Source organism: Apodemus sylvaticus, chromosome Y, assembly GCF_947179515.1.
Source record: "Apodemus sylvaticus chromosome Y, mApoSyl1.1, whole genome shotgun sequence".
NCBI lineage: Eukaryota > Metazoa > Chordata > Mammalia > Rodentia > Muridae > Apodemus > Apodemus sylvaticus.
Window position 1 is genome coordinate 1099760 of NC_067496.1, and position 72089 is coordinate 1171848.

Genomic DNA, 72089 nt, shown 5'->3' on the forward strand with positions numbered 1-72089 from the left:
AAACCAGAACGGGGAAGTGGGAAGGGGTGGGCGGGAGGACAGGGGAAGGACAGGCTTATGGGACTTTCGGTGAGTGGGGGGCTAGAAAAGGGGAAATCATTTGAAATGTAAATAAAAAATTATATCGAATAAAAAAATTAAAAAAAAGAAGAAAAATATAACTTTCACTATGTATATTCATTTACTTATAACTTACTTCTGCATGTATATCTCTCCCTAATTAGAACCTGACTGACTATTCTATGACCTTCATCAGTTCACTTGTAACTTCCTTTGGACCCACCTACTGCTCTCTGACTTCAAAGCCTGCGATGGTTCCCATTTACTGGATTCAGAATTGTCTTCATGTTATGCACTCAGATCAGCAGATTTTGATGTAGGAGAAACGGATGAGAAAGAACACCCAAAACTTCTGATTTATTGTCTAGATTAACTGACTCCACCATTTTTTTATAATTTTATTCATGTTCTTGGCAAAGTCTTTACTGCATCTTTTGACACATGAATACTCTTCCATAATGTATATGGACCACACATCTAATCATCAAATAGGGCATTTATGTTACTTCTATTTTCTAGTTATTGTGAATATATCAATAATGAATATGAAAGAGAAATATTTACAGAAGAATGTTGAGTGTTAGGGGAAATAACAAAGGGTAGTTAGATTCAGCACATCTAAAAACAAAACAAATCAATAAAATCCTTATAATGAGCTTGATCAGGTGCTAGATGTTTTAGCTTCTAATGTGATGTAGTAAAATGTTCTGACAAAAGTGGCTTTTATCTTTCTGAGAGAGAAAATGTTAATTTGACTACCAACTTGAGGTTGCTCTTTTCATGACATGGAAGTCACAGCAATGAGACCTTGAGAAAATTCATTACACCAAGCAGAGAGTCAAAAGTAGATAAGAATAAATTACATACATTTTTAACTTGCTACCTTTATTTTGTGTAGTCCAGAATGTCTGAACCAGGCCATGTTGCTTAATGTAATTCAGAATCACTTAGCTGTATCAAGTAACATAATCAAGTTATTTCTGCACAGACAATATTTGAGATTTTTCTTAATTTAGATTATGAATCTTTTTAATGTTTTCTCATGTATCCTATATGTGCTTAGTATCTTGATTCTTTAATAATAATTAAATAATTAATTTAATCAAACTACCATATTAGCTATTATAAAACATCTTATAAACAAAGGTTTACCTTTTAGTTCATTTTTAGAAAAATCAAAATGTGATGTTTACTGCTTCTATTTTATAAAAAATATACATACATGAGGAAAACAATTCTTTATGGTTTCGAAAAAAATAAAGAATTAGAAATTCACTGAGATGAGATCAGTCACCATATACGTGAAAAAAATTTCCTTTCAGCAGTTTGAATATTTTCAACAGTCATTTTGTTTAAACATGTTAAGTATTAACATATGTAATATGTTAAATATTTGACATAGTACCCACATTGAAAGGAAATAATAATGAATAAAAAGATTGAACTACAAAGAATACAGTATTCTGTCATAAAAATATTCTTGCAAATATTATAAGGTAAGAAAAATAGGTTATTTGACTTCTGACATATTTCTGTTAATAAACAAAAAAAATCCTTGATTTATATTTCTCCTTGTGCTATGAATTTTTGGAGATATGATATTAAAAATTTTATAGATAAAATTTTTGTTTTGCTGGCCAAAGTTACATGAATAATTCCTTAAATCTCTTCTGAAATTTACCCATAAGGGAAAGATCTTGTCAGAGAAAATGTTATAATTTCTTATTGTAACTCACTAGTGGAATTCTGCGAATTCTTTGGATTTTCTCTACTATAGCTCTCATGTACTACCTTCTTTCCTAGTGTTTTCTCATTGTACACATAGAGAGATTAATAAAGGCAAAGATTTTGAGGCAATTTAGTAAGCCATTTGGGAAATGATAAATAGAGAAATCCGGGAACACTGCCAGAAATGAACTTAAAAGGCTATAAGGTAATATGGAACAAAATGGACGAGAAAACGAAAGTAAGTGAAACATGTAAATTGAAAATCATGAAGAATGGTTATAGGTGGTGAAGAAATAGCTAATAAATACAAGTGCAACACAAGCAGAAATCTTTAATAGATTATACAAATAAAAGAAAATTTAGCACTTATAGCCAATCAAAAAGATAATTTAAGCATATTTCAAGTTAATAAAATTAATAAACTAAATTCTAAATAAGTAATAATTAAATTTTAATATTTTATTACTATTAATTTTAACACTTGGAAATATTTGTTTCTATATCCCAAGGATATAAAACTTTGAAAATTAAAAAAGATTACTTGTTAATAATTTAGTTGTTATTATTAATTTTTTTTATGTATAAGAAGAGAAAAAGGCAAAAAGTAATGAAAAAGGCCAAAAAAGTTCCTTGTAGCCTTGTGGGGCTTAGTGGTGTCCAGTGCTATGTAGACTATGCATAAGTAAACAATTTTGCTTTATAAAAAATTATTAACATTAGTGGATAATGAATTGCAGTAACACAGACTTCTATATCCTTACACACTTCGGTTTAAAATTTCACTTTAAGGATTCTCAATATCAACTTTAAGTAAAACAGGGCACATGTTAAGTATATGTTAATGATTAGAACATGATGTTATTACTGAGCTAGTCTTTCTCATCTATAACTAACCTAGAGAAGCCTGGGTCAGTTATTGCTTTACTTCTTTCAATTATATTCCTGAACAATATTCCTTGGAATAATTTCTTTGGTAACAGCAGCTTTGAGGCCCCTTTCTACTCAGTAATCCAGCATCTGTGCCTTAATTGTAGCACAAATTTAATTTATATCATAGGGTCACTAGTGTAGTTTCTGCTTCTTGTGTGCCAAACGGTCACAAGAGTGTTATGTATATTCATACTGCATTAGATAGTAAATGTGTCCCATGGAGGCTGGGAAGATGATTCATTGTTTAAGAACACTGTGTTTTATACACATAACACACCTGACATGCAGCATGTTTCATTAGTTCTACTTCCTGGGAACATGAACATTTTCTTTGATTTCTGTATGTAGCAGTAACACTTGGAGTACATAGAAAGTCACATTTAACGTTACAAAATTTCCCATACTTCTATAGGGATTATTGATTTGAAGAATCTATTTTAGATAATACCTTAGCTCTATATTTTATACCTTTTAAAAAATACTAATTATTCTATGAGCTCGTCTACAAAACATTTACTCCATTATTTATTTTTATTCAGACTTTTATAAGTAACATTTTTTGTTAGACAATCAACAGTAAAAATTCTCCTTTTTCTATATATAGAATTCTACTGTAGATGCCACTAAAAAACTACCCCTTCCTTAAACAGATCATTCATGTGTTATTAAAAGTTAAAATGGCTACCAAGAATCACCTAAGCCCTACATCTTGTCGGTCCACATAACTCCACATGTGCTGTGGGAACAGACTTGCATGACCATATTATTTGGGAATGACCCCTCAAAAAAAGGAAAGGGGATATGATTTTTCCCTTTGGATACAAGTTACTCATTGTGATCAAGAAATTTGGAATACATTTGAAAGTCTAGTGATGATAAAAGTCACCCTAGGACTACATTCTTCTGAATTGGGATACACATTAAACTATTTCAAGAAATATGTGGAAGAGAGACTGTTAATGTACTTTGAAGGAAAAATATTTTTTTGTTCTTTCTTTCCTCCTTTTTGTTACTTGCTTTTCAGATTTTGATTTTAAGCATTGACGTTTTAGACAACGATATGCTGTATGTATAATGGTAGTTCAAGAAGAATAGGGTAGATTTGAAAAATCCTTTTTTGTATGATATAAATTTTATACTCATATCAAATGATTTCCCTTTACTTGGATCACCCTTCCCCAAAAATCCCATATGCCCTTTTCCCTCCTCCAGGTCCGCAATCCATCCCCACCCACTTCCCTGTACTGCTAATCCCCTACACTGCTGCACTGTCCCTTTCCAAGACAAGCATCCTCTCCTTCCTAATTCTTGGGCATAATTTCTTTTGTGAATAGTTTCTTGGGTATTTGGAGCTTCTGAGCTAATATCCATTCATCAGTGAATGCATGCAACATGTGTTCTTTTGTAATTGGGTCACTTCACTCAAGATGACTTTCTTCAGTTCAAGAAGAATACTGTAAAGTTGAAAAAGTCCTTATTACATAGTGTCTTTTTGTTTGTGGTTTATTGCAGCTGTAATTTGAAGCACATGAGGCATACCCTTTGTAGTGGAGAGACAATTATAATTAAGAATTATTAGCCTGAATTGAACTTGACTGCTCTTCATATAAAAGAATATTGCATGCAATTATATACATATAAATATATTTGTATATCATGTACATATATATATATGCCAGCATAATAAAATGAATGATATAAATAAAGTGTATGTTATATAATATACCTATTGTTATGCTAGAATTACCACATAATTATATGAAAATATTAGTGTATGTATGCCTTACTTCAAGTACATTGTCATGAATTCAATCCTTTGTTTTCAATGGCTCTTAATTTAAAAAAAAACTATATGTATTAATATTTGTCATCACTTTAATAATTATTTCCTTTATATCTTTTTTGCAGTACCCTGCTGTAATTCCCACCCTATCCACTCTTCCTTCATTCAGTTTATTTTTAATTTAAAACTTTATTTAATTTTTAATTTTTTTAAATTGTGGGGCATTTTACAGAGAAATGGGTAGATATTGATGAACTGGAAAATGAGTGGCATGATGAGAAACTCTCAGAGAATCAACAAAGATCATACAATTTGAAAAAGAAAAAATACATAAAGCAAACAATGACAACAAAAAAGAAAAGAAAGCAAAGGTAATTTTTAACAAGTTCTTTCCAGAAATAGGTCCACAGGAAGGAAGTCACTGTGGTGTAACTCACAATAGAGTGGGATGTCCCAAATTATAGCCTGTTCAATTTAGAAAGTGTCTTGATTTGCTATTGCTGCTATGATAAAACACTGCTGATAAGTAACTCATGGAGGATAGGTTACACTTTGTGATACACTTCTAGTTACCAGTTAACTACTGAAATGTCAGGGCCCAAAAAGAAGAAGTGCAGGATCCTGGAGGCAAGAAATGAAGCAGAGGCTGTGTAGGAGTGCTCCCTCCTGCCTTGTATCTCATACCTCTCTATGCCTCACTAATAGGTCATGGATGACATCATCCTAGAGGTCTGGGTCCTACAAATTCTACTGTTAATCAAGATAACATCCCATAAACTTCCCTACACATAGGTCAATTCGGTGTTGCAGTTTCACAACTAAGATCCTTTTTCTCACCAACTTCTATTAGTATCTATTTCTTTATTTAATATTTATTCATGTATTTATTTATTCATTTATTTTTAATTATGAAACAGCAGGACTAAAGCAAGTGATGAAAACAAATGTTTAACTAGGACTTAGATATGTAGAGAAAGCCTATCTTCTTCAGAGTCCAGATAGAGGAACATTGCTGCAGGAAGGTAAGACAACCAAACCTGAAGCAGAATAAGCCTTAGAAGCCTCTACATTTAAAATGAGATTCTACGGTACTTGAAAACAGTAGGTAAATCAACATGTTAGTTAAGCAATTGAGAATTGTACTTACTAGCAACACCTTATGAAGTATGAAAATAACCAATATATCAAGGTATCAGAATAGTTGCAATAAATATTACTTATATGTCAGTAGTATCCAAGAAGTCTTTGATTAGCCTTATTTTTATTTTCTTTACCTCACAATTGAACAAAATGTTGGGACTTTCATTTGGTTTCTCAAAAATAAAATGATGTTCTTTAGAGCTTTCTAAATTTCAGGCATTCATGCCTTGTTATTTGTCTCTAAGATTATCCCTTGCTGCTCCCTTGACTTGACCGTTTCACATATTTTAACCCTGTATCCTTATTACATGGTGGGGAATCCTCTGGGTATATGCCCAGGAGTGGTATAGCAGGATCTTCTGGAAGTGAGGTGCCCAGTATTCGGAGGAACCGCCAGACTGATTTCCAGAGAGGTTATAGCAATTTGCAACCCCACCAGCAGTGGAGGGGTGTTCCTCTTTCTCCACACCCTCTCCAACACCTGCTGTCTCCTGGATTTTTAATCTTAGCCATTCTGACTGGTGTAAGGTGAAATCTCAGGGTTGTTTTGATTTGCATTTCCCTAATGACTAATGAAGTTGAGAATTTTTTAAGATGATTCTCTGCCATCCGAAGTTCTTCAGGTGAGAATTCTTTGTTTAACTCCGTACCGTATTTTTTTAATAGGGTTGTTTGGTTTTCTCGAGTCTAACTTCTTGAGTTCTTTATATATATTCGATATTAGCCCTCTATCTGATGTAGGACTGGTGAAGATCTTTTCCCAATTTGTTGGTTGCCAATTTGTCCTCTTGATGGTTTCCTTTGCCCTACAGAAATTGTAATTTTATGAAGTCCCATTTGTCAATTCTTGATCTTAGAGCATAAGTTATTGGTGTTCTGTTCAGAAACGTTCTCCCTGTACCCATGTCCTCAATGGTCTTCCCCAGTTTCTTTTCTATTAGCTTCAGAGTGTCTGGCTTTATGTGGAAGTCCTTGATCCATTTGGAGTTGAGCTTAGTAAAAGGAGACAAGAATGGATCAATTCGCATTCTTCTGCATGCTGACCTCCAGTTGAACCAGCACCATTTGTTGAAAAGGCGATCTTTTTTCCATTGGATGTTTTCATCCTCTTTGTCGAGGATCAAGTAGCCGTAGGTGTGTGGGTTCATTTCTGGATCTTCAATCCTGTTCCATTGATCCCCCTGCCTGTCACTGCACCAATACCATGCAGTTTTTAACACTATTGCTCTGTAGTAATTCTTGAGGTCAGGGATACTGAATCCCCCAGACTTTCTTTTGTTGCTGAGAATAGTTTTAGCTACCCTGGGTTTTTTGTTATTCCACATGAATTTGAGAATTGCTCTTTCTAACTCTGTGAAGAATTGAGTTAGGATTTTGATGGGTATTGCATTGAATCTGCATATTGCTTTTGGCAAAATGGCCATTTTAACTATATTGATTCTACCGATCCATGAGCATGGTATGTTTGCCCATTTTTGGAGGTCTTCTTCCATTTCCTTCTTCAGAGTCTTGCAGTTCTTGTCAAATAGATATTTCACATGTTTGGTAAGAGTCACCCCAAGATACTTTATTCTGTTTGCGGCTATTGTGAAGGGGGTCATTTCCCTAATTTCATTCTCAGCTTGTTTATCCTTTGAGTATTGGAAGGCCACTGATATGCTTGAGTTGACTTTATAACCTGCAAATTTGGGTCTCCATCAGCAATAGGAAAAATGGATTCCATAATGACTGCTGTTTACAACATGCAGCAGTAACATCAGATTAGCTTCTTCTTATAGGTTAGGTTAAAGGCATCAAAGATCATTACAAAGTTGATATCTGGGACTACATGCATGCATAAGGAACATCAACTGAGTATCCTCTTTCAGATATATCTCAGGTGTCATTCTGATCTCCATTACCAGCTCAGAACATGTACCTCAATATGACTGTGGGCATAATTATGGGCACTGGAGCTTATCAGAGTCTCAAGCAGCAACACCAATTATAGCCATAACCAGGGTCTCCATCAGCAATAGGGATAATGGATGTGCTCATGATTGCTGATCACAAAATTCAGCACTAAAATCAATACAGCTTCTTCCTCTCCTTACAGGAGGGATAACAGTTTCCAATGCATGTTATTTGTTCAACATTGAGGTTGCATTCAAGCAACAGCTACATGAACAAAAATTCCTGTGACAGGTAGGATCTTGAACAATATTCAAACCTCTAGTGGCAGCAAAAAAATACTTACCTCCATTTGACTATGTGCATGAGTACGAACGATGAAATTTATTAGATTTTCAAGCAGCAACAACAAAGGTAGTCTTCACCAGGATCTCTATCAGGACAGTCATTGTGGGATCCATTATGACTTACTTCATTAAAATTTACCCGGTCTTACTGACAATGTTCTTTATAATAGAATATTCTCCTGAGGGGTCTCATATATCAAGAATCTCTTCAAAAGCACACTAACTCTGGATCTCAATATGCCTTCAAAGAAGTATTGTAAATATACTTCATTTTTCAGTTGAGAGGGAAAGATGAACTCAGGCTTTCAGAATATGTACCCAAAAGACACTTGATTGTACCACAAGGATACAACTTAAATATGTTCATTGTGAATTAATTCATAATACACAGGAACTGCAAATACCATATATATCACTCAACTGGTTATTGGACAAAATGTGGTACATTTACACAACGGAGCATTACTCAGTTGTTAAAAATTATAACAAGTAATTCAAGGGCAAATGATTAGAATTTGAAAAGCTTATTCTGAGTCATTTACCCAGAATTAGAAAGGTATACATTTTATCCTTACCTAACTAACCTCTCTGGATCTATCGACTTTAGCTTGATTACCATTTACTTACAACCTAACATCTACTTAGATGTGAATGAATAGTATGTTTTCTTTTCTAGGTATGGCTTTGCAACTCAGAATAATCTTTTCTAATTCTAATCATTTGCCTATAAATTACTTGTTATCAATTTTAACCACTGAGTAGTACTTCATGGTGTAAATGTACCATTTTTTTTTTTTTTGGTCCACTAATGAGTTGAATGATATATGTGGTATTTGCAGTTTCCACCTATTATGAATAAATTCACAATGAACATAGTTAAGCTGTGTCCTTGTGGTACAATCAAATGTCCTTTGTGTACATGCTCAAGAGCAGTATATCTTGATCCTGAAATAGATCAACTTCCAATTTTCTGAGGAGCTTGCAAATTGATTTCTATAGGGGGTGTAAAAACTATTCACTCCCACCAGCTCTATACTCTCAACAGCATGAGTTGTCCCTTGTGATATTGATCTTCTTCATTCTTCCATATGTAAGAGGGAATATTAATTTTGATTTGCATTTCCTTCATGGCTAAGGATTGATAATTTCTTTGGGTTCCTATCCTGAAAATAATGTATTTACATTTGTAACCCCATTTATAACTCTAGTATTTGTTGTTTAAATATCTACTTTTTTGTGATCCTTTTTTGTTGGATAATATATTTCTGTGGGAAGTGGAGTTGATAAAATCTTTTCCCATTTAGTAGGCTGCATTTATGTCCTATTGATGATGCTTTTTGCTGTTTTAAATTAGCAGCAGAATGATTGAATGTTATACATAATTTTGTGGTATATAAAATATATGTTATATATATAAACATATGCAAAATATATGTTACAAAATATTAAATTTACTACAAAAACCAGTAATTTGTTAAGATAAATATTACATAAATGTCTATCTTAATTATGTCATATACATAATTTTTTATTTTATTTATGCTTGTTATCATTATTTCATTCATTATAGAATTTAGAAATTATATTCTATTCTATAATATAAATCAGCACATTAATATTTTGTTTATTTTATACATATTTTAATTAATTATTGTTATACACTTCATATTTTATATAACACCCCGCTAAACCTTGTCAATCCTCTGATTGCTCTACCTCCAATATATGCTTCCATTGCAGTGTCCCCACATAGATGCCTCTACACACCCACCCTGCCTGCCTTCTAAACTCACTGGGGTCTCCATTTAATTGAGGGTTAGATGAATTATCTCTGAGTGAATACTGGCCACACAGTCCTATATTCTTTGTGTGCTAGTGGCCTCATATCAGCTAATGTATATTGCCTGTTTGGTACTCCAGAGTTTGAGAGATATTCTGGGTTCCGAATAATTGAGATTGCTGGTTCTTTTACAGGATCAGCAAAGCTTGATTTAGCCTTCCCTAATTCAACAGCAGTGGTAGCTGCTTCTGTAAATTGATTTGTTTCGAATATCTAATTCTGACACCTTCAGTTGTTTGTTGGGTTTTCTTGAATTCTGTCATGCTAGGTCCATTTTGGGAGCATTCAGTAACAGTGTCATTCCTTGAGACACCCTCTTGTACTGAATCCCACTTTGAACCTGTCATTGGAACTTCAATTTCTCTGACCCTTCTACATTTTCCTCCCTGTAATTCTTTGAGAAAGAAACAATTTTGGATCAAAGTATGAATGGGGGATTCCCCCCAGACTCCCTCATTTGAAACCCTGTCTTCTTCCTGGAGATAAGTTCTATAAGTTCCCTCTTCATACTGTCAAGCTTATCATCTAAGGTTCCTATCTTTTATTTCTGTGAGTCTCTCACCTCCCATATCACTTGTAGATTCTGGAGGATTCCCACAACCTCATACCTCCCTAAGTTGCTTGTTCCCATATTTTTGCTGGACCTCAGTGCTTCAGTCATTTTACCTTCCTCAGTGTCATATCAGGTTCCACTTCCCGCATCGGACCCTCTCGCCTCAATTCAGTCTACTTTCGCTCCCAGGTTTCTCCCTTTTTCAAAACTTGGAATTGCTTTCATTCTCAATTGAGAATGAACTATCCTCTCATCATTTAATTGACTCTTTTTCATAGCCATATTTGATTCTTCACTATGTTTCTGCCCTATTCTACCCCTGGATCCTGGCCATTTAAACAGTGTCAGACATGGTTTTCCTCTTGTGCCATGGACCTTAAATTGTACTAGATCCAAATGTCTGGGCCTCCATTACCTGAGCACATTTTGTAAGCAGGAAAAATTGTAGGACAAAGGCTTTGTGACTGGGACTCTGTTCCATAAATAAACTGCTAGGAGCCTTGCCTGGTTACAGAATATGGGCAGTTCAGGATCCATATCTGCAATTACAAAAAGATGCTGCTAGTGTCATTTTTATGGATTCCAGAGAGTTTTACATAGGGTTCCTGGATCTGAGTTCTGAAGCATGAGTGTCCTTTCCCTAACAGCTACTGTGCACTTATATGAGAGCACATACCATGTTCGTCTTTCTGTATCTGAACTAAGTCACACAGTATAATCTTCTTGAGTTCCATTTATTTGCGTACAATTTAAGTATGTTATTGTCTTTAAACACTGATAAATTATTTCATTGTGTAAGTGTACCACATTTATAACTCCATTTTTCAGTTGAGGGACATCTATGCTGTTTACAGTTTCTGACCAATATGAATAAAGAGGCCATAAAGATGGTTGATCAAGTTACTCTGTGGTAGCAAAGTAGAAACTTAAGGGAATATGCTCAAAAGTGATAAAGCTGTGTCTTATTGTAGAATAATTTAGTTTTCTGAGGAACCATCATATTGATATTCATCCTAGCTGTACTGGTTTGCAATTCTACCAACAAAGGATGAAATGTGTTCCGCATGTTTCAGATCCTTATAAAGGATTTGATTTTTCACTGTACCATGTAAATTTTCTTGGGATTTGATATTAGTCATTCTAATAGGTAAAAAGTTATAATCATAATGTAGTTCCAAATAGTGTCTCCCTGATGGTAAATGATAAAGCTCATTTTTTATGTGTCTCTAAATATTTGAAATCCTCTGTTAAGAATTGTATCTTCTACCTTGACTCATCAGTTCTTCAATACAGAGTTTATTTATGTTTTTGTGAGTCCATAGACTTTCAGGTATTTCTTTTGTTTAAATTTACTTTTAGTTTTTGGTGGATTGATAGGATATGGGATTATTTAACTTTTATTCTTCTGTTAAAATTTAATTTATTAACAACCTTTAAATTTTAAAGAATGTTTCATGAGTTGCTGAGAAGAAATTGTATTTTTTTGGGGGTGGCATGTTCAGTAGATATATGTTAGAACTATTGGGTTCATTAATGTCTATTGTCTACAGTATTTCCTTGTTTAGATTTTGTCTACATGACCTCTACATTGTTGCAATTAGTGTATTGAAGTCACCCACTATCAATTCCTAAGGCTAATGGAAACTAAAACTTTGGTACAATATGTTTCCTTTATAAATGAGGATGCCCTTCCATTCAGAAGAAATCTAAGAAATGAACATCACCTTGTTGTTCGTCTTCTCTTTGAAATGTATGTAGTTTCTTTTCTTGTTTCTGTACTCAGTTTTGGCTTGAAATCATATACACACACATATATAATAAGAATGGCTAAACTAACCATGACTAAATTATATATATATATATATATATATATATATATATATATATATATATATATATATATATATATATATATATTTCATGTAACATACATATATATGTATGTATATATAATATACATATATAATATATATATATATATATATATATATATATATATATATATATATATATATATATCACATATATATATTACAATGGATAAACTAGCTTGCTTCTTTGGTCCCTTGTACAAGATAGATCAGGATATTGGGTGCTCATGTTATGAACTGAAAGCAGGAGGCAGAAATAATTAATTGGAGGTACTAGCTTTGAAATTCTCTCTGTGATGATATACTTTTTCCTCACACCACCACAAGACCTGCTAGCAGCACTAAACATTTGGGATCACTTGTACAAATTCTTGATATTAAGGGTTGAATTTCTTCCTTAAACCACGATATCACACCCTACTCTCAATAGTTACAGTTCATGTAGGAGGAAGTAGTAGAAAAATTGAAGTATCAAAGATAGTACATGACTATAGAAAAAGTCTGCTCTAGAGACATGAAAATTCAATTTTGCATATGATTTGATAATGGCTATAACTCTATGCATGAGAACAGCTCAAGAGAATTCAAGACAAATCTCAGGATGCAGGAAAGAGATCTCTAGACAATCCTAGTGTGAGCTAAGAACTCTATCCGCTTCTTTCTGGTCACTATTTGGAAACGGAAATTTATATTTTTAGCGATATGGACTATGCACACACTCATATCAGTAACTGCATATAATTGTTTAAGTGAGAAATGTCTCCTTTAGAATTAGGCATTAAAATACATTAATCTCTTTAAGTCTGGAGTTTGAGAAGATATAGTAGTTCATGTAGATGGTGGTAGAAGTATGTTATAGGTGCAGGCTTTGAGACGTTGCACATCACATGGCTTCCACTTTATTTCCCGTTTTTGTACTTGTAACAGAGGAGAATTCTCAGATTCATTTTAGTTTTACTATTCCAAACACTTGCTGACATACAACCATTAATGAAAGAGCCTTTCGTATCAGAAAACATATGCCAAAGTAAACTGTACCTATTGGGATAAGCCCTGGTCATGGTATTTAATCATAGCAACTGTAAATGAATAAAGTGGACTTTGTGCATTTGAAAAAAAACACAGAATATATGGGATAGTTAGTGGTTATGGGATAAATGTAATGAAAGAATTATAAAATATAAAAAGCAGAGTGGATTTTTCTTTTTTAACCTAAACATGCATCAGCTAAATATGAAGAAACTAGGTAAATTTATACTTTATTTATCATATATGTCCTCAGTACATTGATTCCGAATGATAATTAAATAATTAGTTAATACAGCTTACTATATTAACTTTTATAAAACATATAAAGGTTTATATGACAGTTAATTATCAGAACAAATCTAAATGGTATGTATAATGCTTCTATTATAAAAAATATGAAGATAATAAATTTTCAAGGATTTTAAAGAAGTAATCAAAGAACTAAAAATTCAAAGATATGAAAACAATTACCAACATAAGAAAATTACACTCCAGCAATTCTCATATATTTAACAGCCATTTTGTTTAAAATTGTTAATTAACAAAAAATGTGCATGATGTTTATATTAGCCATAATACCCCAAAATGAAATGAAATAATAATAGATAAAAAGATTGAACTGTAAAGAAAACAGCATGCTTTCATCTAAGTATTCTTGCAAATATTACTAAGGTAAGAATGACAGGTATTTTACTTATGACATATTTCAGATATTAAACATAAAGAAACCTTTATTTATATTTCTCATTTTGCTATGAATATTTGGAGATGTAGTATTTAAACTAACATATTTTATAGGTAAAACTGTAGTTGTGCTGGCCAGAGTTCCAATAATTATTCTTCCAATCTGTACAGAAATTTACACAAAAAGAGAATGATTTTGTCAGAGAAAATATAATTTCTCATTGTAAGTCATTGTTGAGACTCTCTGAATTCTTTGTCCTTTCTCTACAACAACTCTCACTTATTATCCTCTTTCCTAATGTTTTCTCAACATAAATTCAAATAGATGAATAAAGGCAAAGATTTTGATCCAGTGTAGTGTACCATATGAGATCTAATAAATAAAGAAAAACTAGAAACCTTCCAGAAATGAACTTAAAAGACTATAAGATAATGTGAAATAAAAGGGAAAGGAAATTATGAAAAATGGTTACATGTGACTAAGAGAACAGCTAAGTAATAGCAGTGGAACATATGATGAAATATTTAATAGGTTACCTAAAAAAGAGAAAATTTAGCACCTGTAGCCAGACGATAGAGTTTTAACAGTATTTAAACTTCATAAAATTAATAAAACTAACTACTAAGTAAGTGATATTTAAATTCAATATTTTATTGCTATTCACTTTAGCACTTGGAAATAACTTTTTTTTCTAAATTCTAAGTATATAAAATTTTTAAAATCTAAAAAATAACTTTACATATTATATATTTTATCAATTTTAATTTTTAAAAAGAGCAAGGCAAATTAGATGAAAAAAGCCAATATTGTTCCCTGTAGCCTTTTGGGATTTTTTGGTTTACATAGCTATGTAGACTATGCATATTTTATCTCTATAAACAATAATTAACATTAGTGGATAATGAATTGTCTTCATAAAGGCTTCCATATCTTTACACACCTTATGTTTAAAATTTTATTTTGCCCTGTCTGCACTTTGTCATGATGTAGGACACTTTTCCAGAACCATGTCTTCCTGAATGGTGCTATAGACTTCCTGACAAGGTGATAATAGAAGGAATCAAATAAATAAAAAAAAGGGGGGGGTAAGATTCCACCAAGGGAAGCTTGCTATTTATGTTTTTGCAGTAAATCATGAGATATATCATATTAGGCATTATTATGACTGCGTTACTTTTTTCATATAAACATAAAGAGACATGATTGTGTGGCAAATTGACAAGCTTTGGATTCACATGATTACTCTCTGGGTTCAACTCTATTACTTCTCAAATGACCTGAAATCCAGAAATGGAGGGCACACCTGTAATCCAGTTCTTGAAGCAGGAAAACAAAGGATTTTTATACAAAACCATGAAGTTGGAGGATACAGGTTTTGATCCATACCTAGAGGCATATTAGCCTTGAAAAGCTAAGATACATGCATGGTGGTGCATATCTTTACTCACAGGAGAAAGTATAATGCAGATTTCTGATTCCATTCCATCCTGTTACAGAATAATTTCCAAGTAAACAAAAGCTTACATCCAGGAATAGTGATATAAGAATTTCATCCCAGTACACAGATGTGAGAGCCAAACAGATCTGAGTTCAAGATCTATCAAGTTCAAGAACTAAGGAAATTGTTCCATGACAGCCAACCTTAGATAGTGAGGAAACCACTGAAAACAGGGACCTGTTTGTGTAAAAGTAACTGAACAAGCAGGGAAGTTCCAGCTCCAGCATCCAATAAAATTTGTTAGCTTTTGGAATGCCCCTATGGCGTTAAAATGAAGGAAAGAACAGGGTACAGATACAACATATGCTGCTTAGCTAGAGCTCAGAAAATTTCAGTGATTAGGACCAGCATCAATGAGGTGAAATCTTCTGGGAAGTGTTACCAGAGATCACAACGAAGCTGTAATTCAGAAAAAGACATGCTGACAGGCAGGGAATATTTAAGAATCTGCAAGGTGTTAATGGATTTGAAAGAATGAAAGAGGAATAAATAGCAGGTGAGTCTTGCCAGTGTGAGAGACTAGAAAAGATCAGTCGCGAGGCAACAGCCTCATGGGAAGTTGAAGATTCAATACTGAAGAGTTTATGAAATGAAGCTGATGCTTGTGACTTTGATGATATCTTAGGAGAGGCTATTGGTGGAAGTGCTGATTAGTTAGAGCAAAAGTAGTCACTGTATTGGAGATGCTAATTCTGTGGGATGAACCCAAGAACAACAGCAACTGTGGAGTGAAATTATCCAGAGCCTACAGTGATGCAGAGAGAAGAGTTGGAGGATTGGCTCAAGCCCACTGTAAGAACCAGAAAATCATGCCTAAACTCCATTAGATACCTGTTAAGTAAAGCTGCAATGGGGAAATATGGTCTTTGGAAATGTTAGGGTGTGGGGTATCTTTAACTTTTCATGACATCAAAAGAGTCTAGCACAGAAGAAATACATAATCTTATAGTGAAGATTGTATTAAGATCTGTACTCTTTTGAGAGGACTATTACGCTAAACTCATCTAATATTGCCTTGCATCTAGTTGCTTATTTGTATATTTTATAGCAGTGTTTCTCAATCTTTCTAATACTGCAACTCTTGAATACATTTCCGTATGCCATGGTCAACCCTACTCATAACCATGTATTTTTGTTACTTTTTCATAATTGCAATGTTAACACTTAAAATCACTCTATCTTGGTAAATGTTTGATCCAGTAGGAGTAAAACTATATAAAATACTTGATGGTTAATTGTGTGGTAAATCTTAAAATGAATCTCAATGCTAATATCTCAGTTTTGGTCACTATCATTCTTTATCTTATGATCTTAAAAAAGAATTTGGTGGAAGTGTGGGAATGTATTTTTGTAACACAAAAAAGAAAAAAAGAAAAAAAGAGAAATGACTGTGTGCTTATTTGTCAAAGGTGTCTAAATGAAGTTTTTATAAAAGTGGATATGAAAGGTATGCATTTTGATTTTTTATAGATTCAATAACTTAGCAAGAAAATAGTTTCTTTCCATTCATTTGTGTCTATTTACTGTTGTATAACAATAATAAAAAAAAACAATCTCCTAGTCTTACAGCAATAATTGAACTTTAAAAAGGAGCTATGTGGAATAAAATTATATTTTTTTTTGGTTGACCAGACTTTAATTTTCATCACTCCAGTTGTATGAGCTTCAAATTATAGAAGATATTACTATGAAAAATAATTCTGGACCACTAAAGATGAACCTCATAATTAAGTTCCATAATATCCTCATGCATACAATACTAAAAACTAATCCCAACAAAGAAAAGTAATGAAGCTAATTATTTGCCCCAGAACAAAGTAGAAAACATAGAAGACATCCAAAATCATACTAGACTGTAACTTTGTTCCCAATATATAACTTTATAATTAGTTCAAATATAAAACTATACAATTGTATATTTATTTAAAAAATTATATTATATTTTATACGTATTGCAATCCATTCATTTTTAAATTCTTTTATCTTCTGTGTACAGGTAGTAAAATAAAAGTGATATATTTACCTATTTATTTTTGAAATTTCTTTTATAAAATCCTTTTTTGCTGTTTATTTTTGTCCTTTATAATGAAAATAGTTTCTTCTCTTATATAGTACATTGTAACCACTGTTTCTACTCCTGGCTCTTCTCCACCTTCCCTCACTTCAGATATATTCCCCCATTTCCTCGTTAGAAAAGCAAAGGCCTCCTAGTTATGAGAACCATACAGGACAAAAGAAGACACAATAAGACAAGAAAAGTGAAAGTCCTCATTTTATCATAGTTTCAGAAGACAACCCATTAGGAGGCTACTTGTCAAGAGCACAAAAAAAAAAAAAAAAAAAAAAGAAAAAAAAAAAAAAAAAGAATTGAGGATACACCTCCTCCTATCCTTAGGAGTTTCACAAAACACTAAGAAAAATGCCTCAACATAACAGTTAGAGGACCTGGGACAAACATATGCAGGACCTGATCTTGCTGTTTCAGTCTCTGAGAGCCCATGTGAGCCTTTATTCATTGGTTTGCTGGGTCATATTCTGCAGGTATTCCCTCTTCTCTTTGCCATCTCCATCTTCTGAGCAATTCCCTGATCTCCAAGGGTAGGAAGCTGATAGAGTCCTCCAACATAGACGCTGCATACTGACTGCTCTAGTAAGCCTCTTTGATGATATCTGGGCAATGCAACTATCCATCAACATAGCTCAATATGTTTAATAACATTTTTTGATGAATTATTTTCTCTATGTAGCTTTGGCTGTTCTAGAAACTCCTCTGTAAGCCAGATTGACATTGAACACAGAGGTCTACAGGCCTCTGCCTGATTTCTTTGGCTATCCTTCTCAGTTCCCTTTCCCTTCCCTTCTCTTCCCTTCTCTTCTCTTCTCTTCCCTTCCCTTCCCTTCCCTTCCTTCCCCTCCCCTTCATCCCCTCCCCTTCCCTTCCCTCTCCTCCCCTTCCATTCCCTTCCCTTCCCTTAATTTAAGTTCCCTACCCTTCCTATCCTGTCCCTTCTTTTCTTTTCGATTGCTGTTGTCATGTTCATTTCCATTTCTCCTTCTTTCTCTTTTCTTACTTTCTTTTTCTTTCTTTCTCTGCCCTTTCTCACTCTATTTTCTTCTTTAGTTGCTTCCTTGCTTCCTTTCTTTCTTTCTCTTTCTTTCTTTCTTTCTCCTCTCCTCCCACTGTCCCTATATGGATGTCTTTACCCCCACACCTGATCTTGAAATATCTTTCATAACAGCTGGTTTATATTGCCTGTTTGGTATTCCAGAGCATTAGAGATATTTGGGAATTCAGATTCATTGAGATTGCTAGTTCTCCTAGAGTGTTACCTAAGCTTAACTTGACCTTCCCTAACTCAACAGTAGGGGTCAGCTGCTTCTGTATATTGTTTAAGTTCAAATACTTGCATCTGACTCCTTCTGTTGTTTGTTGGGTTGTCCAGATTGCTATCTTGCTAATTTCCATTTTCGATAGCATTCAGTAACAGTGTCATCCTTGACACTACCTCTTGCACTGGATCCAACATTGAACCTGTCATTGGGACTTCTATTACTCTAGCTTCTGAACATTTCCATCCCTGTAATTCTTTCAAACAGAAATAATTTTGGATCAGAGGTATGAATGTGGGATTGCCCCCTACTCCGTCATTTGAAATCCTGTCTTCCATCTGGAGATAAGCTCTATAATTTCCCTCTCCATACTGTCAAGCATATCATCTAAGGTTCCTACCTTTTACTTCTGTGAGTCTCTTACCTCCCAGGTATCTGGTACATTTTAGAGGATCCCCCCAACCTCCTATCTCCCTAGGTTGCCTGTTTCCATTCTTTCTGCTGGACCTCAGAGCTTCTGATCATTTTCCTCCCTCAGTGTCAGATCAGGTTCCTGTCCCCCTTCTAAACCCATCTCCTCCGCCCTGTCTAATTTCCCTCGCAGGTTTCTCCCTCCTTCCTGACTTGTGATTGATTTCTTCTCCCTCCCATGTGTGAAAGAGGTATCCTCACATCATTTAATTGACTCTTTTTCCTAGCCATATTTAATATTATACTTTGGTTTCTGAGCTAATCTGATCCTGGATCCTGGCCATCTAAACAGTATCTGACATGGTTTTCCTCTTGCATCATAGACCATAAGTTGGACTACATTCAAAGGTCTGGGCCTCCATTAACTCCACTTTTTGACATTTTGTAGGTAGGACAAAATGTAGGACAAAGTTTTGTGACTGGGACGGCTTCCCATCAATAAGCTTCTAGAAAAATTGCCTGATTACAGAAGGTGGGCAGTTCAGGATCCATATCTGCATTTACAAAAAGACATTGCTAGTTTCATTTTCAGAGTTTACAGAGAGTTTTATTTTAACTCCCTGGGTTTGAGGACTGAAGCACAATCACCTAAGTCCTACATCTTGTTGGTTTACATAACTCCGCATGTGTTGTGGGAACAGACTTGCATGAACACATTATTTGGGAATGACCCCTCAAAAAAGGTAAGGTGATATGATTTTTCCTTTGGATACAAATTACTCATTGTGATCAAGAAATTTGGAATACATTTGAAAGTGTAGTGATGTTAAAAGTCACTTTAGGAATGCATTCTTCTGAAGTGGGATATGCATTAAACTATATCAAGAAATATTTGGAAGAGAGACTGTTAATGTACTTTGAAGGAAAATAATATTTTTTGTTCTTTATTTCCTCCTTTTTGTTACTTTCTTTTCAGATTTTGATTTTAAGCATTGACATTTTATACAACAATATGCTGCATGTACAATGGTAATCCAAGAAGAATAGGGTAAACTTGAAAAATACTTTTTTGTATGATATAAATTTTATACTCATATCAAATGATTTCCCTTTTCCTGGATCACCCCTCCCCAAAAATCCCATAAGCCCTTTTCCCTCCCCCAGTTCCCCAATCCACCCCCACCCACTTCCCTGTTCTGCTATTCCCCTACACTGCTGCACTGTCCCTTTCCAGGACAAGCGTCCTCTTCTTCCTTCTTCTTGGGCATCATTTCATTTGTGAATAGGCTTTTGGGTATTTGGAGCTTCTGAGTTAATATCCACTTATCAGTGAATGCATGCCACATGTGTTCTTTTGTAATTGGGTCACTTCACTCAAGATGACTTTCTTCAGTTCAAGAAGAATACTGTAAAGTTGAAAAAGTCCTTATTACCTAGTGTCTTTTAGTTTGTGGTCTATTGCAACTGTAATTTTAAGCACATGGGGGATACCCTTTGTAGTGGAGAGAAAATTATAAATAATAATTATTAGCCTGAACTGGACTGCTGTTCATATAAAAGCATATTGCATGCAATTATATACATATAAATATATTTGTATATCATATACATATACATAAATATACATATACATAAATATACATATACATATACATATACATATACATATACATAAACATATACATATACATATATATATATATACATATATATATATATAAAACAGCATAATAAAATGTATAATGATATAAATGAAGTGTATGTTATATAATATACCTATTGTTATGCTAGAATTACCTCCTAATTATATGAAAATATTAGTATATGTATGCCTTACTTCAGGTACATTGTCATGAATTCAATCCTTTGTTTTCAATGGCTCCTAATTTTACAAAATACTATATGTATTAATACATGTCATCACTTTGATAATTATTTCCTTTATATCTTTTTTTTGCAGTATCCTGTTGTAATTCCCACCCTAACAACTCTTCCTTCATTCAGTTTAATTTTAATTTAAAACTTTATTTAATTATTATTATTTTTAAATTTTGTGGCATTTTACAGAGAAAAGGGTAGATATGGATGAACTGGAAAATGAGTGCTATTAGGTGGCATGGTGAGAAACTCACAGAGAATCAACAAAGAACATACAATTTGAAAAAGAAAATATACAGAAAGCAAACAATGACAACAAAAAAGAAAAGGACACAATGGTAATTTTTAACAAGTTCTTTCCAGAAATAGGTCCACAGGATGGAAGTCACTGTGGTGTAACTCACAATAGAGTGGGATGTCCCAAAGTATGGTCTGTTCAATTTAGAAAGTGTCTTGATTTGCTATTGTTGCTATGATAAAACACTGCAGATAAGTAACTCATGGAGGATAGGTTACACTTTGTGATATACTTCTAGTTACCAGTTAACTACTGAAATGTCAGGGCCGAAAAGGAAGTAGGGCAGAATCCTGGAGGCAATAACTGAAGCAGAGGCTGTGTAGGAGTGCTCCCTCCTGCCTTGTATCTCATACCTCTCTATACCTCACTAATAGGTCATGGATGACATCATCCTAGAGGTCTGAGTCCTACAAATTCCACTGTTAATCAAGACATCATCCCATAAACTTCCCTACACATAGGTCAATTTGGTGTTGCAGTTTCGCAACTTTTAAGATCCTTTTTCTCACCAACTTCTTCAATTAGTATCTATTTATTTAATTATTTATTCGTGTATTTATTTATTCATTTATTTTTATTTATGAAACAGCAGGACTAAAGCAAGTGATGAAAACAAATGTTTAACTGGGACATAGATATGTAGAGAGAGACTATCTTCTTCAGAGTCCAGAAAGAGGAACATTGCTGCAGGAAGGTAGGACAACCAAACATGAAGCAGAATAAGCCTTAGAAGCCTCTACCTTTAAAATGAGATTCTATGGTACATGAAAACAGTAGGTAAGTCAACATGTTAGTTAAGCAATTGAGAATTGTACTTACTAGCAACACCTTATAAAGTATGAAAATAACCAATATATCAAGGTGCCGCGACCACCCTCGCCAGCAAGGAATAATGAAACACATGAAGATCTTCTTCAAGTAGTTTACTCAGGATCCCTGTACTTCTTCTTCTCCCCTGTACTTCTTCTTCTTCACTCCTGTACTTCTTCTTCTGACCCAGAGAGAATCAGCCCAGCCCTTAAATACTAATAGCCAGCCAATCAGGCTTAGCCATGTGGGCATTGCTGATAGGCTGTATCCACGCAGAAGGCGCAAGACTCAACAGGCTCCACCCAAATAAGGACTTGTTAACCGTTAATGACAGTTAATGGGCAAGCAGCTCCCTACAGTTCCTTCTTTTTCTTTTTAAACATGCATTCAGGTGAGTAGAGGTTTGACCTCTGATATATCATTTGCCCTTCGGATGGACTCATGGACCTTGTTTCGATGCCCTACTGAGCCATCAGCCCAGTGGATTTCGTCAAAACCACCCGGTACCTTTTGCTCAGATACGGGTTCTGGGGTACCAACCTGTGTGCCGTCAAACATGCTCTCCTCAAAGGCTCTCCAATCATTGGCCCCTGAGTGCAGTGCGTAGCCTCTCACCCTGAGCGTGGAAAGCATCTTATTAGGCCTTCATGGATGCCAGCCAGGCCTAGGAGGACTGTCCATCTTCAATGGCTGTGAATACCTGTACCATCATTGCAACCTGTCTTTATTGGATAAACCTCATTCTGCAGATGCACCATAGGCAAACAATTGACAGTACTATCAAAAGGATGGCAAAGGCATACTTTTCATTTACCCTTCCCTCCTCTTTATCTAAAGGTGAATAAGGTATATCAAGAGACTTGTTAGAATTAAAAAGACAAGGAAACAGCTTAGTATCATGGCGTATCGGCATGGGTCTCGGGAACACTGTAAAGATCGCCCATCTTGTCTCCATCTACACCAGCATCAACGTCTCGCCGAGAATTAGTAACAGCAGGAGGATCTTCATTTTTATTGCAGCATCTGGTCAGCAGCTCAGGCACCCACAGTGGATCTTGTTGAGTCTGAGGAAACACACAAACAGAACCTCTCGCCCACGCCAACACTGGATCAGGGCCATGCCATAATCCAGTAAACACATCCTTCCATTTAACATAACCCTTCCAGGAATTATTAGGGCATTGGTGCCGATCAGCTGCAGCCAAATCATCATTATCTAGATTCAAACAATTTAAAGTAAATAATGCTAATGAAAGTCGTTCTTTGGGTGTTCTACCATACCCAATTCCCTCTTCTTGTTTTGTTAAACAGAGAGCCTCAACTTGAGCCAACATGAAGGCAGCGGATGTTCCATAATTTCCATAATGATTCGGCCATCGATTTGATAACTTTAAAGTCTAAAGGCTCATGACTCCTTTGCCCTTGTGGATTCTGAAACACTGGATAAGCTAGAGAGAGCTCGGTTCGAACCTGTGACCAAACTCGTGGACAAAAGGAACTCCCTGTATACTGGGTAGTCTTTAGATTAGGTGTAGGAGTGGAAGGTGCTGGCGCGGTGGGGACTGCCACACCCATTGATGGCGCTGCCACCCCTGTCCTATCTCTAAGTTTCTTCCTCTGTTTTAGGCTCGCTCCCTCCAACTGTTCAACCAGAGCATGTATCTCCTCCTCCTCAACAAGATCAGAATCTTCCGAACTGAAATCGCCTTGCCCTTCTGAGGCAGGGTAGAGAGACTTTGCCACTTTTTCTTTCACACTGTCTGCCTTTTCTGATCTTTCCTCTTGTAAGATTTCTAAAGCATTTTGTCCATCCTCTACGGCCTTACAGCATTTTTATCTTCTAAACAGCCCCTAACAAGCTTCCAAATAGGTTTTACTCCTCCTTTGAGTGTGCCCCGATCCCAGGCTAAGTCCAGATCCTTCCCTAACCTATCCCAGCAGGCGACCGTTAGGCTGCATAAACAGCGAACCAGGGTGCCACAGTATTACATTCATTAAGCAATCTCTGTAAGGTCGATTTCTTGATCTTTAAATTCTTTGATAAAAGCAACTCCTGAAGAGCTAGAAAAATTGGATGAGATTGTAAGGTCCCCATTTTAAAAATTAAGGCTCTAAGTCCCTTTACTTGCGATCACCGGGAGTACATGTACGTCAGCAAAACCAGAACACGACTCCCCCAAAAACCAGGGCCCTCTCCTTCCTTCCTTCTTACGAAGGATTTGATATGCGACTTATAACTAGAGTATTTAGAGCTTTGGGACTAATATCAACTTGTCTGTGACAGCATTCCATGTGTGTTCTTTTGTAAAACAGTTACCACACTTAGGATAATATTTTCCAGTTCCAACCTCTTGCCTAAGAATTTCATGAATGCATTGTTTTTATTTACTGAGTAGTACTCTATTGTGTAAATATACCACATTTTCTGTGTCCATTCATCCATTGAGGGGCATCTTGGTTCTTTCCAGCTTCTTGCTATTATAAATAGGGATGGGATGGACATAGTGGCGCATGTGACCTTATTGCTTGCCAGGGATTACTCTCGATATATGCCCAGGAAGTGTATTGCAGGGTTCTCCAGAATTGTCATTTTAAGTTTTCTGAGTAAACACCAGACTGATGTCCAGAGTGGCAGTACCATCTTGCAATCCCACCAACAATGGAGGAGTGTTCTCTTTCTCCACCTCCTTGCCAGCACCTGCTGTCTCCTTAGTTTATGAACTTAGCCATTCTGCCTGCTGTGTGCTGAAATCTCAGGATTGTTTTGATTTGCATTTCCGTGATGACTATGGATGTTGAACATTTCTTAAGGTGCTTCAAAGCCATTTAGAATTCCTCAGTGAAAACTCTTTGTTTAGCTCAATACCACATTTTTAAAGGGGATAAATGGCTATCTGGAATCTACCTTCTTGAGTTCTTTTTATATCTTGGATATTAGCACTCTTTCACATGCTGTGTTGGTAAAGAACTGTTCTCAACTTGTTGGTTGCCTTTTGTTGTTTTGACAATATCCTTTACCTTACAGAAACTCTGTAGTTTTATGAGGTCCCATCTGTCAATTCTTGATCTTAGAGAAAAAGTTATTGGTGTTCTGTTGTGGAAAATTTCCCCTGTGCCCATCTCCTCAAGGATCTTCCCCAGTTTAAATTCTATTAGATTTAGTGTCGGGTTTTATGTAGAGGTTCTAGATACACTTGGACTTGAGCTTAGTACAATGAGATAAGATGCGACGATTTGCATTTTTTTTAATGCTCACCTCTAGTTGAACTAGCGCCTTTTGTTGAAAAAATTATCTTTTCTCCTCTGGATGGTTGTAGCTCCTTTATCAAAGATCAAGTGATCATAATTCTGTGGGTTCATTTCCAGTTCTTCAATTCTATTCAATTGATCTACTTTCCTGACACTGTACCAATACTACATGTTTTTAAGACAATTGCTCTGCAGTATAGCTTAAAGTCAGGGATACTGATTCACCCAAAACGTCTATTACTGTTAGGATAAATTTATATTTCCTGGGTTTTTTTTTTTTTGTTTGTTTGTTTGTTTGTTTGTTTTTTTTTGTTATTCCAGATGAATTTGGAATTGCTCTTTCTAAGTCTATGAAGCATTGAGTTGGGATTTTGACGGGCATTGCATTGAATCTGTAGATATCATTTGGAAATATGGCTATTTTTCTATATTAACACTGTCAATCCAAAACATGGAAGATTTTTTTCTACTTCTGAGGTCTTCTTTGATTTCTTTATTCAAAGACTTGTAGTTGCTGTCATACAGATCTTTCAATGTTTGGTTAAAATCACAACAAGATACCTTATATTGTTTGTGGATATTTTGAAAGGTGTAATTTCCCCAATTTATTTCTCAGCCTGTATTCCATTGTGTAAATATACCACGTTTTCTGTATTCATTTCTCCACTGAGGGACATCTGGGTTCTTTCCTGCTTCTGACTCTTACAAATAAGGCTGAATATTTCTTAAGGTGTTTCTCAGACAATCAAATTCTTCAGATGAAGAGTCTTTATTTAGTTCTGTACTCCATTTTTAACAGGGTTATTTAGTTCTCTGGAGTAAACTTCTTGAGAACATTGTATATATTGGAAACTCATACTGTGTCAGGTGTAGGGTGTGAAGATATTTTTCCAATTTGTTAGTTAACATTTTGTCCTTTTGACAGTGTCTTTTTCCTTATAGAAACTTTGCAGTTTTTTGAGGTTGATTTGACAATTCTTGATCTTCGAACTTAGCTATTGGAGTTCTGTTCAGGAACTTTCCCATGTGCCCATGTCCTCAAAGGTTTTCTCCAGTTTCTTTTCTATTTGTTTCAGTATGTCTAGTTTTATGTGGACGTCCTTGGACTTGGACTTAGTACAAGGAGATTAGAATTAATCATTTTTCATTCTTCTGCATGTTGACCTCCATTTTCTTTCTTTTGAATTACTTTCTCAGTCTCCATATACAATGAATATAGGAAATCTACTGATTTGCTTAAGTTGATTTTATGACCAGACTTTGATGAAGATGTTTTTCAGCTATATGAATTCACTGGTGGAGCTATGTTGGTCACTTAAATGTACTATCTTATCATCTGAAAATAGTGATAGTTTGATCTCTTCCTTTCCAATTTGTATCCTTTTGACCTCTTTGTGTTGTCTAATTGCAATAGGTAAAAATTCAAGTACTATATGGAATAAATAGGGAAAGAGGTCAGCCTTTTCTAGTCCCTGATCTTCATGTTTCTCTCCAATTAATTTGCTGTTGGCTACTGGTTTCAAGTATATTGATTTTATTTGTTTAGATAGGGGACTTGAATTCCTGTTCTTTCCAAGATCTTTAGCATGAAAGGATGTTAAATTTCATCAAATTCTTTTTCAGCATCTAATGAAATGACCAAGTGGTTTTGTTTCTTTCAGTTTGATTATGTAGTAGATTGCATTGATATAGTTCCATATATTGACCCATCTGCGCATCCCTGCCATGAAGTCTTCTTAATCATGGTGAATGATCATTCTAATGTGTACTTGGATTCAGATTAGAAAGAATTTTATTGAGTATTATTGCTTTGAGATTCATAAGGAAAATTGGCCTGAAGTTCTCTTTCTTTGTTGGATCTTAGTTTGTTATAGGTATCGAATTGTGGCTTCGTAGAATAAGATGGGTAGTTTTCCTTCTGTTTCTATTTTTTGGTAAAGTTTGAAGAGTATTGGTGTTAGGGTTTCTTTGAAGGGCTGAAAGAATTCTGAACTAAAATCATCTGTCCCTGTACTTTTTTTGGTTGGAAATTTTCTTTTTTTTTTTTTAGATAGTTTTTTTTTATTCGATATATTTCTTTATATACATTTCAAATGGTTTCCCCAGTTGGAAACGTTTCTATGACTACTTCTATTTCTTTATGGGTTATGGGACTGTTTAGATGGTATATCGGATCTTGATTAAATTTTTGTAGTTGGGAGCTGTTTATGAAACTGTACATTTCAATGAGATTTTCCAATTGTCCTGAGTATAGGCTTTTATAGTAGGATCTGATAATTTTTTGAATTCCATCCATTTCTATTGTTATATCCCCCTTGTCATTCTAATTTTGTTAATTTGGGTATTGTTTCTGTGCCCTTTGGTTAGTCTGGCTATGGGTTTATCTATCTTGTTGATTTTCTCAAAGAACCAGCTACAAGCTTTGTTGATTCTTGGTATGGTTCTCTTTGTTTCTACTTGATTTATTTCAGCACTGTGTTGATGATTTCCTCCCTTCTATTTCTCGTGGGTGAATTAGATTCTTTTTGTTGCAGAGTTTTCAGATGCGCTATTAAGCTGCTAGTGTATGCTCTCTCCAGTTTCATTTTGGAGGCCCTGATGGCTATCAGATTTCCTCTTAGCACTGCTTATCTTGTGTCCCATAAATTTGGGTATGTTGTGACTTCCTTGTCATTAAATTCTAAAATATCTTTGATTACTTTTCTATTTATTCCTTGATCAAGTTATCATTGAATAGAGTATTGTTCAGCTTTCTTGTGTAAGGGCTTTCAGTTGTGGTTGTTGCTAATGAAGATCTCTCTTTCTCCATAGTGATGTGACAGGAGGCATGGGATTAGGTCAATCTTCTTATATTTGTTGAGGACTCTGACTTTTATTACTTTGTTTTGTTTATTTGTTTTATAAAGATTACTTTATTTATTCATTATTTTTTGTATATAAGTACACTGCAACTGTCTTCACACACTTCAGAGCAGGGTGTCAGATTCTCCACTTATCTCTGAACCATATATTTTGTATTGTTTTTCTCAGTTTGATGCACACCTATGCCAATAATGTGCCAAGCATTTGGCACCCATTTTAGTAAAGATTTCATTGCCATATAGAGTCACAATTACTAAAATAACTCTTATAGAGTAAGACATATAATCAAGGCTGGCTTCCAGTTTTAGAGATTCCTTCTGGCTTCTTCATGGCACAAAGTACAGTATTAGCAGGTGGACGTTTTTATATAGGAGACAACTATCCTACATTTTGACCGAAAGCCAGGCAGAAGACTCTCCCAACACCAGCCAGGAGGATCATCTAGACCCCACTGCCAAGATTTGAGGATTTCAAGAAACATTCAAGACTCACCTCCATTTTGGCATGAAGTGACATACTGCCTGTAAGAAAGCTACTCGTTCCCAATATGGGCACATGTCTGATTATTCCACAATTCTCATGGGGTAAGCAGATTTAATCAACCTCATTCCATTCACTGGAAACCATAAGTTTATTCAAACACTTGTGTACATTGGCTCTATACTTAGGCAAACACTTATACAAAATACATTACATTCACTTCCAATAGTATCCATAGTCTAACACAGACTGAATAACATTTAAATATGACAAGTCTCTTCTGAAATTCATTTATTCTCTTATCTAAAATATATTATAAATGTATTAATTATGAAGGATTGTGTTAATGTAGCATGCTGTTACAGTTTGTCAGGTGATATACTTCTAGACTGTTTCCAATTTCTAATTATTATAAATAGAAGAGAAAGGAACCTGTATAAGTAAATATCTGTAGTAACGCACAGATTCAATTGCATACATGCCCAGTATTGATATGTCACGTCTGGAGGATACTGCTATACCACTCCTGGACATATACCCAGAGGATTCCCCAGCATGTAATAAGAATACGTGTTCCACTATGTTCATAGCAGTCCTATTTTTAAGAGTCAGAAGCTGCAAAGAACCCAGGTATACCTCAACAGAAGAATGGATGCAAAATATGTGGTATATATACACAATGGAGTACTATTCACCCATTAGAAACAATGAATTCATGAAATCCTTAGACAAAGGGATAGATCGGGAGAACGTCACACTAAGTGAGGTAATCCTTTCTCAAAAGATCAATAATGGTATGCACTCACTAATAAGTGGAAATTAGTCTAGAAAATTGGAATACCCAAAACCTAATACACATATCAATGAGGTACAAGAAGAATGGAGGAGTGGCCCCTCGTTCTAGAAGGACACAATTTAGCAGTATAGGGCAAAACTAGAACAGGAAAGTGGGAAGGGGTGGATGGGAGAACAGGGGGAGGGAAGGGGGCTTATGTTATGTTCAAGGAATGGGGGTCCAAAAAATGGGAAATCATTTGAAATGTAAATAAAAGATATATTGAATTAAAATAAAGAATGACTGTCCTGGATGGAAAGGTATCAACATTTACAAAGGAAACAAATTGTACAAAAGTTATATTTAATCATGCATCACCAGGAACTGATAGTGAATGACTTCAATACAACTTTTACAATAAAGGAAAGGGCATGTGGACAAAACCTAAGCAGAGATACTGGAGCTAACAGATAATAGTGAACCAAAGAGTACTTACATTCAACTACTGACCATATCATCAAAACCCAAAAGAATATATTTTCTTTTCATCAACTCATGAAACACTCTTCAAAATTTACCCATTACTATCAAATTAAATCTTAACAGAGGCACTAAAATTTAAATAATCCTCTGTGTCCTCTCAGACCACCATAAGCTAAAAGTCCATTTGAACAAGAGAAATATCTAAAGGCCTACAAAGGCACAGAAACACACATAAACTCTCTATTCAATGACCGCTGAATCACGATAGAAGGTAAATTCTTAACAGAGGATTTCAAATGTTTAGAAACACTTAATTTTTTTTCATTTTCTTTAGGCATTGGGGAGACACAATTTAGAACTAATTTATGGTTAATTTATAAATATCTGAATGACTAATATCAAATCTCAAGGAACTGTACATGGTAGCACGGACTTGAAACATGTGGATCATATTTCCTCCATTGTTGGGGGAATTACAAACTAGTACAGCCATGATGAAAATCAATATAATGGTTCCTCTGATACCTGTAAATTATTCTATTGTAAGACACAGCTGTATCACTTATGAGTTTATGCCCCAAAGTTTCTACTCTGTTACCACAGAGACATTTGCTCAGTGATCTTTATTGCATCTTTATTCATAATAATCAGAAAATGTAAACAGCATAGATGTCCCTCAACTGAAAAATAGATTAAGAAAATGTGGTACAATTACCCAATGAAATATGTGCTCAGTTGGTAATACCAATGCTATCCTAAATTTGTAGGCAAATGGATGGAAATTTCGAAGAGTATATTGATTGACATAACTCAGATATTGAAAGACAAACATAGTATTTATTCACATATAAATGTAAATTAGCTGCTAAGTAAATGACAATTGTGCTTCAGTCCTCAAACCCAGGGAGCTTAAATAAAACTCTCTGGAAACTGAAAATGAAACTAGCAATGCCTTTTTGTAATTGCAGATATGGATCCTGAACTGCCCACCTTCTGTAATCAGGCCTTTTTTCTAGAAGCTTTTGATGGGAAGCAGCCCCAGTCACAAAACTTTGTCCTACATTTTGTCCTACTTACAAAATGTCAAAAAGTGCTCAGTTAATGGAGGCCCAGACATTTGAATGTAGTGCAATTTAACATCCATGACGCAAGAGGAAAACCATGTCAGATTCTGTTTACATGGCCAGGATCCAGGATCAGATTAGCTCAGAAACCTAGTATAAATTTAAATATGACCATGAAAAAGAGTCAATTAAATGTTGCGAAGATATCTCATTCACACATGGGAGGGAGAAGAAATCAATCACAAGTAAGGAGGGAGGGAGAAACCTAGAAGGGAAAGAAGACAGGGCAGAGGAGATGGGTTTAGAAGTGGGGACAGGAATCGGATCTGACACTCAGGAAGGAAAATGGTCTGAAGCTCTGAGGTCCAGCAGAAAGAATGGAAACAGGCAACCTAGGGAGATAAGAGGTTGGGGCGATTCTCTAAAATGCACCAGATACCGAGGAGGTAAGAGACTCACAGAAATAAAAGGTAGGAACCTTAGATGATATGCTTGACAGTATAGAGAGGGAATTTATAGAGCTTACCTCCAGATGGAAGACAGGGCTTCAAATGAGGGAGCAGGGGGCCATCCCACATTCATACCTCTGATCCAAAATCATTTCTGTCTGAAAGAATTACAGGGATGGAAATGTTTAGGAGCTAGAGTAATAGAAGTCCCAATGACAGGTTCAAAGTTGGATCCAGTGCAAGAGGTAGTGCCAAGGATGACACTGTTACTGAATGCTTCCAAAATGGAAATTAGCAAGATAGCAATCTGGACAACCCAACAAACAACTGAAGGAGTCAGATGCAGGTATTTGAACTTAAACAATGTACAGAAACAGCTGACCCCTACTGTTGAGTTAGGGAAGGTTAAATTAAGCTTAGGTAACACTCTAGGAGAACCAGCAATCACAATGAATCTGAACTTCTAATATCTCTAATGCTCTGGAATAGCAAACAGGCAATATACACTAGCTGATATGAGAGATATTTTGAGATTAGGTGTGGGGGTAAAGACATCCATATAGGGACAGTGGGAGGAGAGGAGAAAGAAAGAAAGAGAAAGAAAGAAAGGAAGAAAGGAAGCAATTAAAGAAGAAAAAGTGAGAAAGGGCAGAGAAAGAAAGAAAGAAAAAGAAAGTAAAATAAAGAGAAAGAAGGAGAAATGGAAGTGAACATGACAACAGCAATCGAAAAGAAGAGAAGGGACAGGATAGCAAGGGTAGTGTACTTAAAGTAAGGGAAGGGAATGGAAGGGGAGGGAAGGGAAGGGAAGTGAAAGGAAGGGAAAGCAGACTTTCTCTGGAGTCATTCACTATCTCTGATTTTTAGAATCTTTCTCCTTCCTCCTCCAAGGTGGCCTCTGACTCTAGAGACGAGAATGTGCTGTTGTGATTTAATTACGTATTTCCATCCTTAATATTGTGAATTTGAACAACTTATACCAAATGGTTACTGCTGCTTGCAAGGCGGGTGTTGGTGTGAGGAAAAAGTATATCATCACAAGCAGAAACTCATAGCTGGTATCATATCATTACCTCCAATTAGTTCTCTCTGCTTCCTGCTTTCAGTTCAGGATATGAGAACTCAGTATTCCGATCTATACTGTACAAACAAATGGACCAAAAAAGCAAGCTTGTTTAGCCATTATAGCATACATATATATGTAATTATTTCAAACTAAAACTAAGTAGAAGGGACAAGGAAAGACACTTCATAAATATCAAAAAGAAGATACAACAAGGTGATTTTTCATTTCTAAGTATTTCTGAATGGAGAAGTATCATCATTTACAAAGGAAACAAATTTTACAACGGTCTTAGTTAATCATGCAGCACCAAGTACTGATAGTGGGTGACTTCAATACCACTTTTGCAACAAAGGAGAGGGCATGTAGGCAAAATCTAAATAGTAATACTGGAGCTAACAGACATTAGTGAATCAAATAGTAGTTATATTTATATACTGAACAGTCATCAAAACACAAAAGATTACATTTTATTTTGAGCTGCTCATGAAACACTCATCAAAATTTACCACTTGCTAACAAATTAAATGTTAACAGAGGTAAGAAAATTTAAATAATGGCCTCTTTTCTCTCAGTCAACCAAAAAAAATTAAAAGCTATTTTGAACGAGAGAAATATCTGAAAGCCTACAACTTTCACATAAACATAAATAAACTCTGTACTCAATGACTGCAGAGTAAGATAGATGATAGAATTCTTATCAGAGAATTTCAAAATTTTGAAACACTTAAAACATTTTTAGTTATCTTTAGCCACCAGGGAGAAATAATTTATAACAAATTTATGATTCATTTATACCTATCTAAATGACTAATACCAAGTCTCAAGGAACTGTACATGGTAGGAAGGATTTGAAACATGGGTATCACATTTCCTCCATTGTTGGGAGAATTACAAACTAGTGCAGCCAAGATGAAATCAATATAATGGTTCCTCAGAAAACTGTAAATTATTCTACATTAAGACACAGTTATATACCTTTTGCACTTATGCTCCAAAGTTTCTACACTGTTACGACAGAGACACTTGCTCAGTGTCTTTTTGCATCTTTATTCATAATAATCTCTAAATAACATAGATGTCCCTCATATGAAAAATGGATTAAGGATATGTGGTACAATTACCCAGTAAAATAAGTGCTCAGTTGTTAAAACCAATGATATCCTAAAGTTGTAGGCAATTTGACATAGTTCAGATATTGAAGGACAAACATGGTATGTACTCACATAGAAGTGGACACTAGCTGTTAAGTAAAGGACAATTGTGCTTCAGTCTTCAGACCTACTGAGCTTAAGTAAAACTCTCTGGAAACTATGAAAATGAAACTAGCAATGATTTTTTGTAATTGCAGATATGAACTGCCCATCTTCTGTAATCAGGGAATTTTTCTAGCAGTTTATTGATGGGAAATAGTCCCAGTCACAATACTTTATCATACACTTTGTCCTGCCTACAAAATGTCAAAAATTGCTCAGTTAACAGAGGCTCAAGCATTTGTATGTAGTCGAACTTAAGGTCCATGACACAAGAGGAAAACCATGTCTGACATTGTTTAGGTGGCCAGGATCAAGGTCAGATTAGCTCTGAATCACAGTGTAGAATCAAAAATGGCTATGAAAAAGAGTCAATGAAATTATGGGTGGATACCTCAGTCACACTTGTGAGAGAAAAACAAGCAATCACAAGTCAGAAAGAAAGGAGAAACCTGGTAGGGAACATAGACAGGAGAGAAGAGGGGGCATCAGAATGGGGGAGGGGAACCTCATCTGACACTGAGGGAGGGAAAAGGAGTGAAGCACTGAGGTCCAGAAGAAAGAATGGAAACAGACAACCTAGGAATATAAGAGGTTAGGGGAATCCTCCAGAATGGACCAGAGACATGGGAGATGAGAGAATCACAGAAGTAAAAGGTAGTAACCTTAGATGATATGCTTGACAGAAGGAAGAGGGAACTTATAGAGCTTAACTCCAAGAGGAAGATAGGGATAAAAATGAGTGAGATGGGCCATCCCACATTCATACTTCTGATCAAATATTTTTTCTTTCTCAAATAATTACAGGGATGAAAAAGAAGAGGGGCCAGAGAATTAGAAATTCCAATGTCAGGTTCAAAATGTGATTCAGTACAAGAGGATGCCTCAAGGACTGACACTGTTAGTGAATGCTCCCCAAAAGGAACCTAGCATGACAGCATTCAAGAAAACCCAACAAACATCTGAAGGTGTCAGAATTAGATATTTGAAACAAATCAATTTACAGAAGCAACTGACCCCTACTGTTGAAATAGGGAAGGCTAAATCAAGCTTTGCTGACCCTGTAAGAGAACCAGCAATCTCAATTATTCTGATACCAGAGTATCTCTCAAACTCTGGACTACCAAACAGGCAATATACATTAGCTGATATGAGGCCACTAGCACACGAAAAATATAGGACTGTGTGGCCAGTATTCATTCAGAGATAATGCATCTAACCCTCAATTAAATGGAGACCCCAGGGAGTTTAGAAGTCAGGCAGGGTATGTGTGTAGAGACATATATGTGGGGACAGTGAACGGGAAGGGGATATTAGATGTGGAGCAGTCAGAGGATGGACAGGGTTTGACAAGGTGTTATATAAAATAAGAAGTGTATAACAATAATTAATGAAAATATGTATAAAATAAAGAAGATATTAAATTTATTGATTTATATTATAGAATAGAATATAATCTCGAAGTGCTATAAAGAATAAAACAATGATATCAAGTGTAAATAATAAAAAAAATTATGAAAATGACATAATTAAGATATACATTTATGTAATATTTATCTAAACAAAGTTACTTGTTTTTGTAGTAACATTAATATATTGTGTAACACATATTTTAAATACCACAAAAATCAAATATGATGTTCATATCATTCTGCTGATATTTTAAAAGAGCAAAGAGCATCATCAATAGGCCATAAATGCAACCTACTAAGTGGAAAAAGATTTTTATCAACTTCACATCCCATAGAAATATAATATCCAACAAAAAACAGGATCACATAAAAGTAGATATTGAAACAACAACTACAAAATTTATAAATGGGATTACAAATGTAAACACATTATTCTCAGGATAGGAACACAATGTGTGTGAGAAACACTTAAAGAAATTGTCGCTGAGAATAGTTTTATCTATCGTGGGTTTTTTGTTATTCCAGGTGAATTTGATAATTGCTCTTTCTAACTCATTGAAGAATTGAGTTGGGATTTTGATGGGTATTGCATTGAATCTGTATATTGCTTTTGGCAAAATGGCCATTTTAACTATATTGATTCTACCGATCCATGAGCATGGGAGGTTTTCCCATTTTTTGAGGTCTTCCATTTCCTTCTTCAGAGTCTTGAACTTCTTGTCATACAGATCTTTCACATATTTGTAAAGAGTCACCCCAAGATACTTTATATTGTTTGTGGCTATTGTGAAAGGGGTCATTTCCCTAATTTCTTTCTCAGCCTGATTATCCATTGAGTATAGGAAGGCCACTGATTTGCTTGAATTGATTTTATAACCTGCCACTTTGCTGAAGTTGTTTATCAGCTGTAGGAACTTTCTAGTGGAGTTTTTTGGGTCACTTACGTAGACTATCATGTCACCTACAAATAATGATAGTTTGACTTCTTCCTTTCCAATTTGTATCCTTTTGACCTCCTTATGTTGTCGAATTGCCCGAGCTAGTACCTCAAGTACAATACTGAAAAGATAAGAAGAAAGGGGGCAGCCCTGTCTAGTCCCTGATTTTAGTGGGATTGCTTCAAGTTTCTCTCCATTTAGTTTGATGCTGGCTACCAGTTTGCTGTATATTGCTCTTACTATGTTTAGGTATGGGCCTTGAATTCCTGTTCTTTTCAAGTTTTTAAGCATGAAAGGATGCTGCATTTTGTCAAATGCTTTTTCAGTATCTAATGAAATGACCATATGCTTTTATCTTTGAGTTTTTTTATGTAGTGGATTGCATATTGTTTATCAACTGTAGGAGCTCTCTAGTGGAGTTTTTTGGGTCACTTAGGTAGACTGTCATGGTTTGGTATGGATTTCCGTATATTGAACCAACCAGGCATTCACGGGATAAAGCCTACTTGATCATGGTGGATGATCGTTTTGATGGGTTCTTGGATTCGGTTGGCAAGAATTTTATTGAGTATTTTTGCATCGATGTTCATAAGGGAAATTGGTCTGAAGTTCTGTTTCTTTGTTGGATCTTTGTGTGGTGTGGTATCAACATAATTGTGGCTTCGTAGAAGGAATTGGGTAGTGTTCCTTCTGTTTCTATTTTGTGGAATAGTTTGAAGAGAATTGGTGTTAACTCTTCTTTGAAGGTCTGATAGAATTCTGCACTGAAACCACCTGATCTTGTGCTTTTTTTGGATGGAAGACTTTATAGGACTCCTTCTATATCTTTAGGCTGAAACATCCATTGGAAAAAAAGATAGCCTTTTCAAGAAATAGTGCTGGTTCAACTGGAGGTCAGCATGCAAAAGAATGCGAATTGATCCATCCTTGTCTCCTTGTACTAAGCTCAAATCCAAAAGGATCAAGGACTTCCACATAAAGCCACTTCCAGACACTCTGAAGCAAACAGAAAAGAAACGGGGGAAGACACATGAGGACGTCGCTACAGGGAGAAAGTTTCAGAACAGAACACCAATAGCGTATGCTCTAAGATCAAGAATTGACAAATAGGACCTCATAAAATTACAAAGTTTCTGTAAGGCAAAGGACACCATCAAGAGGAAAAATCGGCAACCAACAAATTGCGAAAATATCTTCACCAATCCTACATCAGATAGAGGGCTAATATCCAATATATATAAATAACTAAAGAAGTTAGACTCCAGAAAACCAAACAACCCTATTAAATAATGGGAAACAGAGTTAAATAAAGAATTCTCATCTGAAGAACTTCAGATGGTGGAGAAGCATCTTAAGAAATGCTCAACTTCATTAGTCATTAGGGGAATGCAAATCAAAACAACCCTGAGATTATCCCTTACACCAGTCAGAATGGCTAAGATTAAAAATTCAGGAGACAGCAGTTGTTGGAGAGGGTGTGGAGAAAGAGGAACACTCCTCCACTGCTGGTGGGGTTGCAAATTGTTACAACCACTGTGGAAATTTGTCTTGCGCTTCCTCCGAAAACTGGGCACCTCACTTCCAGAAGATCCTGCTATACCACTCCTGGGCATATACCCAGAGGATTCCCCACCATGTAATAAGGATACTTGCTCTACTATGTTCATAGCAGCCCTATTTATAATTGCCAGATGCTGGAAAGAACCCAGGTATCCCTCAACAGAAGAGTGGATGCAAAAAATGTGGTATATCTACACAATGGAGTACTATTCAACCATTAGAAACAATGAATTCATGAAATTCTAAGGCAAATGGATGGAGCTAGAGAACATCATACTAAGTGAGGTAACCCTTACTCAAAAGGTGAATCATGGCATGCACTCATTAATAAGTGGATATTAACCTAGAAAACTGGAATACCTAAAACATAATCCACACAACAAATGAGGTACAAAGAGAGAGGAAATGTGGCCCCTTGTTCTGAAAAGACTCAGTGAAGCAGTATTCGGCAAAACCAGAACGGGAAGTGGAAAGGGTTGGGTGGGAGGACGGGGAGAGAAGGGGGCTTACGGGACTTTCAGGGAGTGGGGGGCTAGAAAAGGGGAAATCATTTGAAATGTAAATAAAAAATATATCGAATAAAAAAAAATCCACAAGAGTAAATTGTGGAACATCATGCCTAGTAAGGCAGTTAAGAAAAAAAAAAAAAAAAAAAAAAAAAAAAAAAAAAAAAAAGAAAAAAAGAAAAAGAAATTGTCAATCCTTAGCCATGAGAGAAATGCAAATCAAAACTTATATTCCCTCTTACATTTGGAAGAATGGAAGAGATCAATAATACAAGTGATAGCTCATGCTGTAGAGAGTGTAGAGTTTAGTTTTTATACCCCCTATAGAAATCAATATGCAAGCTGCTCAGATAATTGGAAATTGATCTAATTCAAGATCTAGGTATACGGCTCTTGAGCATGTACCCAAAGGACATTTGATTGTATCACAAAGACACAGTTTAACTATGTTCATTGTGAATTTATTCATAATAGGTGGAAACTGAAAATACCACATATATCACTCAACATATTACTTGACCAAAAAAAAATATGGTACATTTACACAATGAAGTACTACTCAGTGGTTAAATTTGATAACAAGTATTTTATACACAAATGATTAGATTAGAAAAGCTTAATTTGAGTAGGAATCCCAGATCTAGAAAAGTATACATACTATACATTCACTTCTAATTAGATGTTAGGTTTTAAGTAAATGGTAATCAAGCTAAAATCCATAGATCTAGAGAGGTTAGTTAGGTAAGGATGAAGGATGTAGGAGGGAAGAATGTATCTCTCTGGGAAAGGGAAGTAGAATAGAGTCTATGGGTAAGAAGGGAGCAAGTGAGGACTAGAGTGGAAGAGATCAGGTTGGGGTTGGTGAAATGTGGGGAATGATGTGTGATGAGACAGCTTAAATTTGGGGAGGCAAAGTGTGGAAACATAAAGGAATGAAAATATCCTGGAATCTATGAGTACTACCCTAGACAGTTGTCCTCGTGATGGAACAGAAGGTGTTTGAAATGACATTCCATCTTTTGTAGCCAGTCAAAATTTACAGTTGTAGAACTGGCTTATGTTTGATTTAGTTGATCAAGGAGATCGAACAGAGATCCTTAAACATCTCTGACTGATGGTAGGACAAGTTACTCTCTGAAAATTTACTGTAGTCTCCATTTTCAATAAATAAATAGATATAAATTGGTATATAAATAAAAAATAATTAATAGACATAAGTAATTAATTAACTAATAAAATGCATATTTACAAAGGAATATACAAAAGCACAAAGGATGCTTAATACTACTTCTTTTTCTTTTTGTATTAGATATTTTCTTTAATTACATTTCAAATTTTAACCCCTTTCCTTGTTTCTCCTCCAAAATCCCCCTATCCCTTCCACTGTAATGCTAATTACCAAGCCTTCCACTCCTGCTTCCTTAGCCTTGCCTTTCCCTACACTGGAGCAGAGAGCCTTCATATCACCAAGGGCCTCTCCTTTCACTGATGACCAACCAGGTCATCCACTGCTGCAATAATAAGCAAAGATGGGAAAACAGTTGGAATAATGTTTACCTAAATTAATAAAGGCGTGAATTTTTAAGAAAAGATATCAACCTTAAAGTAACAGACTTCCCAAATAAGTTATAAACTATCATCTTAATAAAAATTAAAGAATGACATATATTATTAAAATCTACATGTACAGTAACAAAAGAACTTAATTGGTAAATAAAGTATACATGTAAATTTATAAAAAACAAACAAAATTTACAGTAATTTTCAGTGGAAAGATATAAATATTTTACTAATTTTAATTTTAAACAGAGTGAATTAACTTTATGGATATAGTAAACTTATTTACAGGTCAATTTTTCTCACCAGTTAATAAACTACTTTTAATTATTGGTTGTATCTAATATTAGGTGTTTTACATAAAATGATCTTTCCTCATGAGTTTAAGTTATCCCCTCTTGGTAAATCTTTTACAACACAAGTTTTATATGTTAAGTCCAGTTTAGTGATTTGTCCTAAAGAATGAGTTGGTAAATGACATGAAAATAAAATATCCCTATTTAAAATATATACTAGTTTCAAAAGAAAATTACTCACTCCAGAATAAGATTTCCAATACTGAAATTATAAATTATAAAAATGTTATTGTTTTTATTTAAAAAATTGAATACTTACTTACTACTAATATTATTGGGTTATTTTGAATTATTCTAGTTGAATAATGCTGGCTATGAGATTCAATAAGTCTGAATACAAACATTTCATCATGAGTTTGGAAAAATCTTGCACGTGCAAAGTGCATGGAAAATGTAATTACTATCAACAACATAGCAATTAACACCTGAAGCAACAGAAGTGATGGATTTGTGATACTTTCTTGTTTGCAGCAATGAGAAATAACTTTCTACAAAATGAAACAGTGAATCAATGGGCTAATGGGAATATTCTTATTTGATCAAAGAAAGAATTTATAAAAAGGTATCCTAAAACTACAGATATTGCACACTTTTCATCCTAGCACTAGGGAGGCAGAGGCAGGCAGATTCCTAATTTCAGACCAGTCTGGTCTACAGAGCTAGTTCCAGGACAACCAGAGCTACACAGAGAACCCCTTACAAAATAATAATAATAATAATAATAATAATAATAATAATAATAATAATAATAATAATAAATAAACAAACAAAACAATAAAAACAAAAATACATAGATATTTATCTGATATCAAATGTAATCCATGATATTTTTAATTAATAAAATCAAGGAAAAATGATAGGCTGTATATACCGCAAACTGAACAAGGAAAGCCCCTTTGGCCTCAACCCTACAGAAGGTATTTATGGCAACTATGGATTTGTGACAGTGAGAGAAATAACTTCCCTAGGGAACAACACACAGATTAGTTACAAAGGATTATTTATTATTATTATTATTATTATTATTATTATTATTATTATTGTGTTGCAGTAATAATATATCCACAGCATTTCCCCCTTCCAGTGTAATATGAACTAAATCCTCCGCTCTCGAAGTTTCTATCTATTTGGGAGACTTGTAATAAGTTGAGGGAGGTGTTTATGTCACACTTGGCAGCCTCCTGCCTTTTATATGCTCTATGGCGTCTAGAAGATTGGGTGTGGTATGGATCCACAATATTAGCACACTCTGGGCAGGCCTGCCCAGCCTGGGTATCTCACCTACATTTGAGGGGTCAAGATGACAGTTTGCATCCTGTACCAATGCCAAAGGGGTGGTGTTTTTACTGCATAGTGGGAGGACCAGAGTTCAGCCCCTGTGTCTACTGTGTATGCTTTTGTATTTTGACCTCTCTTCCAGAAACAGATGGGGTTCCTTAAGGATAATTATACAATATGGTTCCTGTCTCTTGAGAGAATTTAATCTTCATAGTACAGTGGAAATGGGGATCCAAAGGGGACTTTGTCGCCCAGGCAGAGTCACCAGATTCATTCTGAGAGGACCCCATCTAACCAGAAGTAGAGAAGATACAGAAGTCGCTAATAATATGTGTGTATGTTTGTAGGTCAGGGTGATTTGCCCAGTAGAGGGATCAGGTAGTGTGTGGCAATGCATAATGTTGATTTTTTTTTTATTTCCCAGATCTATTTCCCTAGGGTTGTCTGAGCAGAAGTGCATGTTGCTAAATGAGCAGAATTTGCATCCTGTGTAATAAGGACGATTGAACCCACCTTCATCCCTAACCCTAAAATTGTAAGGAATGTGATAACTACTCTTAAATGAAGTCAGTGATTTGGCATACCTGTAACCCCAGTTATAAAACTACATATAATTGAAATGGTAGAGGCTCCCATCACATATGGTGACTCCTTCCCACATATCCTTGATTTAGGTGAGAAAACCAAAAACCTGATTCCATGTGTACTGAGCTCAGATGACTTTTCTTTATAAGTCTTATATTAGAGTTTCCATCAAATATATTTTCAAAAAAAAGATATTATAGGCAAAGCAGATGATGATTCTTGTTGGTATACCAACTTTCTAATTTTATACAGTCAGTATAATACATGGTTAAATTAATCCCACCACCAAAGAACAGAAAAGTTGTGTCAAAGAGTTCAAAGCAATGCTGCCTTTTTAAATCTATTTCACCTTAACATTTCTCTCTTTAGGATAAAAGTTACTGTCTTAATGGAGTTGTAAAATATCTGTTCTAGAACATTCATTCTCAAGGAGCTACTGAAAATCACCTAGGCAATATTTTTGAATAGAACAGTCCTGATTTTCCCCACATTAGTGACCAATTAAGTATAAAGACTTAATCTTTCCCATCAGCTAAGACAACAACTTCAGAAATATATTATAGAGCCATGCTTCAGTGCCTGGAAGACTCCTATCTCCTTTATTCTTGAGATTCTGGTAAATGGTTTACATATCCTTCCCTTTGTCCATTCTCATTCCCAGTGCTTTGATGCTCTTCAGCATGGAGTTTCTGTTCATGCCATGGTCACTCAAATCTACCATATAATTGTTGTTGATTTACAGGATTATATTCCTCAACATGCTAGTTATAAAAGTCATCTTTTTCAAGCCCTAATTTTCAATAATCAAGATCTGACATCTGTCTTTCAAAGTGTTTCCCCAGGATATGCTCAACAACCCCACCTCCTGACTTCTCATGTTAATACAGCAATGTGCCCTAAAAGACAAAAATATACCCAAATAGAATACTAGCATACCATTGTTTGAATTTAATATTGATTTCAGACAACCAAATTGCATCAGTGACATATTATAGAAAATAATTTTAAATACATAGGCTGAATTAAGTTGCTAGTATAGAGAACCCAGGTAAGGAGAAAGGACTGAAGTACACATGGCAGGAGGTCGAATTTTAAGTTCCCATTAATCACAATGTGTATGTAGACACTATTGATGATCTCATATTCAGATCAAGAATGTCCTCAACAATGGTCAGAGATGTGTGACCAGTGGTCATAGTTGAGAGATCAAGGAGCAAGGGGAAAGAATATGATGTAATTGTCTCTTAAATCTAAACTGGACATCTGAAACCATTTGAAGAGGTAAAGCATCATGTGTGGTTGGGTAGTTCAAACTTCAATACTCTTTCCTTGACACGTGAACAAAGTCCCAGGTTACCTCATACCTGTGGAGCACATTTCAGGTCGTGTCTTAGCAGCTCTTCATCATGAATTAGAGCATCTGTCCACTGTAGTGAATGTGGGACCCAGTGAGGCAACAATCTGCGAATTTATCAGAAAACATGGTTGTCAGTCCCACAGTGACTATCCTTCTTAAAAATATGTCCATCTGCTAAGTCTAGATATGAAATGTGAGGAAAATATTATTTTAGTTTCTGCCTTGAGGCAATGAGCTTATTTTCTGGGTTGTACTTGCAAAACATGTCCTCTGGAGTTTTAAACCTGGGTAGTTTGGAGGTTTTTTGGATACATTTTCCTAAATGTAGGCTGGGGAATGACTGAAAACCCAGCAGAGATAGAGAACAATGCAAGTTCCTCATAGGTCAGAAAGGCATATCAGAAATCAGCTTGGAGAAAATAAAATCTGAAGCCCCTGTTAATTCAGAGGCAGTGGATGAGAATCTCTTTGGTCCCAACAGAAGGTTCGAGATCAATTAATACTAGTAAGTCCACTCACACAGAGCCATAATAAAAAGCTCTGAGAACCTTTTGGGTATTGTTAGACTGTAGCTCTCTATTAGAATAAACAGGACGGAGATTCTATTGAAGAAGAGAAATAGTTGGAGTACAAAATTACATTTAGGGAGAGGGAATAGTTTAAAATCCAACTTGATAAAAGAGGATATTCAGATTTCTTTCAGTAGGTGGAGGCAATTCCAGTATACCAGGATACAGAAGTGGAATTATTTCTGTGCCTCTGGTACAGTTGATAGATATAAGATGCTCTAAAGAAGAAGATGAGACAGGAGCCCCCCCCCCCAGTATTTTATGGAATAGACTCAATGTTTCATAGGCATATGTCTGCAGCTCTATTCAGTAGATGTTGAAGGGTGATTGATACCTTGAGGATTTTAGGACATTCCAGGCACTCAATCGTGCATCACCTCCAATCATAAAATCAATATTTAGAATAAACATCATCTGAATGGCCATTGTATGCATGAGAACAATCTTAGAACTCTTCTAAGAGGTTGCAATGCAGTAATCTCAGGTTAATATCATCCTCAAATATATGTCCATCCACACATACATCTGCATGGGGGACAATATGTTTCTGTCTAAGTAATCACAACAAAGATAGTATTCTGGCTTTCCCTTGTCTTGACACTCTTCTGTTGGGACCTCAGTTCAGAATGCTGAGACTTCTCTTAGATCACAACATTGCTTCCCAGGCCACAGAAATAAGCTGTATATAGCAGCTGCACTGGAAAGGTGGGGAATTGTGGGATTTCCTCAATCTCACAGGTCAGGTCTGAAACACTCTCTGTTGTGAATGTCTAAATCATGTTAGATGGAGTGGAGTTTGGCCAGTTTTGAGCAGAAATAGTTTTATTCACTTCATCAAAGAGTTCATGTGCCAGATTTCATGGGAATAAGCGAATAGAATCACCCTGGCCATAAGCATGATATCTAAGAAACTCTATGGGTAGGTGAAATTCTATTCCTTTCTGTCAGATAAGCAAAATCTCTGGTTGTTTTCAATAGAATAGGAAAGATCATTTCACAATGAAGAAAAGGTAAATAACTTGTGGAGCAGAGGAATTTCCAGTATTTCATGACCAGCTAACATTTCTTTTTCAGTATTGGCAATGTCCGTATATTGTGTGTGCTGTGTGAAATAACAGGTATCAATGGTTCCATTTTTCAAACAGGTTGGATGGTTATCATTAGGCAATGAAGGCTTTGGTTAGATGAGATAAGGCAAAGGTATCTTTCTTCAGTGGATGGATGTCTCAGAATATATGTAGCAGGAATAAGTTTGGAAGTAATCCTAGACATTTGGGATACAGCAAGAAAAAAAGTCACAAGAACACTATCTGTTGACACCTTAAAAGTGAGGGTAGGCATGAGTGTCCCTTGGGCAACAGGAACGATTTCAAGCCAACAAAGGCATTAAGAGAGGGCTTTCTTTCTCACTAGACATTGGGGAAAGAGGAAATATTTATGAGTACATCTGGATTATGTGAGTCTCCCATAGGCAGAGGGAGAGACATGGAAGGCCTGCTAAGAAAGAAGGACATTTGCAAATCTCTTCAAGAGAGGTTATGGTTTTGAGGACCATAATAATGAAAAAAATCATTCTGATGTTCCTTCCAGGTGAGGAGTTGAATGTGAGACACAATTAATTGGAGTATTTTGTCCAGACCTGCAGGACAGTCAACAGGGTACCTGGACCAACTAGGACAGGATGTTAGACAAGAGATTCAAGATATGGACAGCAAGGCAGTATCGTGATCAAACTGTCAAATTTTATTTCTTCCATAAGGCAATATAAAGAGAAGTAGGCAAGGTGTAGGTAGGAGCCAATGGGTAAGTTTTTGGGAAACAATCTCACAGGTCTAGTATTGTTTCTCTGGAACAGTTTCTCAGAATTGTCTCTCAGAATCTCACGAAAAAGCTGGCTAGTGCTACAGGAAATTGGCACAATAAATTGATCATGAGAAAGTAAAGTGGAAAGGAGTTGCTATGGGAACATAACCACAGATAAATTCTGTTTGTTCTAGATCACTCAGGAGAGCTCTGCATATACTGACCATCTGGCTACTTGGCTAATCTTGAAAGCTAGTATTTTTCTTCTAAAAGCAGACTTCAAATGGCTGAAATGAGGGTGTTTTGAAATCTAAGTGAGAATTGATCCTGGCAATATTGGAGCTCTCCTTTATCAGGATGAGAGTTGTTTTGAATCCTTAAAGAGGATATTTATTGAGGACATCTCTTACTGCAAGTGGTGTATTGGGCCTGGGGCAGGTAGAGATGATCTCAGTACATGTCTGTCTTACATGATAGATAATGGACTCTCTTAGATACAGAGGGAGCCTTTGATATATAATGGACAGAAATCTGTTGTCTACATAGATGTTTAGGAGTATACTATTAAATCAGAAATAAATTCTGCTTATAGTACAAAAGCTCTTTACAAACAGAACATTCCAGCCTACATTGAGCTGGATACTAGGGCTTCTTCACAGTTTAGAAGATTCCCATCTTCAGTTACTGCCTGGTAGACCTGGCAACAATCTATGAATTATTCATAGGTCAAGATTGATAGTCTGTAAGACTCCTGGACCCTTATCACCAGTTATTCGTGTGTACTCAAAGAATGATATAAAACCGATGAACTAAGTTCCAGGCTCTGTTAACATTATGTAATATCTTTCTGACCATCCCTGTGTTTTCTTAATACCCATGGTTAAGAGAAATTATCTAAAGCTCACCTTTAGATGGTTATGTTTGAGGCCCATATATAGTTTGAGAATTCTCTTAAGAATCTTAATACTTGGTCCACTTGGGCAAAATGAAAATTCAGAAATCCGAATAGTAAACTCCATTCATTCTTAAAACATTATGTGGATAGAAATGGAAGGTTTGGGATTTTATTTGTAAGAGCAGAATGGACTGGTGATCCTTCATTCAAATAGGATGAGATGATTGGAATATAGGTCCAACTTGAGAAGCCTGTATTTATAAGAGCAACTTCTGGGGCCATCCTGAATTGCTTTGCTTAGCAAGAAAGAGCCCAGCTAAGTTTATCCAAATAGCACGATCCAGTCTCCACACATTGTAGAAGGGAATAAAAAATCCTACCAAATCTTGGGAAGTGGGAGAAGACTATGGTACTGCATCATTTGTTTCCATATGTAATTTCTCCTTCAAAGACCCATCCATTGAATATACTGTAGGGAAGAGTACAAGAAGCAATCAGTATGACATTCCAACAGGGTGAGTGGTTGTCTGAACTCTGAGTCTCCCTGATGTTTGTTCTGGTCTGTAATCATCTATAATTGAGAGATGGGAACACTGCATTTTTTACAACCATCTCTAGGAAGATAGCATGCATGTTAGTGTTACCTTTCTATTGTCTGACCTCTGTCCTACACCCAGAAATATGTGAAGTTCACCTTTGAGATGGCAGTTTTGTCCAAAAATCTCAGAGATTTGGTCACAGAGATTGTCACTAAGGCAATATAAATTTAAAGTCAACTATAAGTTGTCTTTTGAATGAAACAATGTTCTTGAGCATCCCTAAGCTAGAAGGTCCATCTGAAGGTCCTATAACGATGGAAGGAACTAGGCCCTCTTCACCACAGAAGCCAAACCTAATAGGGTCTCTGCTATCATTGTTTCATGACACTTATACCCTGCGCCAGAAACTGGATGTCAATAGCCCTTGTGTTTGAAGGAGGAAACCATAGCCTCTTTTCTACTCTACTGAACACGATATTACTAGATTTTCTTCTATAGAGGGAATGACATAAGAAGAGACATATCCAAGCTGTTTATGAATCATGGTATCAATATTTGATCTCCTCCTGATTCAGCTAATGAGAAGGATACCCTATTCTCTTAAGAACAGTCAGAAGGTGAGGAAATGCTAGGACATCATGATGTTAGGTAAGCAATGTAATTTTTGTACAAAATATAGGGATTTTTATACTTTGTCATCTTTCCTCTTACAAGGATCTCAGCACCTCCTTTCCTTCCCTTGTGTTTGAGATTCTATAGTCTAAGGAGGAATGAGTTAGTCCCTCTTCCAACAAAACAATAGTCTAAGGGTCTTTCACAAAAAGGATACTTTAGTTCACTTTTGGCAAATGGGAATTGTCTGTAGTAGGCAGAGTTGTAGAATGGAAGTCTGACATTCTCTTCAGTGAAATAAAAAAAAATGAGGTTACTTTGTAAGAGAGGACCTATTGGGCCCCATGAGAAATAGAAAAATTTGAAGATCTTGTTGTGCAAAATAACAGGTTACAAAAAGCTTGGAAATGGGGTGAATGCCATGTAATATCCTGGTACACATTAATTTCCCTGTTACTTTTTTCAGATAAACAAAGTCCCACCACTGCTATTCAGCTTCCGACTCTTCCTTAATTGTAAGGAATTTCACATCGTGTGTTTAATTTGAGAGAGTTCAGGCATTAACCTGAGCCTGTTTCAAACATACTGGATGGTTTTCCCTGGTTAGGTTTTCTCCTTATATTTGTATTAATATGGGCAGGAACAATGTGACTGGATTGAAAAGCAAATACTAGGATCCTGTCAATAATTCTACACATAGGAACTAGGATCTCATACGAAAAATAATTGATATATTTTGCTTGCCATCTTGATGAAAAGTTTGAATCTTCTTTATTTAGGGAATATATATTTCAGGCAGTTTAAAGTCACAAGAGAATGTTGGGGATACAAGTCACAATACTATTATTGCAAAGATCATATCTATTTCACTTTTGAAGTAAGGCATGTGTGAGGTTCTTTGGTCAAAAATAGTAGCTCACATTCTCCCTTGCAGTGGGCACAAATTCCAAGGCTACATTGTTAAGGAAGGGAAGGACTGAGGCTCAGTCTCATCCATGGTAGGTCTCTTTGCCTCTTCAAAAATCAAGGAGTGTATGAAGAAATATCATGGGAACATGTAGTTCTCAGAATGGAAAGTTGCAAGTCCATCTTCAATATAGGAGAAATTCTGCATGTCTTGCTCCATATGACAGAGGTTCCCATTTATGTTTTGCAGAAAACCGATATCTAGTTTACTCATGGTTAGCAGGGGAATTTTCCAAGCTACAATGAATACTAGAGGGAAGTTCAGAGTCTATCACACTAGCTTCCAAGTACTTTCCCCATCTGTATATCCTGTGTCCTTTGAACAAACTGGAATGATCTAAGGCTATCTTTGCTTTAGAGTGGAGATATGATTACTAGGTAATCAAAGGTAGAATGAGTGAGTATCATTGGAAGGAAAGGAGGTGCTGAGGTCCTTGTAAGAGGAAAGAAGACAAAGTATAAAAATCCCTATATTTTGAACAAAAATTACATTGCTTACCTAACATCATGATGTCCTAGCATTTCCTCACCTTCTGTTCTTAAGAGAATAGGGTATCCTTCTCATTAGCTGAATCAGGAGGAGATCAAATATTGATACCATGATTCATAAACAGCTTGGATATGTCTCCTCAGCAAGTTAAGTTCAAACAGCCAGAAGTGAACAACTTGAGATTTTATACCATTTCAAGTGACTGTAGTCAAGGAAGTGGCAAAAGGTTCAAAGATATGCTTCCTCCTCTTGATTTCTGTAAGCTATGACAGGAGTTAGAAATATTCCTTGGTCAGAGGTAATATATCCCATGGTTTCCTGGGCACAAGGTATTCTTATGGGAGCACATTGGGTAAAAGGTATAACTTTTAAGGTCAAAGTCATGGGAGGAAATTTACCAAAGTTTGGGAATGAAGAAAAGTCCACAACCTCATTGGCCTGTAGGGGAGTATTAATGTTTACCTTAAGTAGAGGAGGATGGCCCAGGCATTATAGGTCTTCATACCTTCAGAGAAATTTCTTTTCTCTCAGGAATCCACTGCAGACTTGACAACAATCTGAGGTTTCTTCTGACAACTCATGTCAAAGACCCTGTATCTCTTTCCTACTTAAACTTACAATAAGCCACACAGGAGTAGGGATGGAGGACAGTTAATTTTCTGTTGAGAAACTTAAAGATAGAAGGCTTTGGATCCAGCCTGGGGGTTTTATTTAATGGCATGGGACTTTAATCCAGAGCTTTCTGAGGGTTTATTTTTGGTGGTGATTAAAGGTGCGAGAGAGCATCTGGTCTCTCTTAGTTTAAGTGTATACCCGAGTCAGCCATGAACAAAGAGAGAATTTCTGGTGCATTCTTGGTCACAAGGATTCAGTCTGAAGAACACTACAGGTAAGCCTGAATGTTTGAGACAAACTGCTCAGTCACAAGGTTAGTTCTGCAGCTTACATCATCAGAGGGGCTTGTCTCAGACCCCCCAGTCCAGAGAGAAGAAGAATAAAACACATTTTGAAGGTCAGCTGACACCTTTGGCATAATCTTGATGTCAGGGGCAACTATGGTTAGCGCAAACAAGGCTAAGGCCCTCTTCAAAATCCAACTGGGTGTAAGCCCCCTTGAAGTTACTGGTTAGTTTGCTTCTGTCTTGCTTGAGTTATTAGCAGGAGGCTTTAATTTCCTGGTTGTAGAAGAGTGCATGGGAGTTCCCTCTGTGACTTTATCAATGCTATTGCATGATGATAGTAAAAGTGTTGTATTTGTGGCCTTCTTATGATATAGACAATGTCTAAAGTCCTTTGCATCTTATGTCATTTATCACAGGGCTTCTTTAGTCATTGAGGATGTAAGTGACACTTTTGTTCTGAAGTGGTAACTTTGAGGGATATTTTAGCAACAAATGAATGTCTGAGATTTCAGGTTCTCAAAGGAGTTATATATTAATGTTGACTGGAAAACTGGGAAGTTTCTGACACATTTTATGTTGAGGGGATACATTTAAAACACCTTGAGTTGTTGGTGAAAGATATGAGTCACATTGGTTCTAGACAGGTAACATTAAGTGACTTAGGCTATTTGAATATTCCTGGTTCAGAGTTCAGACAGATAATAATCCCCCTTTGTCCATACAGTAGTTTGGAAATCTGTGATTCTTACAAAGTAGGTCATTACTTGAGAACCACTGAAGTTTATTTGGCATCCTGGTTTAGACAGAGTGTGCCTAAAGATCCAAATAACCCTTGTGAATGATTTAATCTCCACTTCAGGAACTGGGAAATGTGTGTCTTGCTGCTGTGGAGGACCCATGGACAGAATGAAAATTTTGATGCATACACACAGAAATTATTAAGAAGATGATTCTTTCGAGGCAAAAAGCCTCTTACCATGTTGTGGAAAGCAGAAATATCAAAGAATCACTTTTTCAGGGGAAAATCTAGGAATAGTCACCTTAGAGAGTATGAAAAGAGTGAACATTTCCTTACCAAGCTTCATGCAAACCTGAAACATCCATATCATGAAGGACAAATAGCAGGGTAATCAATGAAAAACATGCTAGGAGAAAGTTCCCAGTTTGGTCTCCTGATAAATCAGCTGCATTTTTTTGAACATGACATGACTTTCTCATTTACGCTGGTAAACTTTAGGACACTTTTCTTTGGTTTATGGCTTCCTTAGATACTCATAGGCACTAGGGCCTCAGGCACCAGGGACCTGTTCTTTGAAAAGAGGATATGAGGTGAGAGGATCAGGCTTAGTTGCATTCATTTCACCTTAGAATGAAGGAGTTTATTTGTCACCAATTAGGTCAGATCAAATAGTTCTATGTCCTCCCTGTTCAGAAGAAGCATTATTTATTCTCCATGAGGAGAAAATTGTATAGTGTATGATTCTAGCAACAAATTGAGAGCTACTCTTAAACAGAAGGTGGATTCTTGTCATGGTTTTAGGCTACCTGAATCAACAATGTGGATCTGAGACAGCTAGGAATGAAGGTTGCAAGTTTGAGAGATGGTTGATGAGAAGATAAAGTTCTAATCTCCTGTTATTCATATAAAACCCATAATGTGATAAATGAGGGCAGGCTGTGTATTAAAATAAAAAAAAAACCCTGAAAAAACCATGAGAAGAAAGAGAGGGGCCCAGACAACTCTCCTGTGATGGAAAGCCTTACAGGTTCCATTTGTAAGGCAGGAAATATCTGGTAGCAACTTGGGCACAAGGGGTAAGCCAGAGTATTCCTAGGACAGGACTTGAAGAACTGACTGATTTTTGATTAGAGCACACATTTTTGAGCTCTCTTTTCTTAGAAAAAGCATCTCTGAGGCCCAATTTCTTAGATGGGTCATTTGAGAGTCCATTTCTTTAAGCCTGAAATGTTCTGAGGCTACCTGGAAACATGGGGTACATATCCAATGTCTCTTTGTTGAGAATTAGATAATTTGAGACTACATTGATCAGATTGAGAAGAACTGATAGCTCCTTTATGTGAGAGCAAGAACTACAGCTTCTCCTTTTGTAGTGGGATATTTTAAGATTGCTTTGGACAATATGTGAATATTTTTGGCCTCCTGTGAGGGAGGGATCACAAAGTGGGTATCCATATTCTCATTGGAATGCGGAGTCTCTCCCTGGGCAAGAATGGCAAGGTATTACATCCTGTGCTTGACATAAAATTTGTCTTCAATTTCCTTGGCTAACAGGGTATAATGGACATTCCCTTTTGGAGCTGGTGGAGGTATGAATCCCAATAGAATGGGCAATATAACGGTAGGCTCCTGTTTGCCACTAATGTAAAATTTCCTTCTCTCTTGAACAATAGGTATATGTTCTGAGCCCTCATTAGTAAAGAAAGGGTGAATAGCATACGATTGTGATGATGAAAGTTTGAGAAACCTATTGGTATGGTCTCCTTCTGGAGAGGACTCAATGACTTCTTGATTTGGGAAATAAGTTTTCAGGGTGGCTTGGGTGTCAGAGATATTCTTCTGTCTTCTCCTGGTAGAATTGGTATATCTGGGAATCTCATGAGGAGAGGTGAAATGTCTGAGGCTTGCATGTACTCGTCTGTTCAGATGTCCTCCTTGGGAACATCTTTCAGTTTCTTATCTTTTTTGGAATTTGAAGAATATCTGTGCCACTTTTTTGATAGAGAATGTTTTTTCACTGTCATGTTCTGAATGGGAATCCTGAGTATCCCTTAGGTTTGAAGGGACATTTTTCTAATGAGGGGTCAGAGGATTTGGACAGTCTGTGGATGACATAATGAGGTGGGGAAATTCTGAGGATCCATAGACTCCTTTGTCAGTTTCAGGAATGGTGACAGAGTCCTTTTCAGTGTATTTGAGGAAGTGATGTTACTTAAGGCAGAAGAGATAGATTATGAGGGCTCATGTTCTGAAGGGAAGACATGATACCCCCTTCAGAAAATGGGGCATATTTTAAAATTCCTTGGGTAGAATTGAAATGCCTATAGCTTTTGTTGGGAAAAGGGGAGTGTTTTGGGTACTCTTCATGAGAAGGCATAGCGATAATGTCACCTTGTGCACATAGGGACAGTCCCGACAACTCATTTGAAAAGGATATACCCAGAGTGTGTTGGATAGGAGGCACTGGACTACTTGGGAATGTTCTAGAGATTCCTGGTGAGATGTTGGTGTTGCCTGAAACTCTTCTTCACATACCAAAGATCCCAGCACTCCTTCATTAGGTTTCAAAAGCACCAGAGCTCCTGGAATATATGGCAAAGATGTTGAGGTCCAAGACTAGAATATAAAATTTTAAAAATGGTCTGGGTACATGGCAGATGTTATTCTGCCTCTGGATTAAGTGATGAAAATGGTGAAAGTCTGAGAGAATCCTTTACAACTGAAAGTCTTGGGTGACTGGTGGCACTTCTACACTCTTTTGCATATATGGCAAGGTTCCTAATATGCCCTGGACATATTCAGAAAGGCCAAGATATTCGGGATGAGAGGTTGTATTTTCTAAAGCCTCTTTTTCCAAACAGAGACCTGGATTCACTTGATATGACAAGGAAATATCTGGATGCAGAGGATAGATAACCTAGGGTCCTCTGGGGAGATTACAGAGGCTCTACGAAGCCTTGTGCAGTTGCAGAAAAGATCTCAGATATCCTTGGTCAGATTTCAAACTTCTTACCATGTTTTGAGCACTGTGGGTACATCTCTGACACACTGGGTTAGATGGTGAGTCTGCTACTGTACAGTGTTTAGAGGTTGATTGTGTTCCTTTACCTTGTGAATGTAAGGAAGGATTTGAAGGCCTTTGGGCAGTTGTACAATGTCTTGTAGACCATTGTGTACATGAAGACAAACCTAAAGACCCCTGTCCAGATAGGCAGACATTCACAGATCCATGAGCAGAATCAGAAGATTCTTGAGACCATTTATCGGAGGAGGAATGACACAGATGACTATGAGGACATTTGGAACACTGTGAGGTTTTCATTGCTGCCTGAGATGAGGTAAAATGTGACAGAATCTTCTGGGCTGACTGTAAAGGTGCTAGATACTCTTTGTTAGATTGGAAAGCTTCTGCACCTCCTGGGATAGAAGATGGCTTTCTAGTAGGTTTTGGAGGTGATGGTGGCAAAGATTCTAGAGTCACTGAATCATATTGAGAAGATACTACATCCTCCCTCACTTCTGTCAAATTGTCTACAGTACTCTGTGATTCTTTGTATCTTCCTGATATTCCTGTGGCATTTGGTGAATTTTCTACAATTGATTGGCTGTGGAAAAAAAGAAGGTTGCACAGGCAAAGTTCCCTCTTTGGCCCTGTAAATTTCTTTGGGCTTTTGAAAAGATGGTGGCAAACCTCCTAGAACCCATGAAGTAGGTATACATTGCTGGTCACCTCTGGTACACATAGTGAGTTTGGTAGATCTTCTGGTGAATAAGAAATGAGTTCTAGAGATTTCTGGCAATGTATGAAGGGCCCAGTGTCCCTTAAGAAAAATAGGGATCTTTGTGCAGCATGTTGAGAAGATGTACAAAAATATCGGCTAGCTCCTTGGCAAGAAGTTGAAGGTTGAAATATCTTTTGAGCAGATGACACAGTATGTACAGCCCCTTGTTTAGAATTGGACAGTTTTAGAGACCCTTGGGCAGAATGAGAATGTCCAAAACCTCTTGGAGAGATGAAAATAGCCTAGAGTCAATTGTAAAGATAAATAAATTTCCAGAGGCCCTTGATCTAATGGCAAAGATTCTGGGAATACCTGATAATTTTGGGTAGAACCCAAAGACCCTGTAATTGTTGGAAAAATATCCAATGTCTGCTTTGTATATCTGGATGGATCTACTGTGACTTGTGCAAATAATGAATGTCGCTCAGTTCCCTGCCCAGATGGTGACAATCCTAGAGTTACATGCTTAAATGTAGTCTCATTCAGAGACCCTTTTGCTGATATACAAGGTCCCACACTACTGTATTCAGAGGATGTGGTCTCTTGTTGTGAAGAAATACACAGACATTCATTTGAATGTGATGATATTAAAGCTTCTGGAGATCCTAAATCAGATTGAGAAGATTGCACATCTTCCCCCACAAATGGCAAATGTTCCCAGTAACTCTGTGTGTGTGTATTTAGTCCCGAATCCCCAGTGGAATGTAGTCAATGCTCTCCATTCCTTTGGATGAATGACAAAGAACTTTGAACAGACAATGTTCTTTTTGGAGCTGTGAAGTTATTCTTGTGCCCTTTTGAAAGCATCAAATGTCCTACAGCCCCTGGAGTAGATAATAGTTGTGCCTGACCACCTGGTGTTGATGAGGAGTATTCTGGATACCTTGGTGAAGACACAAAGGTTCCCAGATTTTCCTGGATATATAGGAAATATCTAGTAGTCTTTGGTGAAAATGATGAGCATGGTACAGTTTGTTGAGCAGATGGAGAAAATTTGAGAGACCTCTGGGAATGAGTTGGATGTTTCACAGTCTTTGAAATAAGTGACACAGATCCTGAGGGTTCTTGATTGGATTCTGATAGTTTCTGTGTCCCTTGGGCAGATAGGTAAGGTCCCAGAACACCTTGTGCAGATGTCAAAGATTCTAAGGTAAGTTCTGCAGGCAAAAAGAGTCCCAGAGGAACATGGGAAGATGAAAAAAGTTCTAGTTCCTTCTTCTAACTTTCTTCATTACCTAGAGTATCTGAGCTAGGAAGCAAAAGTTCTTCAACTCCCTGTGCAGTTATAAGCTGCCCCAAATTGGTTTGTGTACAAAGGGTAGCTTGTCCACGAACCTGAATAAATAGTGAGGGCAATGCAGAAAATTTTGCTTATGCATTCCGTTCAATGGTTGCTTGTGCATAGGGGATACTTGTCACAGGTTTCTTCAAAGTAGGTGGAGGGTTTGGGTATGTTGGTAAGGATAAGCCATGCTTTTTTGGGCCATGCAACAATGTAGTCCTCGACACACATGGTGGCATTACCAAAGAACCTGAGAAAGATGATAAATGTATATGAGTACACTGCGCAGACTCAGAGGTACCCTGATTCTTCAGTGCAGATGATGGCTGGAAAGACTCTTGTGTGCATGCTGAATGACTTAGAGTTATCCTGGCAGATATGCAAAGTTTTGTACATAGAAAATAAGCTAAATCCTTTGCGATTTCTCAAGAAGTTTCCTGAGATCCACTGTCATAGTGTGAATATCCTGTATGCCCTGTGGGAGTTGGAAAAGTGTCTGCAGTTTCTTGGACTGACAGAGAAATATCCTGAGATTATGCCTTCTGTGATGAGTGCCCTACTTTATTTTGGAAAGATGCTGAATGTTCTTGAAACTATGGGGTAGATGGGGAAGTACCCACAGTACCCTGGATAGGCCTGGAATGATTTATAGGCCTTTGATTTCATCTCACTGTTGTCAGTGTACTTGAGGTAGTTTGTAGAGTTTTATGATCATGTGGTACAGATGATGTATGTTTCATACTCCCTTGAGAAGTTGACACATATATTTTCTTTTTTTGTTGTTGTTGTTCTTTACTTTCTTTGGTAAGTGAAGAAGTAGCTGGTTCAAATGACAAATTTTCTAAAGTCTTAGTTTTAGATTTATGCATTATCATACTCCCTTTATAAGGCAAATGACCTTTAGTCCCTTGGAGAGATGGAAAAGGTATCCTGAGATTCTATCATGTATGACGATTTCCCTAATTTATTTTGGAAATATGTTGAATGTCCTTGAAACCCTGAGTTAGATGGCAAAGAATCCACAGTATCCTCGACAGACATAAAGTTTTCAAGAGGCCTTTTCTTACACCTTACATTTGTTAGAGTCCCTGATGTAATTTGGGGAACTTTATTAGCATGTGGTACAGATGAAGAAGGTTTGACACTCACTTGGGAAGATAAGGTTCATTTAGTTTCCTGCATAGATGAAGAAGATCTTTGTTCAGGTAGTAAATTTTCTGGAGTACAAGTTCCATATTTGTGAAGGCTTGTGGAAGCTTGATGAGATAGAGCAAGTTTCTTAGCCTCTTGTTTAGATGGCAATATTTGGGCCTTCCTATGAACATGTTAGGAAGATGCTAAAACACCTGTATTATATAGAGATGGTTCTACAGGTCCTTGTAGTGATAGAGACTGTCTCAAATTTTCTTTTTCAGATTTATTTTTTGTACCTTTCACTTGGGCAGATACCAAAGGCTCTTGGTTCCCTTGTACCTGTGGTGATATATGAAGAGTCCTTTGCAAAGAAAAATCCCCAAGTGTAGATTGCAAAATATGCACATTCGGAATAGAAGGTGTGTAAAGGTTTAGTGGCCCTCGGGTATTAACCAAAGTTTCTAAGACCTGAGAAGTAAATGGATGTCTCTGTGAATTTTGTGCAGAGAGTGAGTCTTTTACATCCTCCGTTTTACATAAAGAAGACTCTTGGGATCCTTGGCAAGAAGGAGAAGATACAAAACTCTCTGAAGCAAGAGCAGGTATAGAAATTCTCACAGGATCAGGACCAGAATGCTTTGACTTGTAAAATCTGAGAATTTTTTCAAATGCACTAGAGATCCCTGAGCATGTGAATATGTCCCCATATACACACCCTCTGGTTGCAATGGTCCTTTCGTTCCCTGGGAAGTCAGGGGATGTGCCATATCACCTAGACAAGGCAGAGAGTATCTTATAGTTCCCTGTGCAGATGTGGATTGTTCAAGAGTTTGTTGTGCAGATAGGGATTGTCTCACTGGCACTTGGTCATAAGACAAACCTGCTACACTTCCTTCTGAGAATGAGGGAGTTCCCAGTTGCCACTGGGTAGATGGCATTTCATTTAGGGGGTCCCATGAACCGTACTGAGATAAATCTCAACCTCCTGAAGTAGGTGTCACATTTGATAGAGTCTCATGAAAAGATGGAAAAAGGCTTAGAGGCTTTGGGGCCACTGGTATGAATCCAGGAGTGACGGTGGCAGAAAGGGTAATTAACATATGTTCTGGACTAGGTGCAATAGGTTTGAGGTTCTTTTGTGTAGATTGGTAGGTTCCCATTTTAGTTGGGAGAGAAAATAAGGGTGCAAGAGTTCCTTGGGTCGTTGGTGAAGCAGCAGTATTACTCTTGGTTTTTGGGGAAAGATCCAGAGTCCTTGGTGAAGACATTAAAGGTCTTGTAAACCCAGGTGAGGATAAAGAAATTTCCATAGGCATCTGAGCTAGAGAGACATATCCTAAAACCCTTTGTGCTGGTGAGGAATAGTTCAGATCTCCAGCGATGTGGGGAAAATATCCTTCAAAACTTAATGAGGTTGGAAAAGATTTCTGAACACTTTTAGCATACAGCAAAGTTTCTTTTGTTCCCTGGGCACACAGAACTCCAAGGGAAGATGCTGCAGCTCCTAAAGACATTTGGATAGTAGGTAAAGTTTCTAGGTATCCCTGCCTACATTTTGATGGTGAAAGAGATCTTAGGGTAGATGGGAAATGTTCGCCAGCTCTTTGCTTGAGTTAGAAAGACTATTAGATTCTTTAAATGAAATGAGAGTTTTCAGATGTGTTTGGGCTAATGGCAATACTTCTAGATTATATTTTTTATATGTGGACTTTCCCTTAGTCTCATTGTAATATAGAAGAGGTTGTGTAGTCCTGAAGTTTGATTTGCAAAGTAACAATTCTCTTTGAGTACAGGTAATATATTCTGGAGCACTTGAGAGACATGAAGAAAGTCCCTCGTATTCTGGGGCAGATGGTGAACATACTAGTGATTTATCGTTAGAGACAGAAAGCCCTTGAGACTTTTGGAAAGTAATAGAATGTCTAGTATGTCCCTTGGTAGTTTGACAACTTTCCGTAGTACATTGGTCATTTGTAAAATATTCCAAGGTATTTTGTACAGATATAGAAGGTGTAGGACTTACCTGATGAGTAGATGTAACTTTTGATGGTTCTTTGGTAGCATGAGATGATACAAGCCCCACTTTTACAGAAGTTCCAAAGTCTTCTTTATCAGAAGGAGAAACATTTAACTTGTGTTTTCTAGAAACTGAATGCCTGGGGATGTCTTTGGTAGATGGGAAATGTCTACTTTTCCCCCCAAAAGTAAGCATGTAAACAAAACTCTGTTGGGGTAGATGAAGATAACTGTAAAGTACCCTGTTCAAATATGGTATATCCTATGGCCTCTTAGTCTGAAAGGGAAGATCTTAATGTGTTCAATGTACCTGTATATATGTTGAACTTTTTTTTCAATTGGAAGGGAAGATAGTAAAGCTACCTGTGTAGTTGTGGTCTCTCCTTGAGTACTACAGGCATAAGTGAGAGGTCTAACAACCTCAGGAGAAGTTAGGGAAGTTTCTAGGCCTCATTGTTTGCTTGTGGATGCTCCAGGAAAACTTTCTCTAGGAGGAGAAGGTGATAACACCTTTTGTACAGAAGTGGCAAGTTTCATAGCCAGCTTGATGGGTAAAACATTTTCCAGAGCCCCTTCAGAAAATGAGGTAGAATTCAGAGGCTTTGGTGTATTTGGAAGATGTTCTGGAGATATTTGTGGGTCTGGGGAATGACCAAAAGCCCTATGTATAGATGCAAAAGGGTTTGTACCATCTTCTGTAGATGGTGTAGGCAGTTGATTCCCTTTAGGAAATAGGGAAGTTCCCATAGCCTCCTGTGAAGTTTGAGGAGGTATTAAGTATTCTTGTGTACAGGGAGAATGCAAAAAATCCCACCTATTAGCTGTACAGGATGCTACAGACTCTTGTGTGTACATGTCAAGTGTCTTAGCCCCTCCCTCACATACAATTGGATCCAGAAACTTTGGAAGGGTTGGAATATATCCTAGATCACCTTCTGAAGATGTTTCAGATCCATGAGTCTTTTCTAAACATGGACCTGTGGCTACAATTCCTTTTGTAGAATAATACTGTCCTACAGTCTCTTTAAGAAATAGGGAAACAGATGAAGATTTTGGAAATCCTATCATCTGTGATGTACATGTGGGAATTTTTACATTCTCTCCAAGGTTTTCATAATGTCCTAATATCCCTTTGGGAGGCAAGGAATGGTGTATCATTTCAGAGTACTGTACAGAGCTTGCATGGCTCACTGGTAATGATTGGGCACAACCATGGCTATTTTGGGTCTGATGACAAGTCAAGAGGGCCCTTTTGGCTGGTAGGGGATATTTGAATAAATCTTTGTACTTTTTGGACTTTTTGAAGGCTCGTTTAGAGAGAGTATATTTCATTCTTCTTCTGTTTGAATGGACATCTTCAGATTCATTTTTCATAACAAGAGAAAGGATTAATCTCACTTTCTGTAGGATATCACTTTTGAGAACTTGTCTTTGAGTCTCTTCTGTAGAGTGGGACAATCCTAGTGCCTCTATGACTGTTTGGTAACATATCAGAGGCCCGGTGGTACATGATGAGAATGCTAGTTCAATTTGTGTATGTGCAGAAGGCACAAGATATCAATGCCTCTACTCATGAGTCTCTACTACATCTTGCATATGAGAGGAACTCTGAAGAGTCCATTTAGCTCCTTGAACTTCTGGTGTAGATGTGGAAATGTTTGTTTCTGCTAGGTCAGGTATGAGCACTCTGAGGCTCACTTGAGGGATTGTGGTTTCATTTACTACTCTTTGGACTGAAGGAGAGGATCTGTGAACATTTTTTAAAGCTAGAGTACTTGGAAAGCATCCTTGTTTGATTGGGGAAAGTCTGATATCCCCATGATCAGCAGGGTCAGATCTCAAACTCACTTTACTGAAAACAGATTGCATAGTGCATTTTGGGAGAGAGGGAACATGTTTGGCTGTTTGTGAGTGGACTTATCTCTCTTCTGTACTTTGGCAGCTCTCAAACCATTTAAACTCATATTGGAAGTGATGGTAGGACTTGATACATTTTGGGAAAATGAGAAATCACTGAACTTACGTTTGGGAGAAGGTTTGGATTCCTCTTTGTCTCATTGGGCCTGTTGTAGGTCCTCGTGAATGGAGGGTACTTGTCCAATATGCTTTGGAGAAGAGTAGGAGAGATTTGAGACATGTAGAGTAGGGGATAAAATTTTGAAACACCTTACAGAAGAGGAAACATGAAGGATTTTCTTTTCAGCAGTAGTGGGAGTTCTTTGCAATGCCTTGACAGATATAGAATGTTCCACCAAACTTTCAAATATTTTGGTGAGGTCAAGAATATCTTGGGTGATTAGGGGCAGTCCCTGAGAATCTTGTATAAAAGTGGAACATCCCAGATCCCCTTGCTTAGATAAGGAAGGGTGTAAAGAACCTTGAAAATGTGGGGGAATTACCTGTCCATGTTGTCCAGCAGAAGAATCAGCAAAAGATGGCCCAGGTACTGTATGATCTTGTTTGAATTTTCCACTGGCATCTCTAATACTGTTTTTTTTTTTTTTTTTTTTTTTTTTTTTTTTTTTTTTTTTTTTTTTTTATATGTTGCAGGCACTATGGCATTCATCTGGTGAAAAACCATAGACACTTCAAACCCAGTAGACATAGTCTAGAGGCTCATATTAGTAGCTCCACATGGACCATTCACTTTCATTGCAATGGTACACCTGGAGAATAGTTGCACAAAATGAATTTTGAAGCCTGTAGTGAAGTTGAATCTTTGAAAGGACATGTCTGAATAGCAGTTGAAATATGGCGAAAGGTGAAAGCTGAGGACATGGATAAGAAAATTATTTTACTCTCAGAAAAACTTGGTTTGCTTGTTGCACACCTTGCCAGTTTTCTTTGAGCAGTTTTTGATCTTGCTGGATGAAAGGCAATTATTTGGGTATTATCTTTGATTTTTTTGTCCAAGACTTCTGTTTTACCTTTGGCTACAACAGCCTATAATCATCATTCAGAAGCATGGGGGCACTTTTCTATCATCTAATTATTTTCCTGTTCCTTTGCCTCAGTGCTTTGGAACATGTTCTTATTAACTGGAGTTCCCTAATGTTCATATCCTCATTTATTTGTGTAACTACAATTTATCTCAGTAATTTCACTTTTCTAAGAGCCTACTTCAGGGAAAAACATTCCTTTCCTGTGATCTAAGTTAAATTATATTCTTGGTTAATTCTATATTCACTATGCTTATCCCTATACTAGTTAATACATATCATAACTTTTTCTTCAATTATGTGAATTACCTGTCTTTTGAGATCTTTGAAAATATTGAATTTTCTTCCCAGAATTATCCCACTAGGCATGAAGATCATGCTTCAGGATTAAGTGGATAGGAATCATGGCTATTAGTTCAGATAATATACACCTTTGGGTATTACCTTGACAAGTGTAATGCCACCACAAAATAGTGTTCCCAGTTTGAGTTACACTGACTATGTTTATTTCAGATAATGTATCCAGGTAAACTTAGTAGTTTTTTATCAATTTACAAATGACAGCTTTATGAAATCGCTGAAGATGATTGCTTGGTTTATGATAGGCTAAGATTACTGTGAGTCACTCTACATATTTGGGAATTTTTCCTAAATAACATCATTATTAAAAATAACATTATAAATATAATATAAAAATTTAATACAAATTAAATAACATGTATTAATATTATACTTAATAAAGAAAATTACTGAATAGTATATTTTGTATCATAACTCAGTAATTAATATTCTTTTTCCATGCTTTTGAATATTATTTCTTCATTTTCTTTGTTAGGTTACAAGGAAATATGTTTCATTAGAGCACTTCCAGACATATGCTTTTATTGATTTATCCTCCTTCATTGTGCAGTGGATTTGTTCATTGTTGTCTAGTTGATTATCAATTTTATTCACTTCCAAAAACAAACAACTAGAAGACCAGGAAATTCAGAAGTTCAAGCCTTGTTGACAAACAATTAGTAGCTTTATACATTTCAGATGTGAGAAGCTTGAGACTGGAAATCATTTAAACAAATGCTGATTGTGATAGCTAATAGTGCCTTTGATTTTTGTCCTTCCAGTATTGGATCTCTCTAGATGATCTCCAAGTAGTTTCCTACTCTTTCTCTGGACAGCTTTCTGAGAATAAGAGGACACTCTCTCAAGGATGTCTGCTTTAGATTTTCCTTCCTGTTAAGCTTCTAAAAAGTCCTCTTCCTCCTCCTCCTCCTCCTCCTCCTCCTCCTCCTCCTCCTCCTCCTCCTCCTCCACCTCCTCCTCCTCCTCTTCCTCATTTCTCTCTCTCTCTCTCTCTCTCTCTCTCTCTCTCTCTCTCTCTCTCTCTCTCTCTCTCTGTCTCTGTGTTTCTTTCTGTTTCTCTCTTTTCTCCTCTCTCTCTGTGTCTGTCTCTGTCTGTCTCTGTCTCTCTCTTCTCTCTCTTTCTCTGTTTGTGTGTGTTTTTGTATGGGTAGGAAGGTGAAGATGAGTTTTGGTTGTTGTTAATTTTCTCTTCCCCCACAACATTAAGCTGGCTGGGAACCCCCAACTCTTCTGATGGGCTACCTCCGGCCTTTGTTCCTGGAACAATAAGGCGTCACCTTAACTACCAGCACTGCCCCAAAAGGTTTCACCTGACACCCAACAGAGACCTCGCCAGTCTGAAGGCAGGCGACCCACTGAGATCTGGAACCAAAGAAGACTCACAGCCCTGCCTTTGATGTGACCGGCTTCTGGGAGGGTTGGCTGATTCCCCCAAGTCTATATAACTTGTCATTAAAAATATTAAAGTCAGTCTTGACCGGATTACACCGCCTTAACTCACATCTCTCTCGCCTTAACCTCAAAATTCTCTTGCAGGCAACCCAGTTCACATGTAGCCGCAGGCGGTCTACATATTGGCGCCAGAACGTGGGCAGACCTGGTATGGGAGAATTTCCTGAGGTAACCCTATCGAGCGAAGCTTCGCAGAAAAGGTGAAAATGAAATGGTATCTGCACGGTAAGCAATATAGAGGTCAAATGCCAGCACTAGTGTAAAATTTTATTCTATTGTTGTGAGTGCAGAGGAATACGGGTTTTGCAAGCAAAACTGTGCTGACCCGGCACAGTGGCCACTTGGGTTGAAAGATAGGGAAATATGGGACAGGAAAGTTCGCGTGAAATTTGCGCCTGCAACATTCAAGAGTTGCTTCAGGCGAAAGGGATAGGGTTTGAAGAAGAAAGATTGGAGGATTTCTTGGACCAGATATATTCTTGCTGTCCTTGGTTCCAAGAAAAACAAACGTTAAATGAGAGAACTTGGGAAATAATTGGTAATTCGCTAAAGGCAGCCAAGGCAGATAATATTACTCTCTGCCTCTGGACTCTTATAAAGGATATTATAGATGAAGGAGGTTTGGAAGAATTAGATATTATTCAGGAAATTGAGGAATCTCAAGAAGAAAGCCGGCCAGAGAGGACCCCTGCAAGGGAGAACACTCAACATCCTAAGTCACATAAACGCAGGGACAGTGCTGATGAGCCAATTGTAAAAAAGACAGCTCATCCCAAGAATATAGCAACTGAATCTCATGGAGAAGAATGCCCCACTACCACGCCATCTGCTCCTCCTATGACCTTGATGGTAGGAGACGAGATCCAGAAAGGCATGCAGTTACAAAAGTTGGAGTTTGAAATTAAATTGCAGAAATTGACTAATGAATTACAGGAGCTAAAAAGGGTGTCTAATACTAGAGAGAACAATAATAATTCTGAGACCCGCCAATCGTCATTAGAAAGAGTTATAAGCCAGGCTCGCAGAGAGGGGCAGGATAGGTCAGAAATCTTAGCTTTTCCAGTCCTTGAGATTGAAGACCAGGACAATGTGATTAGACAATATCAGACTTTGGAATTTAAAGTGATAAAAGAATTAAAGCTAGCCATAGCCCAGTACGGCCTGACAGCTCCTTTTACACAGGTGTGATTGGATACTGTGATAGAGTCGAATTTAACTCCACAGGATTGGAGAACACTGTGTAAGGCCACGTTGTCGGGGGGGGGGGGGAGAGATTTCTTGCTTTGGTGTTCTGAATGGCGTGAGGCTAGCAAAAGAACTGCCACCATTAATACTCAGGCAGGCCATCCAAATAGGAATGCTGATATGTTACTGGGAGAAGGTGTATATGAAGGAAATACTAACCAGATGGGGTTTCCCATCGCAGTGTATGCACAGATTGCGGTGGCTGCCCACCGTGCTTGGAATCTTTTACCATCAAGGGGAGATCCTAGTGGGAATCTAACAAGTGTCAAACAGGCTCCTGATGAACTTTTTCAGGATTTCGTGGATAGATTGCTAAAAACAGCTAATAGAATTTTCGGAAATTCTCAGGCAGAAAATCCGCTGGTTACCCAACTAGCCTACGAGAATGCCAATGCGGCCTGCCGGGAGGCGATTAGACCTCATAGGGGGAAGACACACTTGGCTGGTTACATTCGTCTTTGTTCTGAAATCGGTCCCTCGTATAATCAGGGTTTAGCAATGGCTGCAGCATTGCAGAGAACCACCATTCAGGGAATTCTTTCGCAGAGACGATTAAATAGAAGGTGTTTTAAATGTGGCAGTCTGGGTCATTTTAAAAGTGATTGCCCTGATAACAGGACTACTATAAACGGGCAATCAGGTTGCTCACCAGGAACATGCCCTAAGTGTAGAAAAGGAAATCATTGGGTGAAGGGATGCAAGTCCAAAACTAATATTCAAGGCAGACCCGTGTCGGGAAACGGGAGGAGGGGCCCGCCCCAGGCTCTGATTCATCCAGGACAGACAGTCTGTGGGGCAATGCAGCTGCTGCCGAGCCAAGGAAATCTATCTTTGAACTTGCCAGAGCTACACCAGGAAGCACAGGATTGGACCTCTGCTGTATATTCCATGCCTTATTAGCCCCAGAAATGGGCGTTCAGGTCCTGCCTACGGGAGTTTTTGGGCCATTACCTGAAGGAACTTGGGGATTATTGTTAGGGCTAAGCAGTTCTACTGTCAAGGGACTGCAAATTTATACAGGTGTCATAGACAGTGACTATGAGGGAGAAATAAAAATTATGGCTGCTTCCCCTCATGGTGTCATAACTATACCTGCTAATCAAAGAATTGTTCAGATCGTTTTGGTTCCTTTACATCCACTGCCTTCCAAATTCATTAAAGATAAAAGAGAAAAGGAGGGCTTTGGCTCCTCCAGAGTGTATTGGGTTCAATCTATCACCAATAAAAGACCTAACCTTAAATTGATTATTGAAGGAAAGAGTTTTGAAGGATTAATAGATGCGGGAGCTGATGTTACAATTATTAAAGGACAGGATTGGCCGTGTAGCTGGCCACTGATGGAGACTCTTACGCATCTCCAAGGCATCGGATATGCAAATAATCCTAAACAGAGCGCAAGACTTCTAACTTGGAAAGAAACAGAGGGAAATTCAGGGCAAATTCGGTCTTTTGTTATGCAAAACTTGCCTACTACCCTTTGGGGTAGAGACCTTCTATCACAGATGAATTTAATTATGTGTAGTCCAAATGAAATTGCCTCTAAGCAAAAGACAGCTCCGGAATCCTTACCTGCTCAGGGGTTTGGGAATGAAGAGCAAGGCACTAGAAAGTTTAAAAACCCCCAGCCAAACCCTAACACTAGAAGTCTGGGGCATTTTCGGTAATGGCCACTATCTTGCCTGCATCCCACGCCGATAAAATTCAATGGCTTAGTGATAATCCTGTGTGGGTTGATCAGTGGTCTTTATCTAAGGAGAAATTGGAAGCCGCCTCTTTGCTAGTGCAGGAACAATTGAAGGCGGGACATTTAATAGAGTCATTATCTCTATGGAACACGCCAATATTTGTTATTTAAAAAAAAAATCCAGCAAATGGAGAGTGTTACAGGATTTAAGAAAAGTAAATGAAACAATGTTGCCCATGGGAACTTTGCAAGCCGGCCTTCCATCCCCCGTGGCTATCCCGAAAGGGTTTCATAAAATAGTCATAGATTTAAAAGATTGTTTCTTTACTATTCCATTGCACCATGAGGACTGCAAAAGATTCGCGTTCAGCGTTCCTTCTATTAACTTCATAGAGCCTATGAAGAGATATAAGTGGACAGTACTTCCTCGGGGCATGACTAATAGCCCGGCATTATGCCAGAAATTTGTAGCACAGGCTATTCAGCCTGTGAGACAGAAATGGCCAGATATTTACTTTATCCATTTCACAGATGATTCTCTAATTGCAGGAAAAAATCCTCAGACCTTGCTTTTATGTTTTAAAGATTTACAGCAGGCTTTGGTCGCTAAAGGATTGCAAATAGCACCAGAGAAAGTTCAGACCCAGGAGCCGTATAATTATCTGGGTTTTAAACTTACAGACCAGGCAAACTTTTCCCAGAAGATAATTATCCGCAGGGACAATTTGAAAACTTTAAATGATTTTCAGAAGTTATTGGGTTACATTAACTGGCTTCGACCGTATTTAAAACTTACAACAGGAGAATTGCAACCTTTATTTGATATTCTTAAAGGGAATGCTGACCCGACATCTCCTAGGTTATTAACTTCAGAAGGACTTTTGGCTTTACAGACAGTGGAGAAAGCTATTGAAAATCAATTTGTTACCTATATAGATTATTCTTTAATTTTGCATCTGCTAATTCTTAATACGACACACTCGCCTACAGGTTTATTATGCCAAAAGGCTCCTCTGATGTGGATTCATTTGAGGGTGTATTTAAGGCGTAATATTTTGCCATATTTTGAGGCGGTGGCCCAAGTAATTATGCTTGGTAGAAAGCAGGCGCTAACTTATTTTGGCAAAGAACCAGATGTTATTATACAACCTTACAGTGTAGATCAGGATGATTGGTTAAAACAGCATAGCACAGATTGGTTGCTAGCTCAAATAGGCTTTGAAGGGTGTATAGATAACCATTATCCTCAAGACAAATTGATAAAGTTTTTAAATATGCATGAGGTTGTATTTCCTAAAATGACATCTCTACAGCCGTTGCATAATGCCCTCCTAATTTTCACAGACGGCTCGTCCAAAGGAAGAGCCAGATATCGTATTAATAATCAGCAGGTGGTCGTAGAGACTCCTGGGCTGTCTGCTCAGTTATCAGAGCTAACAGCGGTGTTGTGTGTCTTTCAGTCTGTAAATAGTACGTTTAATCTTTTTACTGACAGTGTTTATGTTGCATTTTCTATACCACAATTAGAAACCTGTGCACGTTTAATTTTAATACGCCAGCTGGATCCTTGCTTTCACAATAGCAAAGTATCATTCTTGCTAGGAAAAATCCCTTTTATATCGGTCACATCCAAGCCCACTCAGTCCTTCCTGGACCTCTGGCTCAGGGTAATGAGTGCATTGACAAAGCGCTTATAAGTCAAGCTTTGGCACTTATACCCGTGGAATTGGCAAAACGTGATCATGATAAATTTCATCTTTCTAGTCATACGTTGAGACTCTGTCATAAGATCACTAAGGAGCAAGGAAGAATGATTGTAAAACAATGCCCTAATTGTCTCACTTTAGCACCAGTGCCCCATTTAGGAGTTAATCCACATAGTCTTATGCCCAATCAAATTTGGCAAATGGATGTAACTCACTATGCAGAATTTGGGAAATTAACATTTTTGCATTGATACGTGCTCGGGACTCATTTTTGCCTCCCTGCATACGGGAGAAGCCTCTAAAAATGCAATTGATCATTGTTTACAAGCCTTTAATAACATGGGATTACCCAAAGTCATTAAGACAGACAATGGACCAGCCTACACTGGTAAGAACTTTATCTCTTTTTGCAAGGAATTTATTATAAAACTTAAAACTGGAATTCCTTATAATCCAATGGGGCAAGGAATCATGGAGCATGCTCACCGCACCCTTAAAAACTGGCTTCTTAAAACTAAGAAGGGGAATCTATATCCTCCTAGGTCCCCTAAATCACATCTTGCCTTTGTTTTATTTGTTTTAAATTTTCTCCATACGGATGCTAAAGGTCAGGCTGCAGCAGACCGACACTGGGACCAAGCTACTTCCAATTCCTAGGCCATGGTTAAATGGTGGGACCTTTTAAATAATTCATGGAATGGCATGGACTCGGTTTTAATCTGGGGGAGGGGGTCCGTCTGCATTATCTCTCAGGAAGAAGACGGTGAGCGTTGACTACCAGAGAGGTTGGTAAGACAGGTAAACACCCCCTAAACTGTTGGTAAGTATAATTAATTCAAAAGTCCCTTTCCAAGCCACTTCCCACTCACTTGGGAAAGTAAGGTTCCTTTGTGTTCTTGCAAATTAAGTTGAAAGCCAGGCTTCTGGCCTGAGGACACTGAATTTCAATTAAACTAAACGTTTGGGCTTTCCGATACTAACCAAACAGGTTTTTCTCTTAATTTCCTTTTATATTTCAAGCATATAATACTCAGAAGATAAACTCCTTCAGCAATGGCTCCCAGGTTGAGGATGGGTGTTTATTATAGCCAGCCAGCGCTTATTAGCAGAGCATTTACTCTGCCAGTGGATCCCTCAGAAAGGAGGCTGCATAGTATTCAGAACTATGCATGTTTGTTAATATAACAAACATTGGCATCAGTTGAAGTGCGAGGCGAGGCACTGCAGGGGAAAAGGAAAAAAAATCCTGTCTCCGAATTTCCCCGAAAAGCACGCCCAGCTGCACGGGTGTTGACATTGAAAGACAGTCCTTAAATTAAAAAGGCAGTCTATTTCCCCCGCCCCCCGAAAAAGATGTCCTTAACGTTTAAGGGGGTTGGGCCTCTACTTTCACTCACTGGTTAAAAGCCCGTCATCCATTGGATGAACTTACTTGTATCCACTGAGTTGTTAAAAATAAATAATTAAGGGGGAATTGTCTCTTCCCCCACAACATTAAACTGGCTGGCAACCCCCAACTCTTCCGATGGGCTACCTCCGGCCTTTTTTCCTGGAACAATAAGGTGTCACCTTAACTACCAACACTGCCCCAAGGCGGTTTCACCTGACACCTAACAGAGACCTCGCCAGTCTGAAGGCAGGTGACCCGCTGAGATCTGGAACCAAAGAAGACTCACAGCCCTGCCTTTGATGTAACAGGCTTCTGGGAGGGGTGGCTGATTCCCCCAAGACTATATAACTTGTCATTAAAAATATTAAAGTCAGTCTTGACCGGATTACACCGCCTTGACTCACATCTCTCTCACCTTAACCTCAAAATTCTCTTGCAGGCAACCCAGTTGACATGTAGCCACAGGCGGTCTACAGTTAATGGGATGTATGTATAATGAGTTGTCATATATGTAGGTGATCATATGTACAGGTATATTAGCATGTGTGTGCATGTACACACCACATGTTTATGTTGGTTGTCTTTGATAAATGTATGCTTTATATACTGAAGCACGGTTTGGCTTCTCTAGCTACTCACCTTGTACCTGGGATTACCAGTCTCCAAATTTCTAGAGTATAGATATGCAGGCACACTGCATTACATCTGGCTTCCCGGGTACCTGAGATATGAACTCTTGTCCTCCCATTTGTGTTTCAAGTGCTGCATCCACACAACTATTTCCCAGCCTCTATAATTTTAGAAAAGGTTATTAGGAATTGGCTTTTATTTTCTTTATTTCTTTCTCAACAAGCACATTGTTCGCATATATAAAAGGTGTTGATAATTTGCAAATTTTACTTAATTGTTTTTAAATTTATTTACATTTTCAAGGTTTTTTCCTTTACCCAGTTTCCTCCCTCCCAGATACTCATTCCCTTCTATATCTCTCTGCTTCTATAAGTGTGTTCCTCCATCTACCACATGCTGAGCCTCCCCATCCTTGACTCCCCTACTCTGTGACATTTATCAAACCTTCATAGGACAAGGGACTTTTCCTCTCTTTGATTCCTGGCAAGGACATCCTCAGTTACATTTATAGCCAAAGCAATGAGAACTCCTTGGTTGGTGGCTTAGTCTCTGGGGGAAGGTGATTTGGTTGATGTTGTTGTTCATCCTTTGGGATTGAAAACCCCTTCTGCCCCTACAGTCCTTTCTCTAACTTCTCCATTGAGGACCCCCATTCTCAATGCAATGATTGGCTGTGAGAATCTGCCTCTGTATTTTAAGGCTCTGGCAGAACCTCTCAGGAGACAGCTATATATGGCTCCTTTCAGCAAGCAATTCTTAGCATCCACAATAAGGTGAGGATTTGGTGACTCTATCTTGGATGAATCCCAAGATGAGTGAGTCAGTCTCTGGATCGCTTTTCCTTCAGTCTCTGTCATGCACTTTGTCTACATATTTGCTCCAGTAATTATTTTCTTCTCCTTTCTAAGAAGGCCTGAATCACCCACACTTTGGTCTTCTTTCTTTAGCTACATGTGACCTGTAAATTGTATCGAGGGTATTGAGCTATTATCCACTTATCAGTAAGTTCATACAATACGTGTTCTGCTGTGCTTTGATTACCTTACTCAGTATGATATTTTCTAGTTTCATCCAATTGGCTAAGAATTGATGAATTCATTGTTTTTAATAGCTGAGTGATATTCCATTGTGTAAATGCACCACATTTTTTGAATTAATTTCTCTGTTTAAAGACAACTGGTTTCTTTCCTTCCTCTGCCTATTTCAAGTAAGGCTGCTTTGAACATAGTAGCATCATGTGTCCTTATCACATGTTGGAACATCTTCTGGGTATATGCCAAGGAGTGTTATAACTGGGTCCTTAGGTAATATTATTTCCAATCTTCAAAGAACCAAAAAACAAGATTGATTTGATCCAAAAGTTGTTGACTTTTAAATGTTTATTTTCTGTCAGTCCACTTTGCTGAAAGTGTTTCTATATGAGCTTTCTGCTGCAGATTTTAAGCACAGCATTACACTTTCGGGAAATATGGATCGTTTAAGTTCTTCCTATTCTATTGTTATTCCTAGTGATATGAAAACTATTGCAGTACTGTGCATATCAGTACATATGTTTTGAAAAACTAGGATTATTATATGGCCTAGCTGTATTACTTCTGGATAAATACTGAAGTGACCCTAAGTCCTACTAGTGAAACACTGCATTT